At 48.0% G+C, this 72,089-nt stretch overlaps 1 protein-coding gene across 2 annotated transcripts; it reads left to right on the top strand.

The window, feature by feature from the left end:
• Positions 1–9,002: 9,002 nt before the first annotated feature.
• Positions 9,003–37,371, top strand: LOC125508366 (tryptophan decarboxylase 2). 2 transcript variants are annotated; one of them, XM_048673061.2, is made up of 13 exons: positions 9,004–9,162; positions 9,255–9,408; positions 10,366–10,438; positions 10,554–10,784; positions 14,903–15,066; positions 15,263–15,403; positions 21,301–21,360; positions 21,922–22,086; positions 22,215–22,271; positions 24,142–24,206; positions 36,571–36,694; positions 36,842–36,979; positions 37,067–37,371. In XM_048673061.2, coding segments are annotated over exons 1-13 (1,497 nt in total). In that variant the 5' UTR covers positions 9,004–9,160; the 3' UTR covers positions 37,190–37,371. The 2 variants fall into 2 exon arrangements, with proteins under 2 accessions (XP_048529019.1, XP_048529018.1); XM_048673062.1 differs by lacking the exon at positions 10,554–10,784 and having other exon boundaries at positions 9,003–9,162.
• The last annotated feature ends 34,718 nt before the right edge of the window (positions 37,372–72,089 follow it).

The following is a 72,089-nucleotide window of genomic DNA, read 5'->3' on the forward strand; positions in this document are numbered from 1 at the left end:
TTGGGCGGCCCATGGCAATGTACACAACAATTCCGCAAGGCTTGGCGTACAAGACAAGAAGACAGGGTCGTGGAGAGTTCTACCTCCTAGATGTAGCCGACCTAGTTGTGTAAACCCTAGGTCTCTCTGTATGCTATATAAGGCGACGGTAGGGATCGTCGTAGAACACATCTTACACATTAGAATCTCTTGGTACTTTGTAAGCAAAGAGCAAGACGTAGGGTATTATCTCCACCGTGAGAGCGTGAACCTAGGTAAAACCATTTTCTTTATTACCGTCTCACCAACTAGTCTAGTCAGGATACCGTATCAAGAGATCTGCATAATTTAGCCCCACATTTGTACTTTCACTGAACTTTGATAATAGGCCAGGGTTGCTCAACTAGAGAAATTATGCAAATTTTCGGATTTTTTTGAACTTCAAAAATACTGTTTTGGCACTATTGAAAAATTATAGCAGAAGTGCATTTGAGAACCTTATAATAGTTTAAAAACCACATTTAATGTTTTAGAAAATTTCGAAAAGAGTCCTACATGATCATATGAATGTATATTACACATGCTTAAAGTTTGATGATCAAATAAGTAAACATGTGAGCTATACAAAAATAACAATAGCGATTTCTAAATAGTGAACAATACATGCACTATTTATCTTTCCAAAATAACGATCTTATCGCTTTTATCATCACATGGTATACACCCATATGAGCATGTTGAATTTTAAAGATTTTTTACAACTTTAAAAATACAATTTTGGCACTATTGAAAATATAGTGCTCTCTGGAGCTCAAGTACCGAAGTGACTTTCTGATCATGCAAACCTTAGTTTGGGAAGAATTAGGGTTATTTTTTGCGATTACCAATAAGAGGCACCATACATGAGGGAGATTATTTGTGGCACGCAGGTGTGGGGGCACCGAGCCCCACGCGCGTGCCTTTTCTTTTGGTTTTTGATTTTTAATCTTTCATTTTCAACGAATAGTTCAAATTATTTTCATATTTGTGTTTTCGATGACAAAGGCTTTCAATGAGATTCATTTTAAATACGTTTTGATGAGTTTTTAAAGTTTGCTAAGTTTTAGCTTTTGAAACTTAGTACGAGTGACCAACAAAATTTCAAGTTTCACTACCTGGGACCGACAAAAAAAATTTAAACTTTAAGTTTCATCTCTAAAACTATATACGAGCTACCGACAAAAAACGTAAGTTTTAGAAGTTACGATGGGCAAAATCGTAAGTATCAAATATTAAAACTTAAAAACTTACTGCATCCTCATCCGAAATAGAACGATTTTGCGGACCGCAAAGCAATCAGGTGGATACACAGAGCTGTGCAGGTGCATGCTCTTGCACGTGAGTGTCCGTGTGAATTTCCACGAGAAATGAAATCTGCTGAAGTACTCGATATAACCCCAACTACTCCAATATGGATATTTTTCTGAAAAGAAATGTGCCGTGCTTGGTCTAAATAGGCGCCTGCGTATGCATCCAAATTCCAAAACATAATTTGTTTGATCCAGTGACTGCCTGCGTGTGTCGTTTCGATCCTCACAAAGCATATACGCAACAAGACCACATCCAAATGACCGATCCTCACCAAGCATATACTACCTTCATTCTAGTTTATTGATTCTCGAAGGGCCAGCGGCCGAATTATATTGGAAAGAAAGAGAGTACAACAGCGATCGACGGTCTAGGCGATCTAGAGCTGTTAATCGGCAGAGCCGAAGCTTCGAACAGAGAAGAAACAAACTAAAAAAAGAAACCCAGCAAGGGCCCAACATCAGTACACATCGCCTACACAACCGGCCGATCTCCAGACAGCAATATCTTCTCTTATCAGGTCCAACACCCTGTCCACATTCACCCAGACAGCAATATCTTCTCTTATCAGGTCCAACACCCTGGTTTATTGATTCTCTTTGTATCTGTGTTAAACTTTCATCATAAGTTTAACAAAATAGTAATGCATGTCACTAAAAGATATATCATTGAATTTGTATTTGAATATAGTTTTCAACAATATTTTTTCGGTGATATGCCTTACCATTTTATTAGTTAAATCTGAGGTTAAAATTTGACAGAAAATGCAAAAAGGACCAATAAATCAGGACAGAAATAGTACGCAACATAACCACATCCAAATGGACAGCTGCTACTAGGCTCTTTTCCAAATTGTTCGACCCTCTCGTATCTAGCTTGGGATGGATATAAGGCGGTCCGAACATGCCCATACCGTGTTCATCACGTTGGAGCAGTCCAGTCCAATGGAACATTTACCCACTCCGGACCAAACTCATCACTCTCGACCGCTCTGGTTCCTCTTTAGCCCATCCTCTCTTCGAGCTCTGAGTTGCCGCTGGCGGTCGCGGGTCGAGGCGCTCTGTGCAGTCGTCAGTGGACTCCCGTGGTTCCGCCCCCTCCCCGATGTCACCGCCATCGCGCACTCTCGAGCGTTGTTAGCTACTCGTGCCATGTCCTATGAGCCTGCGACGACTTTCAGAATTTGAGGCGCATCACGCAGAGTGCCCGGGATAGGAGCAAATCTAGCTGGTGCGGGCCGATCACCCGCCTACCCAACTCCAACAACGACCAGCTCCCTCGACGAGGTCCTGTGCCGGCCATTGCCAAGAGGACATCTGTCACCGCGCACAAAAACGTGAAGCCATCGCTGAAGGGAATCGAAGCCTCCTAGTGTGGTCGTGGCTGATAAAGCGGCAATCACCGTCAAAGCTCACCGCCTCCGCCTCATTGAGAAGCAGGCCAGCACTGCCAGACGTCTCGTCGAGTCCCTTGCTCCTCGCCCTCCTCCCACAACAGCTCCTCTGACTCCGACGACATTCGAGACCATGGCCCATACACGGACTTCGCCATGTACTACTGCCGCTTTGGAGATGACAATGGGAAGGACAAGGCAAAAGCGGTTAATCTTGTCGCACAAGGTTCCTGTGGTGGAGCCGTCCTCACCTAACAACTCCCAAACCACCTGGTTGAATTTAATGCACAGGCTCTCTCTCTTCCTCAATGTTGTCACAACAACAGTCATCTTCCTCCTTCCTCATGCACATAAAAACGGCCATCTTCTTCAACACACCATATCTCCCCACGGTTGTTTCATTCTCAGCTTCAATCTTCTTCCTCTATGCTCGATCCCATTGTTAGATGGTTCTAATTGCCACTGTCACTATGCTGCTCGTATGCTGGTTGCCTGAATCCGTTGTCTTCTCATAATCTTACCCTATGTGATGCTGGTCTATAATGTGCACATGTTATAAGAACTAGTCCTGGAAACTAGGAATGAGGATTTGGAGCTATCGGGTGCTCCGCACCCCATACGAACATTTCATTAAAAAAAATACCAAGAAATTTTAATTTTTTTGGAATTTTGGAATATCAAATCTGAGTTCCCGATCTACCCTCATGTGAAATTTCATGAAAAATACCAAAAAACGTATCCGTGACGAACGAAATAATGTCCGAACAAAAATCCATCCAAACAATATTTTTCTATACATAGGATTTTTTTTGTCTTTTTTGCCACGGATACGTTTTCTTGTATTTTTTTCATGAAATTTCACACGGAGTAGATCGGGGACCCAGGTTTGGTATCCCCGAAATTCAGATTTTTTTTGAATTTTGGTATTTTTTTTATTACTTTCCATATAGGGGTGTGGAGCACCCAAGAGCTTTTTTTTTGCGAAGAGAAGCACCTAAAATTTAACTTGGGTCATGATACTGATGTCCATAGCTATCCAACGGTATATCGCAAGCCCCATTTGGACACCTTTTAGTTGAAATTCAACCTAGTACTCGGGGAAGGTCAGGCGCGTTACTCAGGAAGTTCATGTTGTGATCAGAATATTATTCTGATCCCGTGATCAGAATAGTGTTTATATATATGACTCTCGATAAAGGTCGGGTTACCTCTTTTTTTTAAAAGGAGTGAGCCTATTATGCGGATGCAAGGACACATCCATCCATCCGCCGGCAAAAAAAGAGAGCCAAATTAAGCGAGTGTGGTTGTCGTTCGAAATTGCATAGGAGCACACGGTGACGACGCTAACTGAAATCTCGCACATCCAATCGCACCGGGATCCTCACCCACTATAATAGATGCATTGTATTCACTGTTTTATCACATTGTATTCTTTTTTCATTGTGCAGTAAATTAGAGCTAAAGTCCACAAGGTTCTGCCCTTGTCGCACAAAGTTCCTGTGGTGGAGCCGTCCTCACCTAACAACTCCCAAACCACCTGGTTGAATTTAATGCACAGGCTCTCTCTCTTCCTCAATGTTGTCACAGCAACAGTCATCTTCCTCCTTCCTCATGCACATAAAAACGGCCATCTTCTTCAACACACCATATCTCCCCACGGTTGTTTCATTCTCAGCTTCAATCTTCTTCCTCTATGCTCGATCCCATTGTTAGATGGTTCTAATTGCCACTGTCACTATGTTGCTCGTATGCTGGTTGCCTGAATCCGTTGTCTTCTCATAATCTTACCCTATGTGATGCTGGTCTATAATGTGCACATGTTATAAGAACTAGTCCTGGAAACTAGGAATGAGGATTTGGAGCTATCGGGTGCTCCGCACCCCATACGAACATTTCATTAAAAAAATACCAAGAAATTTTAATTTTTTTGGAATTTTGGAATATCAAATCTGAGTTCCCGATCTACCCTCATGTGAAATTTCATGAAAAATACCAAAAAACGTATCCGTGACGAGCGAAATAATGTCCGAACAAAAATCCATCCAAACAATATTTTTCTATACATAGGATTTTTTTTTGTCTTTTTTGCCACGGATACGTTTTCTTGTATTTTTTTCATGAAATTTCACACGGAGTAGATCGGGGACCCAGGTTTGGTATCCCCGAAATTCAGATTTTTTTTTGAATTTTGGTATTTTTTTGATTACTTTCCATATAGGGGTGTGGAGCACCCAAGAGCTTTTTTTTTGCGAAGAGAAGCACCTAAAAACTCCTGTGTATTTTTTTGGAAACTAGATGTTTCTATATGTAATTGATATGTCTGTATGATGAAATAAATGAACTGGGGCTCATCCTGTGGGGGCGTGCGCCGGACTAGTTTTTCTTATAAGCATCGGATGTGGTTGCTACGTGCTTCTTAACTTGTATCGTCTACCATTAGTGTTAATCCCAATCGTGTTCAAAAGAATCTTTTGTGGACTCGAATTCTTTTTTACGTACATCCATTTTTATCACAATATGTAGACTCGACAGTGTACCTCGGATCTCCATGTTTTTCTTTACTCCCGACAGTGAACTTTCACATCTTTTTCACTCCTGACACAACTAGACGGTAACAAACATTCTCTCATGAACATCTTTTCCCTACATACACTGTTTTACAACCTAGGTGACGTGCACAAGTCTTCCACCCAGTTAATGTAGATCAATGTTTGCGGACTTCAGCTGCCGAATTTACTATGTTGTCCCATCTACTCTCTCCGTTCCCAAATTTTTGTCTTTCTAGCGATTTCAACAAATGCTACATATAGAGCAAAATGAGTGAATCTATACTCTAAAATATGTCTACATACATCAGTATATGGTAGTCATTTGAAATGTATAGAAAGACAAATATTTGGGAACGGAGGAAGTACATTATTATGTACTGTTTGGTTCTACGCGTTGGTCGAGTGAACAAATCATCTACTACCCTTATAAAAGCACGAAAGGACGGAGAACCAAATCATCTTAACCATCAAACCATGTTAATCTGATGGTCCAAATCGTCTCATAGCATTAAACGTGTTTGACACTCTAATTACCCACCACTACCATTGGTTATAATCACGTTAAAAAAAGCCTCGTCTAGGGAGAACAACCGATCCCCTCCCCACCATCATGCCTGCCCACGATCTCCCGTTCCTCTCCTCAAACACAACGAGGTAGTTTCGTCCCCCACCCCCACCAGCCCCTTCCCACACCGCCACCCCTCTCTTCCGCTTGCGCGCTCTTTCCCCGCCCGCACCTCCGACATGGTTTCATGGCCGCCGCCTGGCCCGCCTATGGAAACCGGCACCATCACACGGCCAAATCTTTGACGCCACCATGCACGGTCAAGGGGCAGGAAGCAGATTAACACGACTAAATTCATTGCCGCGGGAGCTGCCAAGGGCGGCGGATCATCGTCTTCGGCGCCAGGGGCCAGCGACGGTCACGCACGACGACGTGTCTGTGATGGCGGATGGCGGTCAAGCCAGCGGGATGGGAGACGACGAGCAGCAGAAACAGTCTTGCTCCGGTAAGATCAACAATCCATGCTTCCAGTTCTTGGTTACGTTTCTTAATTCATCTGATTTGTCAGCGCCATGTTGTTGATCGCTAACGGCGCTTGCCTCGGAGCCCGACTGCTATCGCCGCTTCCCGTCGCGACGCAGGTATTAATATCCCGAAGCGCATATTCACCGCGTGTGCATCAATTTCAGTCGGGCATCGGCGCGCACCGGCCATAGGCGACCAACACCTGCTCGAGGGAGGACGCAGCCCCGCCCCCAAGCACTTCATTCAGAAGAAACGGCAACCATGGCCGACGCCAAAGCTCGCCAGAGCAACATCGTCCTCCAGAGGTTCCTCTCGTTCGTCTATGGCCCATGGCTCCTCGGCTTCGGATTGGGTAAGGGATGTCAGGGCGGAGGACGCTTGTCAACCCAAGCGCATGCACGGTGTCGAGATCTTCAGGACCAGGGACGCGAGCCACGCCCGCGCTCAGCCGCCTTGGAGCCTCGTGCGGTGCATCATCGTTATCAGCTGAGGCGCCTGGACATCCCGCGGGAGGATCTACGACCTCCTTGTCGTTCTTGGCGCTTCTCTGGTGCTCAACGTATTGTCATGCATGATGTTTTACATCATCGGCAGAAAAGCGAGTCTGGTCCGTCCGGAGAGAAGCAGGACAGGGTGAGCATTTTTCAGGTCTGTAGGTTTACATGGGTTCTGATCTGATGGTTCCATTTTTTTCATGCTATTTATTTTCTTCACTAACAGTTAGTGATCTGAATGTTTCGGGATTCAGCAAAAGGCCTTGGAATTCCTTATCTGTATACTACTTCGTTTTCGTTCGACCTAGCCCTGCTACAACATATCATTGTTATGTTCTGTTGTGCCACGGTGATTTGTGTGTAACTGAAATTCAGAATGAACTCAAGTTGGCATGTGCCAGTGCTTGCGATATTCTCAGGTTGCACGTTCTCGAATGCTGAATGTTTAGTCTTTTCAGACTCCAGATTGCCTCCAGTTGAACGAAGTCGAGCTGTCGCCCGTCACCTTGCTGCCGTTCTTCTCCCCTTCCGACCGGCGGTAATTTACCGATGCTTCCTGGCTTCAGTTATCAGTTTAAATATGCAAATATTCACCTCCTTTCGCAATTCTGGTCAGTTTAAATATGACTGTTGAGGATCCATTTATACTTCTACATGGTTTTAGAATATGGATAAAATCACTATCACAGTAATGTGATTTGTTCTGTAGCTTGTGTTTGGCACTTGGAAACAACATAATAGAAATTTGGTTGCTCAGGTAAGGTAAGGGAAAAAAATTATTGCCCCATTGTTTTTCTGTTTGTCTGCTTGTGATCATAATCTTTTTTAAGCCCGTATAATTTTATGTTGTTGTGAAAGTGCTATACTTTCAAATGATCCTTCGTTATTGGATTATCCATTTGTATTTAACCCTTGCAAGTTTTCATTCTTTCATTGCTTCTGATGTAATACTATTTGTGCTATACTTTCAATTAACTGTTTTGAAATTCTGAGCTTTGTAACATTTGTTCGGAGTTATCATGTTGTACCCATGGCAAGTCGAACATACATGGCATGTTGTGTGTGAGAGAGGAAATTAGTGTCTTATATTTAGAAGATCATGGGCCTAATGTCTGATCGGTGTTGAGGCTCCTTTGCCATTATTATTTTTCTTATCCATTATACGTTGTTTAACATTTATGCTTTTAAAATGCTGATGGACAAGAATAATCCAGTTGCACATCCATTCACGTCAGGGGATTGTTCCCCATTTAAGGACGTACCAAACTCATTTGTAAATGGAAATGCAGAAAGTAATCATACTCGAAAACCTAAAAAGAAATGTAGTCAATCATGGTATGCCAGAATATTTGATGAGAGGAAAGCGGAATTCCTCAAGAAGAGTCGTGTCGCCCGGCAACAAAGAAGGTTGCAGCCCTGGGTAGTGTTAACCATGCACAGAAATCATGTGCACATGCTTCTTCAATAGGTCAGAACCCATCGATCTCGAGGTTGACCGCGTGGTCGCGCCAGAATACGAAACTGCTGCCACCGAGATAATTTGGCACAGTTGTGTCTGTCTAGAGGACAAAATTGGCGTGGTGATCGAGGAGGTCCTTCTTTGACGGGCAAGGCGCTCATGAACAATCCATCACTCATGCCATTGCGCTTTGCTTCCACTTCCATTGGTATTTCTTAGGCGAAAGAATTGTCTTCCCTATCTTAATTTTATTTCCTTGCTTGTTTTTTGAATGGTGCATCAGCTCAGATAGTTTTTGCACTCATGTTATCTGTGATGATATTAAGGTTATGATAATTTACATTTTACCCCCAGTATATATATGCTTCTAGCTGCATTGACTTAATGATCGAAAGGAATGATGTGTATGATGTTACATTTTTCCATCAATGGCATTTAGGGCATTTACAATGTCAGCCGCTTATACACACGCTTACGAGCCAACACCAGCTCAAGAACAACGTGAGTGATGCCGTGAAGTTAAATTCCTTGACTCCGTACATAAATGCTTAGGTACATTAAAGAGTTTTTTTCTTCTTAGTTATAGCTCTTCCAAAACTTCAAGTACAAATTCTTTTGTAATAATATTTCTTTTACTTTTATGATTGAACTATTTTCTTTGATATACGTGAATTTTTACGTGCACGCTTACTAGTTTCATCAAAAGTGACACGCATCCCTTCCCGAGCGGGTAGAGGATCGGCCGTGATTCCGGACGGCTGCGTCGCGAGTGCTCCTAGTCCACCTCCAGTTGTCGCTGACTGAAAAAATCCACCCCCTTTTCTCTTCCTCCCACGTCTGGCGCCTCTCTCTCCACCACCGTATCCTCTTCTCCCCCCTCCTGCCATCGCGTTGCAAACCCTCGCAATCATGTGAACATCTCGCGATCCTCATGTACGCAGTTCCATGTGGGGCAATGCCCCTGCGCTAAACTTTCATGTTGTTTTTGTTGTTGTCAATTAAGGGACGGGAGCGGTACCAGCGATGGCGGGGACGGCGGCGGGTCGCTCCGGCCGATGGACGCGGAGCAGCTGCGGGAGTGCGGGCACCGGATGGTGGATTTCATCGCCGATTACTACAAATCCATGGAGACATTTCCCGTCCTCAGCCAAGTCCAGGCACGACCACTCTTACTCTCGGCTAATCCTGCAGTACAACTTGTTCACGTGCTGCTTCCGCACCTTTATCGCCTATATTATGACTTGGCCTATTGATTGATCCATCTACTAGCTTTAATCCATGTGTTCTGTAAATAACTCTCCGGTATGGAGTATATAACTCCGCTACTAATAATGATATAAGATGCAATACCGAACAATCAGAGCCTTCAGTGTCGGCATACTTAGCTGCCACTCAGGAATACTGTTACCATCTGTTGCCGGATTTGCAGCGGGAAAACCATACAGACCAGAGCTTGAATAGAGAGGTAGAACTATGAAGACTATATCTCAGATGTGTATGGAGGCTATGAATCACCGTAACAAATATTAGAAGTGATGGCTGCCGGGAATATGAGGAAGTAGGAGTGGAGCTGACTACCGAGGATCACAAAGACAGTAAATAATGTGGACCGAGGTTCAGAAGGTACCGTGGGTTGGCGAATATAGTGAATGGAAGTTCAGAACTGTCAAAGTTTACATACAATAGATGGTGTGGCTAACAGAGGAGAAAGTGCAGATTGTGAGGGATAATATGGTACTACTGATTGTGCCACTGAGGGAATGCAGTCGCGGGTATGGCTAAGTTTTAATGGCACACACGTACAGGTAGCAATATAACAAATATAAGTCCCATGGGCCATGGCTATAGCACATTAGGTGATTCTCGGATAATTGATACTGAAGACTCTGACATATTTTTTACTCACCCAGAATCGGATTTCATGCCTTTTCTAGTTCAATTAATGACATTTTAACGGTTTGAAAACTCTGGATCCTTCATGTTGTGAAGTGGTGATGTTGCGATTAAAAATTTAAGAAAACAGTCAAATTTACTACTCTTTTTCTAGAGAAGATGGATTGTGTGAAGGAGTATCGTTGGCACTGACTAAGATCTGTGCATCCATTTCATTGCAGCCAGGATATCTAAAGGAACTTCTTCCAGATTCAGCTCCTAACCAACCTGATACTTTGGATGCCCTTTTTGACGGTGATCTTCCCTCCAGTCTACTTTGAAGTGATATCGGAATTTAAGTTATCAATTGCATTCCATGTCTTTGCCAAAAGAAACCTTCATTCATTCAGCAAATTGTTCTGATGCCCAGATATTCGTGAGAAGATGATACCTGGAGTAACTCATTGGCAAAGTCCAAGTTATTTTGCATACTATCCCTCAAATAGCAGCACTGCTGGATTCCTGGGGGAGATGCTTAGTGCTGCCTTTAACATCGTTGGCTTCAGTTGGATAACCTCTCCTGCTGCAACTGAGCTAGAGGTTATAGTCTTAGATTGGTTTGCAAAAATGCTTAAGCTTCCAAGCCAATTTCTGTCAGATGGTAAAAATGCAACCATATATTGTGGTTTGATACATAAATTATTTGTGAAAAAAGTCCATTTTACTACCCTGAATAAAGTGGGTGGTTCACTTTACCCCCTGATCTATTTTCTGCTTCTTTTGCCCCCCAAACAAACCCAAACCAGACAAAACACCCCCTGGCTAGTTTTCCTCCACCCGCTGCTGATGTGGCACTAGTCAACGGCGTTTTTGATCTGGGTGGGCCCCCCTTGTCAGGTTTCTCTCTCTCTCTCTCTCTCTCTCTCTCTCTAGGTCAGATCCGCCGCCGGCCGAAGGAGCTCGCCCCGGGCCGATCCGTGCCCGAGCCACCCGCGCCCCACCTCCCTCACCCTGTGTCGCCCAGGAGCCGCCGCCCTCTCCCTGCCATCGCGCCGGCGTCCTACCAGAGGAGCCCCGTCCCGTGCCGCCGGGGATTGCCCCGCCCCCGCGCCGCCGCCGCCTCGCTGACCCCGCCGGCCACGCCATCACGCCGCCGCGCGAGCCCGCCCCGACTACCCACCACCGGTGTTGCCTCCTGCCGACCCTGCCTGGCCCTGCTCTGCTCGCCGGTGCGCCACCGCCTCTTGCCGACCACGCTGGCCACACCATCCCGCCGCCGCGCGAGCCCGCCCCGAGTACCCACCGCCGGTGGTTGCCACCAGCGCCTCGACCCCCCGCGCCACGGCCTCCTGCCGACCCCGCCTGACCCTGCTCTGCCCGCCAGCGGGTGCAGCGGCAGCTCTATCCCAGCACCACCTGACAAGGGGGCCCCACCTAGGTCAAAACCGCCGTTAACTAGTGCCACATCAGCAGCGGGTGGAGAAAAACCAGCCAGGGGGGTGTTTTGTCCGGTTTGGGTTTGTTTGGGGGGTAAAAGAAGCCGAAAAATAGATCAGGGGGTAAAGTGAACCACCCACTTTATTCAGTGTAGTAAATTGGACTTTTTTCATTATTTGTTGATCTCAACATTATTTTTTGCAATTTAGTTCTTCTATAATATGTATCACCTCATAATTAACTGGCATGTCTAGGTAAAAAATGAATGAGAATGTTTGATTGACAAATACTGCGTGAAAACTTTGCATACTTGGTTATTCGGTATTTATTTATTGTGCGTTGCCATTCTGTATTTGTTCAACTATTTATTGTTTCCTTCTTCCTTGACATATTGAGTGTCTGTCCCTAAAAAAAAACATATTGAGTGCCTGGTCTCCTTTTATGGGTTTGAGTCCTAGAAACAGCCTCTTGCAGAAATGTAGGGAAAAGCTGCGTACTATAGACCCAAAGTGGTCGGACCCTTCCCCGGACCCTGCGCAAGCGGGAGCTACGTGCACCGGGCTGCCCTTTTTTTTTGTCTGGTCTAGTTTTACATAGAATCCTTAAGTACTTGTTCAAGCTACTCCATTAAAACATGCGGTCGTTTCTTTCTTTTCCGCGAGCGCCATAGCATGACATTGACTACAATTTCCAAATCATATAGTAAAATAATCGGGTAACTCAATATGAACAATCTGGCAACCACACACTATAAATCTGATAAATGGTACAACAACAACAACAACAACAAGAAAAACAAAATCTTTAGTCCCAAACAAGTTGGGGTAGGCTAGAGTTGAAACCCATAAGATCTCGTAGCTAACTCATGGTTTTGGCACATGGATAGCTAACTCATGGTTGTTGTACTCCAGTCCTTCAGATCTCTCTTTACGGACTCCTCCCATGTCAAGTTCGGTCTACCCCGACCTCTCTTGACATTATCATCACGCTTTAGCCGTCCACTATGCACTGGAGCTTCTGAAGGCCTACGTTGAATATGCCCAAACCATCTCAGACGATGTTTTTTTTAAAGGAGGAAGACCCCCGGCCTCTGCATCTAGGCGATGCATGCAGCGACTTTATTAATTATTCACAAAAGACCTTACAAAGTAATACATCAGTAAGACTGAAGCCACCGTCTAGGCAACATTTGTCGCTACTCCTATCCAATTGATGAAGAGATGCTGATAGTCTGGGCCTAATACCAAATAGACCTCGCAGCCAAACCTAACATCTAAGACCTGAGGCCCCAACCAAGCCACCTGCCGGGTATGGGGCAGCCACTGGTCTGGCGCACACTCAGAGGCCGCCGCCGCCACCTGCCACCAATCCATCTTCAGAGCTGTACTGATGCATCTACCTTGCCCGGTCTAGCTGCTGTCGACGCCACCACGATGCCAGATAGTGTCACCCTCCTGCGCGAGTCCATCATCGCACATCAGACACCTAATCTCCAGGACGCCATGCCATCGAGATCCGTCGCCATCAATGTGTATGATGAAGCACCACTCCACCGAGTCCATTGGTCCCTCGAGCCGGTGTACACCTCCAAGAATGATGCCCCCAAGGGGGAAATGAGAAGCTTTTCTTCAATCGGTGATACCCCAACTCTATCCCATATATCATCATTCCGGACCCTGTCCTTCCTTGATGTAGGGTAGGAACCCTAGGGGCCGATCTTTCACGAAAGGAGCGGATCCCGCGAAGAACACGAAGAACACAAGGGGGAAAACGAGGGAAACACGAGGGAAAAATGAGAGGAACACTCAAACTAACAAGAACAAGTCACACATGTGCTAGATCCTCGGATACATAAGAGTTCACACGGTACACGATCAACTAGGAACGATACAAGGGTAACGGTCTTCTCCGTGAGGAGGTCTTGAATCCAAAGGGATCTTCTCCGAAGAGGCCGCGGTCTCTCACGAGGAGTAGATCCGATGTGGATGAGCGAAGCTCTATCTCTCAAAATGAGCTAAACCAATGCTAACCCTAACTAGGAGGAGGTGGAAGAGTATATATAGTCTAGGGACACGAAGGGGTAAGTGGGGGATACATGGGCCTCGGGCCCGATCTCTGTGCACAGACAGGCGCCGGTCGTCCGACGGGTACCGAACGTCCGGTGGCTCACGAGGGTCCGGTCGTCCGGTACTTGTCGGACGTTCGGCGTTTCGGCTCGGTTGAGGTGGCGCCGGATTTCCGGGGGCGGTCGGACGTCCGGACGCTGGAGTGTGTCGGGCGTCCGGGACTTGTCGGACATCCGCTCATTTGGCTCGGGTGCAGGATCGCCGGTCGTCCGGTTGGTCTTCAGGCGTCGGATGTCCGGTCCCGGCCGGTCGTCCGGTGGCTGGAGCTTCTTCCGTAGCCCTTCTTCTTGTTCCTCGCGCTTGGTGTCCTCGCCTTCTGGTCCATGGGCTTCCTCTTGGTTCCTGGACATGCATAGCACACAAGTTTGAGGTAGTAGCCATGTCTCACATGTGGAAAGTGAAAGTTCGGAGAGGAGCGAGTTCACCTTGTGTCCAATGGTGTATAGTCGAGGTCTCATCTTATGTATCCTTGGGGCTTGGAGAGTAGTCGGAGTGTACATGGGGATGAACGTGGGATGCTCCGCATCATTCCTTGTGTGGCCACACATCCATCTCAACACGTGCATCTCCGCTACACCTAACTGTTGAACATGTCGCCTTTTAGTCGGCCAACAATCAGCGCCATACAACATTGCGGGTCAAATCGCCGTCCTATTGAACCTGCCTTTTAGCTTTTGTGGCACTCTCTTGTCAGAGAGAACGCCAGAAGCTTGGCGCCACTTCATCCGTCCGGTTTTGATTCGATGGTTCATATCTTCATCGATGTCCCCATCCTTCTGCAGCATTGACCCCAAATATTTGCATAGATTTCTTGGTAGACATCGGCAACTCTGTAAGACTAAGTGGGGGATGTGCTCCGGTTAGAGTTACACGATGCCACTTGATTATCCTCCTACGTGCATCGGAATCGAAATAGTTTGATGCAATCCTAGAATCATGTGATTCAGACCGTGATTTGGACTATCCTTGATCTGAGATATCTACTTTATAGATGCCGCTTTAGCACAATGTAATTCCCTCCATAAAGAAATATAAGAGTGTTTAGATCACTAAGGTAGCAATCTAAACGCTTTTATATTTCTTTACAGAGGGAGTACTTCGCTGCTATCTTTTGATATAGTACATGTATATGTTTTTCCTTAGTGTAAAAATTGCGGACTTGTGTTCCTAGCTAAAGTCATGCTTCCGAGTTTCTCTATTGCATCTCTCTTTGCAGTGCCTGGTGGAGGAGTAATCCAGGGTACTGCCAGTGAAGCAGTTCTTGTTGTACTATTGGCTGCACGAGATAGAACTTTAAAGAAGCATGGGAAAAAATCCCTTGAAAAGTTAGTAGTTTATGCATCTGATCAGACACATTCTGCTCTGCAAAAGGCATGCCAGGTATCCAGATATCTCCAACCAAAGTCCCACTAGAATGTTTTCCAGTTATTTGTTATGAAGAAATTACCTGTCTTTTGTGTTCTTCAGGTTTGAAGTTATTTCAAAGAATTACAATTAGGTAGTTAGATAAATATGCATTATGTTCATGTACTTTTTATTTTATTTTCTGTTGACCTGAAGTAACATTCTGTTGAAGATTGCAGGAATTTTCCCAGAGAACTTCAGAGTTGTCAAAGCTGACTGTAGTAAGAACTATGCTGTTGCACCTGAAGCGGTGACAGAGGCCATTTCCATTGACTTATCATCTGGCTTGATACCATTCTTCATCTGTGCAACAGTAAGCAATAAGCCATGCTTTCTTCGCGTGCAAACTTCTTTGAATTAGATAATGGAAAACTTGTATGTGAATTTCAACATTATATTGCTAGAGATATATGCATTGTTGTTTCCCATTTATATTAGGATTCCTACTTATCTCCTCTCTAGTACATGTATATATACTGGCCTTGAGCGCATGGAACAGATCAAGTTGCTTACATCTCAACATGATTTACTATACTATTTTAATGAACTACTTGAGTTAATATATACTCATATACTCCCTCCGTTCACAAATATAAGATGTTTTCTATATTTTCAATATGGACTATATACAAACTGAAATGAGTGAATAAACACACTAAAACGTGTTTATATACATCTGATTCAGAATAAAGTTAGAACATCTTATATTTATGAACGGAGGGAGTAGTTACTAAAAATTTGAGATCCTGATATTAGACCAGCGTCTGTTTATCCTATTGGTCATGTAAGTTTTTTGGAAAAGGAGGCTCACCCCCGGCCTCTGCATCTGAAAGATGTATGCGGCCATATTATTAATAAAAGGTTCGAAAAATAACAAGATCTTAGCTCCATTACAGCTCGCAAGAGGAGCGAAAACAAAAACAAAGAGAACTCAATGCCACAACCGGCAGGATAATAGGACTAGAACACTAGACGCCTATCCTATTATGAGACCGCCATCCAAACCGGTTGAATATAGCCCGTGCTACCATCTCCCACTGGGTGCACCCAGTAACCAAAGGCTCCCTGGAGTCCATAGGAGTGAGTAAGGACCACGTACGGATCCATGTTGTAGCTCTGAAGATGACCTGCAAGAATGTTAAAAAATGTTGTCTGTTCAAGATCATATCATTTCTGCAGTTCCATATAGCCCAAAGAAGCGCACATATTCCAATCCGAATACGAGACGCAGTAAGTAAATCAACTCCAGCTAGCCAGGTCCCAAATAACGCTTCAATACTAGTTGGAGGATTAATGTTAAAGGTTATATGAATCGTTCGCCAAAGTAATTTCGCGAGAGGGCATTCTATGAATAGGTGTTGTGTTGTTTCATCATGATCACAAAAACAACATCGTGCACTACCTACCCACCGTCGCTTTAGTAAATTATCTTTGGTGAGGATCACTTGCTTGTGGGCAAACCACATGAAAATTTTGATACGCAAGGGAACCTTAACTTTTCAAATATGTAGTGATCTTGGGATTGGGCCAGAATTAATTAGATCCACGTACATAGATTTTACCGTAAACACACCGTTTCTGGTTAGTGTCCAGTGAAAGGAATCAGGTTGGTCGGTTAGTTGAACTTCCATCAACCGCCTCACCAAATGTAGCCAGGAGTTCCAACGCTCCCCAACTAAAGATCTCATAAAGTGTATATTTAAGGGCACCTCCTGTAGAATATTAGCCACGTAATCCTCCTTACGTTGAACAATATTGTATAAGGTGGGGTACTGTAGCGCTAGAGGCGTCTCCCCTAACCACGTATCCTCCCAAAATCTTGTTGTCATGTCAGTAATGTTGAATAATATTGTTCACGATGTAAGTTTCTGACGATGGGAAAATATTACATGGAAAGGTTCCTCAAGTTGTAAATTACATGATAATAAGCAGAGTACAGGTTTCAATGCAACCTCAAATAACTTGTAGTTCTACGAGAGTGATTTAATCTCATCTACGAGATAAAAATGACAAAATGCACTACTGGTATCCATTGCATGGTCACTAAGCAGTTGTCTTTTTTGTGTCTCATAAATGAGATTGAATTTGATCCTTACATTTTGCACTGGATATAGGACATCCATTTTCTATACCTACTGATTATTTATGAAGTTTTTGGAACTTCTATACCATATTGTCCCAGGATTGCAACCAGGACATCCTGATCATATAAGCCATTCTAATAGATATGAACATTATAGTGTTTGCAATACACGAACTGCTCCCGCACAGAATCAGGTTTGCAGTTATTTCCACCTGAAAGATATTGCCTTAGAGGCTTAAAACCATACAATCCCCGTACCCCCCGGTTGTGTCTTGAGAACACTCCCCGTACCCCCCGCGCCCCCCCCCCCCCCCCCCGAGCGGGGCGACCGGGGCGGCCCTCCCTCCCCTCGCCGCCTAGCCCCCACCTCCCACCCCTCCTCCCGCCGCTGCCGCCGGCTGGCGTGGCCGGGCGTTGCCCGCGCGGCGCCGTGGCGAAGCCGGCGGCGGCGGCCCTCTTCCTCTCCTCGCGGTTCCCCGGCTCGGGCGGCGGTTTCCGGCGACGGTGCACCTCGGCGGGCGGCGCTCCGGTGTTGATCGGGCGCAGATTCGGCGGTGGCGCGGCCCTTTGGCAGCGGTGGCGGCTGGCGGCGGGGACTGGCCGGCGGAGCCCTGCAGGCTCAGATCTGGGCCCTTTTGGGCCCGATCTGGGTCAGGGCAGGTTGGTCTGGCCTCCGGCGGGTCTCCTCCGGCTGGGCTGGCGGGATGCGGTCGTTGGGATCGGCGGCTCTGCGCTACGTCGGCTGTAGCGCGGCAGCAGGAGCTTAACGTGCCCGATCTGGGCCCGGCTGGGCAGGGGGTCCGGCGTGCTCCCGCGCCTGCGTCCGGTCTGCTACGGCTTGTGCTAGTGGAGGTTGTCCCCTCCCACGTGGCTGTGGTGCTCCCAGTCCCTATCGGCGGTGGTCTCGTTTGGTTTGGCCGGCCTCGCAGCGTCTGCGGTGGAGAGACGACGGTGGTGTCCTCGTGACTGTGGTGGCGCAGGTTGGTGGGCGGTTGGCGTGGTGGAGCCGCCGGTTGGTCCTGGGTTGTGGGTATGAGGGGTAGGGCGAAATCCCTCTCGGGTCCGCCCGGCACCGACGCGGTGACGCCTGCGGGCGCCATCAACCTTCTTGAAGGGCGTCGGGAGTACCTCTCGCCTGCTTCCCTCCGTGTACCGGGAGAAATCCTAGGATTCGTCCGGGCAGCAGCGTTGTCGTCGTCGCAGTCCTTCTTGAAGGTGTTGCTTGGTTCACGGCGACTCGATGGCATTGGAGCATGGTGGATGTTTCCGGTGGGCGCAGCGGTTGCGGGATGCTTCAGCTTTCGTTCTTCCGGCGCTGCCTGCATTTCTTTCTCTTGCTTTTCACTTGTTTTCCTTTTGGGCATGATTGTGCTGTTTGCCCCAGCGTCGAACTTCTGGCTGTATCGGGTGGTTGCTATATTAATATAGCGGGGCGCAAGCCTATTTCGGTAAACCATACAATGGCAAATCTAAGCTGACAATAAAATAAAATCTGAACTCTTTATTCCCAGTCGGATACTCTTAAGGCCTTGTTCGGTTGACAGGGAATTGGAGGGTGTTGGTAGGGATTGAGGGGGATTAAATCCTGTACAAGTCAAAATCCCCTTAAATCCCCTCCAATCCCTTTGAGAAGGGGTGTAACTGAACAAAGGCCTAAAGGCAGTGGTGCGAGTTTGTTTACATTACATAATTCCAACACCACTTACTGGTGTGGTATGTGTCCAGTGTATTTGTTAGCTGTGTAGTTTCCCCTTTACATAGGCTTCTATTTGCATATGTACTGGTTACTTTAACGATGACCTATGATCAAGAAAACGGGATTATCATGCAACACATGATCTAGTCTTAGAGGCGAGACTAGGAACCTATTTTGTGTTTATGTTTCCACACATGCTTATGAGTTTTCCTCTAAATCTCACATTCAAGAACCATGGCAATTATAGCACAGAAATAAATATTAATTACAAATGTGGAAATAAATAATAACATTTATTATTGCCTATAGGGCATATTCCCAACACACGCGGGAGGCAAATCTCCGACCATGCGCTTTACCGAACAAGACTTTCGCCCCGCTTTATATATAAAGCACTGAGCATCAGACAAACCGATAAAAACGCACACCACCACCACACACGACACACGCACCCAAGGCAAGATACACAGGTGCCGAGCACCGCCACATCACCCCAACGCCACCAAGCCCAGATGGCCACCGAGGAGGGGTGAGACAGACCACGACGGAGCATGGACTCCAAGACGGTGCCTCCAAGAAGGGAAACGACTACAGAGCGACGCCACTGTCCGATCCCGAAGATCAAGTTTTCACTCGGAGCAACGCGATGGGGAGGGAACAACCACGACGGGGCCTTCAGGAAGGGAACGAAGTCCGCGGACGCCGCCGCCGTCGACCAGTGCAAACTGGGCAAGTAATACACCCCGGCTCACCCCCCGCCATTGCACCGAAGCTTCGCCGACCACCAGCACCCATGCCACCCGCATGGTCATGGCTGCCCGCCCGCACCTGAGACGCTCGCTCCGCCCACAAACGCCGCGTCTCCCGCCGCCAGGGCCGCCACCCTGCATCCAAACACCCCCGGGACCAACCAAAGGCCTTGGCTTTGGTCCAATTGGCAGCCCCAAACCAATTGAACAACAGTAGACGCCCCGCCTCGGGGGAGCGGACGCGTCCGGACCGGCACACCCCTGTGCGAGCGACGGATGCCCCGACTTCATCGGCGCCTCCCATCCCTCCAGCCAACCTTCCCACCAGACACCCCCTGTGTCGCCCCACCACGGCGCCGGTGCAGATCCGCGCGAGGCCACCGACGACCACCTGTTCACCAGCAAGGGACACCACATCCACCACCGCCAAGCGCCAAGGATGCTCACCGGGGAGTCAACCCGCGCCGCTCGCCGCCGTCCAACTGCCGGAACCAGTCGGATTCCGGCCAGCCCGCCTCTGCTGCGCCTCCACCACCACCAGCCGGAGCCATGGCAGGGCGGACGCCCGCAGCCCGCGCTGCCTGCGCCGGCGCAGCAGCCACCTCTGAGCCCCAGGCGCGCTCGACCGCCAAGCTGCCCGTTGCGCAGCAGCGGAGTCGCAGGGACGCCGCGTCCGCCCGCTGCTCCGCCGTGACGCCCAGCACCGCGACACGCTCCGGCCCACGCCGGCCCAACGCGAGCGGGAAGACCAAGAGGCCCTGCCGCCGCCGGCAACGGCTGGGCTTCGTCCGGCCGCGCCCTCAGGCGGCGGCGAGGGAGGAGGACGAAGGGGGGGAGGGGAGGGCCGGCGACGATCTAGGGTTTCCCCCCGATCGCCTCGCGGGGGGCGACGCGGGAGGGAGGGAGGGAGGGGCGATTAATGCTATTCTATTTCTGAATACAATCGACCATGCGCTTTTGCATTGGGTGCCGGTGACCACGTCGGTGTTGGCCCAGAAGAACTACTGATAGCGCAGCAGGCATCCCTTCCGGAAGTTGCAGCCTTGCAGGGCAGCCATGGCGTAGGACGGGAGGGCAGAGAGCACCGTGTTTGGAAGGCCCCCCCTTGCCCCCGAAGGTGAAGCCCTCGTTTTGATGTGGAGGTTCTCAACGAATCCTTCCAGGATCATGCTCGCTGGCGAAGATCACCAGGCTCCGATACTAAACTAGTATGAGCCTTAAATGTGATTGAGAATTGCCGGATTGCTTGACGGGGGCTATCACTCTAGCCATGGCGCTCCAGAGCAGAGGTTATAGAATAGGTAACTGCATAACACTGTAACAGAATAATAGGAAGATATATATTTGGGGTTCTTGCTGACATTTGTTAGATAGACAGCCAAAGCATTATATAGCTGGCTTTACCACAAAATTAAGGAACTACCAACTTGTGTACCAGGAAACTAATTATATGCAAGTGATTAGTAAAATCCCTACTTGCTAAAGGTAACTAAGATACTTATCCCCTGGGTAACTGGGATCCTTATCTTTAACCCCTCTTTGTAACATGATTACATGATGAATGTTACAAAAAAAAAACTGGAATGGTGTTCTCCGATGTGTAATAAGCTTATCTTTTTATCTGGTAACACATATTTTTTGCTCCTTATTTACTTTCTAAGGAAAGCTCTTATTTGTTTCAGGTAGGCACAACATCTTCATCGGCCGTGGACCCCTTGCCTGAACTAGGAAACATAGCACAGGTGTTTAGGCCCATTGGTTGTGATAATTGGGAAATTATATTTGTATAATGAAGTAATATAATCAGTCTTTATTTGATACTTTCTCTTGCTATATTTTCTATAAGTATTTTCCAAAAAATTGACGATCTTCTGCCAGGCAGGAATAGAACACGGTTGTGTTGGTGCTAGTTCGAAACCTTGTTATGTCCACTTTTGAGGAACAAGTCTGCGCATTGATGGGTAGTAACTGGTAGCTGGTAGGTTAACAGTGTTTCCCAAAAAAACTATATGGGACCAGAACTTGAAAAATAGTCCTTGTAAATTGATTTTTTATTTTTTTGTCCATATGTTAATCCCAATCAATCTAAATTTGCGGTACAGCTAAAACTAGGTATTTATCAGCTCTCTAGTGGGAACCAATACTGTCCTATGTCTGGGATTTTTCTGGAGCATGTTTTTGGGATGTTGGTTGCACCCCCACTGTTATTAGCAACCTTGTTTTTGTATGACTTGTGCAAATTGTACATATTGTTATTCATGAATGTACTTTCACTAATTATTTCTGTTTATAATTTTTGTTAGGGCCATGACATGTGGTTCCACATTGATGCTGCATATGCTGGAAGTGCTTGTATATGCCCAGAGTATCGACATCATCTTGATGGAGTGGAAAAAGCTGATTCATTCAATATGAATGCACACAAATGGTTCCTCACAAACTTCGACTGTTCTTTGCTATGGGTTAAGGTAAGCCATGTGATACTGTTCCAATTGGGATAACATGATTTGCGCTTCTAAATAATCTCGCTTTTCTTGTTTTTTCTAAGTATATCAATATTGATATTGCACAAACTGACATCACACATAACGAACAGGACAGGAGTTATCTTGTGGAAGCATTGTCTACAAATCCAGAGTTTCTTAAGAATAAGGTTAAAATCTCCTTTCCATTTTTTTTCTCTTGGAGATTTTCATCATTTCATGGAAGTGGACTTTAATCTACTTTCGGAACTGAATTCTGGATGCTTGTTCGTTTATCTTTTTTTCTCGTACATGCATCAAAGTGCATGTCTTTTTGTATTAGGAGAAAGTGTCGAAACGATGTGCATCTTATACAACTCAAAGGAACAAAAAAGTAAACTAAATTTAACAAAGAACGAAACCTAGGCAAAGAAACGGAGAAACCGAATGAAACAAGCCAAGAAACAAAAAACTGTACAACTGCCCTACTGCTGCTGTTACAGTGGCCACGGCCTCGAGCGTCTTGAGACAATCTCCTTAGGCTTAGGGACTTTGCACCAGTGTTGATCCCCAGTTTCCAAATCCCAGTGGTAACCCGCTGGTTATCACTGGACCTGTTTGCTACCGGGAGCTATTTTTACTAGTGGAGTAAAATGCACCGGAGGTTCTATAAGTATGAAAAAGCACATGTAAGTCCTAAAAGTGGATAAGTGGTATGCACATGTAAGTCCTAAAAGTGGATAAGTGGTAGTGACCACCTGTCCAATGGAATATCTCACCCAAGCAGCAGCAGCGCGCGCTCGCCATTGCTGTCACGGCCGCGAGCTACCCCTAAGTGCTGGTCACCCTGACCAGTGTGTCCCTGTCCACCGGCCAATGTGCGTAACAGTCTACTCCTTGATCAATTCCCACTTCTGCACATTCCTATGCATATCAATTCTCTCATGCTTGGGCATTGGCGTGCTCTTGCACCATCGTGAAGCTCTCATGAAGGTGCTAGGGTGGTACGGCAAGCTGCTGGATGATGGCACCTGCAAGACCGCTGAAACCACCAGCAACATCTGGAACCACTGGAAGTATTACACACACCTGAGATGGATTGTCCAGGTGGATTCTGCTCGGAGGAATAGAACCAAGCCTGAGAGTCAGGCTACATAGTCTCAGAGGTTCCAAATGTTGCTCACTGGGAGGTTCCAAACAAGAGCTATCAACCTCTGTGGCATCCTGTCTAGTTCGAACACCTCGCTTAGAGTATCACCGGTGCAACTCTCTGAACTCACTTGGAGGGACAAACAACTAACACTTGGTGGCTCCAATCAGGAAAATCACAGAGAAGATTATGAATGGAACTTTTGAGATTTGATTGAGTTTTTTAAGGTTTGAGTTTGAGCACTTAGCAAGAATTTCTTCTCCTCACTAGGGTCAAGATTTCCCTTTTGATAGTACTGGCATATTTATGACTCAAAGTGATCCTGTATCACAAAAGTCTAAAAAGTCCTTAATCATGCTGATTTCTTTGCAAAGATTTTGAGGGGTCGAAAACCATTTTCCAACTAGCATCTTTTAGGACTTTAGCTTATCATCACTAGAGTAAATTATTTGTTGTCCTGAAATATCAAAAGCCACTATGGTGGCCTAGATGCACTTTCAGATGGGAATGGCCCAGGGTAGGGCCAAAGTGTTGGGTGATACTATTCCTGGAGAGTAAATCCCATCCTCGTGTACGAGTGTGCGGTTGGCCACTTTTTCCCAAACCACAATGTAACAAAGTGTTTCTTTTCAAACAATGGTATGCAGAGCATTTGAGTATTCAGTCCACGAAGAAAAATTATCCCCTGCAGTTTTAATTGATTGACTTGACAAACTGAAAAATATATTTTCAAAAGAACAAAAAGAGTGTGTTGAAAGAACAATGGCATGTCTGTATTCCTGTAATGTGATCAAAAGAATTACGTGTAAAAGCTCATTACTGAGTTTCTACATTTGGAAATAAGCCAGCTTTGATGAGTTTACGTAAAATTATGTTTCGATTGTGACATAACAACTGTTTTACATTTTCAGGCTTCCCAAGCAAATTCTGTTGTTGATTTCAAGGATTGGCAAATTCCACTTGGTCGTCGTTTTAGGTGAAATCTTTTTGGCGACTTTGATAACCACCATTTGTCGAATGTACTGTTTTTCTTTTACAAATTTAATAGTTTGGTGCTTCCAATTTTGATAAGGAATTAATTTTCCCATACTTATATGTATTTGTTATTTGCTCTATAATTCTTTTTCCATAGAGAAATATATAGAGAACCCAGCATTCAAGGTGTGTCAGCTAGGTTCTATAAGCATGAAAATCTGGTCACACGTACACTCGGTTTTCCAAAAAGAATAGACCCTAAAAATATATTCTAATTTTAGAGGCCCAACCGCTCACAGCTTTCCACAATGTCGGCATTGTATGTGTCTACCGGTTGCTGCTCAGCTACGTCTATTGCCCACTTTGGATGAGGTTGCCAGTCTCCCCCCCCCCACCCCCCCCACACACACACCTAGATACTTACGAGCCCCCAGGCTTCTTCGAATTCGAAGATATAATTTTGAGGGTATTTTTGTTGAAAAATAGCGCCTGTTTGGTTTTGTGTCGAATATTTTGTCCAAGGTAGGTTACAGTTGGACTCTGAGTTGTACGGTGTGTAGAGTGTAGACAGGGTACGGAGTTATGTCCTTGTAGGACACTTGTATCCTAGGCCTCCTATATCATGTGGGGGTAGACACCTATATCATGTGGGGTGAACCTATGCCAACATAATAGCACAGACACACAGGGAGAGCCAGTGGCGTGTGCCAGCGCCAGGGCGGACAGGGTGCAGTATTGCGTCAGTATCATGGGGATGTAGCCGAGTTCGGTGAACCTTGTTAAAATCTCGATGTCATGCCTCATGTGATTGCTTGTCCTCGGTAAGATCAACTGCATACCTCAGTTTTTAATTTTAACAAGTGGTATCAGAGCGAGGTTGCACAAAAATCTGCCGGAAGCGGTCTTAATACCGGACAAAGTCGTCGGCGAGTTGTGATCCAGAAGCAGACATTGGTCGTATCGTAATCTTTACTGAAGCAATCAAGAGGAGCAGGTCGATTGCTCGATCATGGTGGTGGTGGAATCATGTAGCAACAGGTGTTCTCAATGTCTGAAAGCCGATGAGATCGATCAAAGTGGCTGCCGCATAACGCGCACACTCCAGCGCGTGGTGTGGCAGCGTGGAAGGGCCAGGCCTAGAGGCCCTGTCGGTGTACAAAAGTAGGGGCTCTCCTTTTAACCCCTTCACTTGTGCACGGGCAGTCAGAGCCGCGCCCGCGGCCACACTTAACAAGGCAGAGGAGGGAAGCCAGAGGGAAACCAAAGCATAAGACGACCAAAGCAACGCCAAGGCCCAAGGCGCAAAGAGAGCAAGAGGGCGAGGTGGACTCCCCTGGCAAGACCCTTGTCGGGGTGGCTTCCGCAGCCTCGGCAAGATCCTTGCCGGGGCAACTTGCCTGACGCCAGCAGAGTGCGCCACCCTTGAGCCCAAGGGATTCCAACACCATGTTGGAACCAAGGCTCGGGAGGCACCTCCGTGGCGGCATGCAGATCTTTGTAGAGATCTTAGATACGCAAGATCAGATGAGGACCAGAAGACGACGACCCCCGGCGAGATCCTTGCCGGGGACGACCACGACGCCATGGCAAGACCCTTGCCGGGGGCCCGGCAAGACCCTTGCCGAGGACACCAGCAGGGCCGTAGCCAGGCCCACGTCTGCCAAAGCTACACCGCCGTCCCCAAGCAGCTGCTAGCTCAACCAGCTGGGCGGGCACCTGCGTGGCGACGAGAGGCCTCTACACCGACTCAGCAAGCACCTGCGTGGTGACATGCAGATCTTTGTGAAGGCTCCACCACCGCGCCAGCCCAATAGCTAGCCAACGTGGTGCCACGACACCTCGTCAGCTCAGACGCCTGTCGGAGCCAGGCGTGGCGGCGACAGCTGGGACGTGCTTCCTTGCCGTCCCCGATAAAGTGAGATGGGCACGTCGGTAGCGCATTAAATGCGTTTGTCCGACGGGGCCAGAGGATAGACCCACCTACTGTAGACCTTTCCACCTCCTGTGTGCCACTGTGACAACCCCTTTTCGCCTATAAAAGGAGGTCTGAGGCGTCCAGGAGGGGGATTCAGATCTTTTGGGCAAAGTTGCACCCCGTAGCTAGCTCAAGAACACTCTCAATACACCCACCAAAGCAGGACCAGGGTTTTACGCATCTTTGCGGCCCGAACCTGGGTAAACGATTTGTGTGCTTCCTGTCAGACCCGCTCTTTTCACAACCCCGCGCCCGCCAACCGTAGAAGGGATCCCAGTGACCCCATAGGTGTTGATTTCCCCCGACATCTTTGGCGCGCCAGGTAAGGAGGCGCAGTTGTGGGAATCCGGCCTGGACGAAGCAACGGTTTCGTCGTGGTCGTCACTTCAAGCAAGGAGACGACCGAACAAATGACGTCGTCGGTGGACGTGGCAAACGCTCACGCAGCGACAGAAAAGCTAAGTCATACAAAACCTTGAGTAATTCTTTTTTACATATATGGTTATCGTCCTCGACGATCTTACCCTGTGTATGGCAAACCTGCACACAATAGGGCCCTACCACTATTGGCAATGCCCTCGTTCTGTTTCGAGTCCGCTCAACAGTCTGAGCGGCTGCGTCAAGAACGGCAGGGCGACCTTCTGCAATTGGCAACGCTCTTGTTCTGTCTCGAGTCCGCTCGACAGCTCGAGCTGCCGCTTCAAGAGCAGCGAGGTGGTTCACCCGGCAGCAAGCATGCCCGGCAGGCCATTGAGGATCCATCCTCAAGATGCCGCCTAGGCTTCCGCGCCGGCAAACCTACCCGAATAACGTAGGGCAGACATACAAAGGGAAATCGAACAGGAAAATAACATGCATCATTTCAAAAGTACTGCAGAGTTATATTACATCATTTGTCGCTGCGGTTCTAAATAAAGATAAAAATTGTCTTGGTCTTGAACCTGCAGCGGCGATAAGAAATGGGGTGCCTAGTCCCGACGCTGGCCTTGTACCCTCCGAACTCCGCCGATGCGGCCGATGACGGGCTTGGTGCGCTCCTCGAGCGGCGCGGGGTCCACGTCGTCTGGCAAGCTATCCAGCGAAGCTTCGAAGTCGAGGTCAGGGTTCCAGTATGCTATCTTGGTGAGGACCTTGGTCATGGCGCCCCGGCAAAGCCTCCGGGCCTCTTCGGCCAGAGAGGCCGCCCTGTTGGAGTGGAACCGCTCCAGGGCCCCGAGAACACCCTCGAAGAACAGATTTTGCCTGGCGTTAGGGCTCACGTTTGGCTCTGGGATGTACCTCACGTTTGGCATCCCCATGGAAGCCAGTTGCGTGGTGATCCTGTCGGCGACATCGACGAGGCGGCTGATCCAGAGCTTCTCGCCCGCCACGAACTATGCGTGGCTGGCGGCGTCGTTCTTCCGCAGATGTTTCTCCTCCTCCAGAGTCTTGGTCAGGGCCCCCTCCCGGGCCCTGACCTCCGAGAGTGTCCCTTCGAGGCCCTCCAGCTTCAGCTTCAGGTCCTTGATGGACTCGTTGGCCGTGGAGAGCAGCTCGGCCTTCTCGAGGACTGCGGCCTGCGCGTCAGCCAAAGCGCCCTTGGCCGCGTCCCTCTCCCCCGTCAGCTCCTGGGCCTGCCGCTTCAGCCCGTCACGCTCCGCCTCCAGCTCGTTCACCTTGTCGGCGTGAACCTGGGCCTGAGCATTGAGGGCCTCCTTGTGCCTCTGCTCCAGTTCCCGGGTCCGCTGCATGACGAGCTCTTGGACCTCCTCGTCCTTGTCGCGGAGTGTCACGGCGAGCTTCTCGGCAAGGTCCTCCTCCTGGGAGTTCAGCTCGGCCTGGTGCTGGAGCCGAGCGGCCTCCTCCTTGGCGGCCTGTCGACTCGCCGTCTCCTGGGCCTTCTCGATGTCGGCCTGCTTCATGATGAGCTCCAGCTTGCGCTCGGCCAGCTGGTCCTGGACGGCCTTGAACTCCTCACGAGCCTGGTGGAACCAAGCCTGCGCCTCGGCGACGCGCTTTTCGAGGCCCGCCTTCGCCTTGTCCACCGCTGTCATCCTGGACTTGGCCTTGTCCAGGCGGGCACGGTGAAGTGCCTGGAGCTTGTGGAAGCTGGCGCTCATGCTCTGGAGGAGCCGCTCTTCCTGAGAACCGCCGCCGCCGACACTCGGTCCGTCGACGACCTCAAGCCCGGCGGCGCCAAGCACCTCATCGTCGAATACCTCCCCCTCGGCAGGCGCCCTGGCGCTCGCCGTCCATGGGAGGTGGACAAACAAGTCGCCCACCTTCAGATACTTGCCCGAGCCTGGGGGGCGGAGGAGGGAGGCTGGTCGTCGACCACCACCTCCTCGGCAGCGGCCTTGCTGGCCTTCCCGGCAGGCCCCTTGCCGGGCTCCCCGGCGGCATCCTCAGCAGTGTCCTTGGCGGCCTCCTCGGCGGCGATCCTCTCGGCCTCCGCCGTGGCGTCCTTGGCGACATCCTCGATGATGGTGTCTGCGTCCTCCCGATCCGCCGAGGGAGGATCTGGATATCAAGAAGGGGATGAGGCGAAGCCAAGGCCAAGATCTAGAAAGAAGAGAAAAAGAAAAAGGACGGAAGGCAAGTGGCTTACCCGTGCCGGGCTGGGAAGAAGAGGCCCCCTCCCCGCCAACATCTGGCGCCGAGGTGTGGCCACCAGCGCCCAAGCTTGCCTCCTCCTCCTCAGTGTGCATGGGCTCGGTGCTTGGCGCCCTTGCCGGGGACGCCCCTCGGGGCGGCGTGGTCGACGGAGGCGGCGTGTTGGGGGTAGCCCTCAGTGGCTCCTCCTGCTGCTGTCCTCCTCCTACGATCACGGCAAAGTCAGCGCCAAGGATCGTACCCCCGACACGTTGACGAGGGGCGGGTGATGAGCTTACGCTGGGGGCTGTGCCGGGGGCTGCTGTCCGGACTGCTCAACACCACCAGCGGTGTACCGGAAGTGCCTGCCGGGGGCTGGCCGCCCGCCGAAGACCTGGCCCTCTTCACCCTCTAGGCCAGTGTCTCCGCATCCCTGCCAAGATGAAAACAAATCAAGATAAGTGGCACGGTCCGAAGGGACGGAGTTGACAAAAGTCGAGGCACTTACTCATCCTCCGCTTCTTCCGCTGCCTTCCTCTTCCTCCTCGGGCTAAGGGACCCGAGGTCGAAGAAGACCTCCGTGTCGTCACCTGTGGGAGGAGGGGAAGCAGGTGGAGTTGGGGGACGCTTGGACGGAGAAGGGGCAGCTGCTTTCTTCTTCGCCACCGCGACCTTCACCGCCTTCCCCGCCGCCGCGGCCCTCGTCTGGCGCATGGACACCTCGGGAGTTTCTTGTGGTTGTGCGGCCCTGCCGGGCCGGACCGGCTCACCAGAGACGGCCCGCCGCAGGACACGCCCTCTCCTCGTGACCGGGGGCTTGACAGCCTCGGCCTCCTCCTCAGACGACTCGTCGGCGTCATCTTCGATGAGAGGGGCCCCGGTGCCGGCGCCGCTGGTCTTCCCAGCGGATTCCACCCATTGGGCGAGCTCCTTCTCCTCCGCGGCCGTCGCGGCCTCGTCCTCCACGCCGCTAGCGCTGCCGGCCTCCCTGGCGAGCTCCGCTTCCGTCGCCCTGGCGGCAATGTAGTCCAACTCCGCCTGGGTGGTGTCCTGGACGAGCAGCGGCTTGGCGCGGACATACCCCTCCACCAAGGTGTTGAAGAACTCCTGCACCTTTTCCTCCTCCGGCTCGGCCCAATTCGGGTTGAGGCCGTGTGCGTTGAAGTCCGGCATCATGGCAATGATGTCGGACTGGCGAGAATTGTTGCTCAGCGGGACTACCCTCGCTGGCAACCCAAACAAGGGCCCCTTGGCGACCTTGCCGGCCTTCGCGGCCTTGCCGGACCTCTCGGCTCTGCCGTTGCGGCTCATGTCGAGCTGAAAGAGCCGCTGGCAGAAGTGAGCATGCGCCAACACCGTGAAGTTGTGGTTCAGGCCAGGGCGGAGCCGCATGATGTCGGCCGTGTTGCTGAAAAGCCAAGCCGGCCTCCCCTTGTTGTGCAGAGGAGCGATGCGGCGGCAGATGAAATCCGCCTCGATCATCTCCAGGGTGAGCCCGGCAGCGGCAAGGCGGTGGATCCTGGTGGTGGCGACCATGAGCTTATCCTGGGCATCGACGTCGCTCGAGTCATCTCTGCGAGCCGGCGGCGCCTGGCGAACCTGGCAGAACTCCTGTGGGTCCTCCTCAATCCAGCACCATCGGCTCCGCCACTCCTCCCACCTCCCCATCTGGGCGCCCTCTGGATACGTCCCCCTCTCCAGGGCCCTTGGGATCCAAGTGACACAGCCAGAGATGGCGCCCCTCCTCTGGATCCGAGGGTAAAAGTAGTGGCGGAAGAGCGCCGTGCTGGGGAACACTCCGGCAAAGCCCTCACAGAGGTGGGCGAAAAGAGCCATGCACGCTACGGCATTCGGAGTAAAATCTAGAAGGTGAAAGCCGTATGTGTGCATGATGTCATTGAAGAAATCGGAGAAACGGGGGCAGAGGCCGCAAGAAAAGTAGTCGACGAAGAATGGGTACCAATTCGGGGCGGCCTTGGCGCAATCCGCAGGGATGACACGCTTGGCCGGGTGCCCCGTCTTGACCCCCCACAGCGGCCTGAAGTTGTCCCGGAGGTGGACCACGTCGACCGTCGAGGGAAAGTAGGCGAGCTGCGTCCGCCGCGCCGCCGACTCATTCTCTGACGGCTCTGTCCCTCCGGCGTCCTTGGCCGCTCCTTTGCCCTTGCCGGTCTTGGGTGCCATGGCGGCTGCGAAAGGAGGAGGGGGAAGGGCGGTGAAAACGCAGTGGCGGCGGGCGAGAGCAGAGGCGTGAGGAGGAAGGAGGGGACGGCGGTTCCGAGATTGGAGAAGACGCAGGGGGTAAATGAGCAGCGCGCCCGTGGTCGTTCCTTTTTACGAGGAAGGCGCGGGCCGCCTCTTTACCACGATGTGACGCATGCGTGCGGGAACCGCCCCACGCATGACCCCCACGTCACGCACGACCCTCCACGTCGCGCGTTCGACGCCGGTCGTGGGGAAGCGCAGCGGACGGGAAGTTACTGCGGTAAAATCCGCCCCACCTGCCCGCGTACCGTTCTAGGCCTAGCCCAACAACGCGGCGCGCTTATGTGTGGCCCAGGCCCGGGGGCTCCTGTCGGTGTACAAAAGTAGGGGCTCTCCTTTTGACCCCTTTACTTGTGCACGGGCAGTCAGAGCCGCGCCCGCGGCCACACTTAACAAGGCAGGGGAGGGAAGCCGGAGGGAAACCAAAGCATAAGACGACCAAAGCAACGCCAAGGTGCAAAGAGAGCAAGAGGGCGAGGTGGACTCCCCCGGCAAGACCCTTGCCGGGGTGGCTTCCGCAGCCTCGGCAAGATCCTTGCCGGGGCAACTTGCCTGACGCCAGCAGAGCGCGCCACCCTTGAGCCCAAGGGATTCCAACACCATGTTGGAACCAAGGCTCAGGAGGCACCTCCGTGGCGGCATGCAGATCTTTGTAGAGATCTTAGATACGCAAGATCAGATGAGGACCAGAAGACGACAACCCCCGGCGAGATCCTTGCCGGGGACGACCACGACGCCACGGCAAGACCATTGCCGGGGGCCGGCAAGACCCTTGCCGAGGACACCAGCAGGGCCGTAGCCAGGTCCACGTCTGCCAAAGCTACACCGCCGTCCCTAAGTAGCTGCTAGCTCAACCAGCTGGGCGGGCACCTGCGTGGCGACGAGCGGCCTCTACTCCGACTCAGCAAGCACCTGCGTGGTGACATGCAGATCTTCGTGAAGGCTCCACCACCGCGCCAGCCCAACAGCCAGCCAACGTGGCGCCACGATACCTCGTCAGCTCAGACGCGTGTCGAAGCCAGGCGTGGCGGCGACAGCTGGGACGTGCTTCCTTGCCGTCCCCGATAAAGTGAGATGGGCACGTCGGCAGCGCATTAAATGCGTTTGTCCGACGGGGCCAAAGGATAGACTCACCTACTGTAGACCTTTCCACCTCCTGTGTGCCACTCTGGCAACCCCTTTTCGCCTATAAAAGGAGGCCTGAGGCGTTCAGGAGGGGGATTCGGATCTTTTAGGCAAAGTTGCACCCCGTAGCTAGCTCAAGAACACAAGAGCACTCTCAATACACCCACCAAAGTAGAACTAGGGTTTTACGCATCTTTGCGGCCCGAACCTGGGTAAACGATCCATGTGCTTCCTGTCAGACCCGCTCTTTTCACAACCCCGCGCCCGCCAACCGTAGAAGGGATTCCAGTGATCCCATAGGTGTCGATTTCCCCCGACAGGCCCGAGCTGCGCGCGAGGCCTAGGCAACATCGAGAGCGCGCGTGGCCCAAGCATGGGAGCAAGAGAACACAACCCATGCGAGCTGAGGCAGCAGGCTGATTGGCTTCAAGACAAGACAAGCACGTGAGAGGCTGCTTAGGCACGAGATTTGTTGGAAAAAAGACTGCCAAGGCTAAGCCCAGGTGTTCGGTCTTTTCGGTTTGCTCTGTCCGGTCTTTTCAGTCTTTCATAATTGACGACCGAAATTATTTCGGTCTTCTCAGTTCTCCACTATTCAGTCTTCGGTTTTTATAGGATGGTGTTCGGTCCCGACCAAACAGACCAAATTTTATGCTACAACTCAGACCATGTACATTATAGTACTAGTACAAGTGTATGCAAGCAGAACTCAGACAAGCTATGTGTAACAGGTGTATGCAACCAGAATTCAGAGTTCAGATAACATGTGTATATAGTAGATGTATGTAACCAGAATTGTGCCATAAACATCCAGATCAGGCAAAGGATTGTGCTAATTGTTCCATAAATATCCAAAGAGTTGTGCTAATTTGGTCTACCTGGTTTATTCGGTCATCCAAAGATGAAGACCGGTCCGACCGGTCTTTATGGGTTTGGTCTCGGTCTTTACGGGTCCAGTCTTTGGTTTTTATGCCCGGACTTAGCTAGGGCCAGTGTGTGTACAGGAGCAGTTTGGCTGGATCAACTTTGGTCTTTTTCTGCTACAAGGTGCATGGAGAAGCTACAACAACAAATAGAAACAATAAAATAATATTGTGCAAAAGCTTGAAACACGTGGACAGGCTACGGAGGCGCGCGGACAGCCGTGTCAATGGTTGCAGTCGCACAAGTTCTGTAGGGGCATTGAGTAATGCATGAATATGTTGGGCTGACACGATGTGGGATGAAGCATGATTGCAGTGGCACAAGTTCGGCTCAAGTTCGGCTGAGGTCAGACACATAAGGCGGGTGGGCTGAATAGTCCGGCGGATTGACAGGATATCGGTTGGAATAGAAGACGGTGGTGATATCCGCGACAATGACATGATGTTGATTGTGGCCGACTTCTAGGCGTGGAAACAAGAGCGCCGCCCCGAGGGCTTGTGTGCTTCGACATGGTGAGTATGCGGAGTTGATTCAAACATCAAAGCATGGAAATGACGGTGACCCAAGGGTGGACTCGTCATTCACCATGGCGTCATGTTGAAGGTGGAGCTGGAGTCTGAGGAAAGACTTCACTCGACACTGAGGAGGGGATACGACATAAATCGATGGAGAGTCGAAGCCTATTTCGGCGAGAAGCGAGTAACATATTGTTCGGGCTGGAGCACAGTGGTCTAAAGGATGCGTGAACTTCGCAATCGGTCGGTGATGATCGGTGGTTCTCTGCAGTGGGGGTTGGTGGTGTGGGCTAGCTACCCAGGAGACTTGACCGAGACAGCAAAGGCTCCAAGCGGTGATAGTGGCGAGGCGTGCGGCAAGCACGGGACATGACGACATGCCAAGGCATTGGTGGTCAGACAAAGTGTGCAGAGGGTGCTGAAGCAGCGTTGGCCGTACCAAATTCAAGTTGGTGACTGAGTCTATCGATACCGGGAGATGGATGCGAGTTGACCATGGAGAATCCGAGAAAGTGGTGGAAATTATGAAATGTCAAAAACTTGAAGAACATATGGCCGTATACTTTGTGGTGTTCAGTGCACATGACAAAGTGCGGATGACAAGTACAGAAGGAGGCGGATTGCTATAGTTGTGGGCATGTAAAAGACTATCCGAAAAAGAGGGTGAGACAACTGCGAGGATGTTGAGTTTGAGTAACTCTTATATGTGGTCCAGTAGTTTATTTGTTCACTTCCATGCAGATCTGCAATTAGTGTGTGATGGCGTTGAGAGGATACTCTAAGTTGGGAGCGAAAACAAGAGTAAAGAGGAACTTTATTTCTCTCGAGTGTTGACTGTGGTCAAGAAAAGAAGAGACTCTAGTTGCAGGTGGAGTCGTGTGGAGTCTGGGAGTAGCAGTGGTGCTCATGGAATAAGCTCTAGTCCAATGTGCATTGAAGTTTGACACATACACGAACTCAAGGTGGCGAGAATATTCGCCAAGGTAGAGTTTGTTGGAGTATCGAATATTTTTTACAATGGTTGGACTCGAGTCGTACGGTGTGTAGACAGAGTATGGAGTCATGTCCTTGTAGGACACTTGTATCATAGGGCTACTATAATGTGTAGGGGTAGACACACAATGTAATCAACCTATACCTAGTAATAAAGAGGGGACTGTTTCTGCCTGTCCGTAGCGCATTTTGCAGAAAATCCCCTGAATTTTTAGGGAATCAACCCGCAGTCCACCCTTAAGTGGCAGCAAACAATTTTTTTCACAAGTGATAAGTGCCACACGTCAAGTACGTGGCACTCCGGCTCTGACATTTTTTGATGACAATTCCAGTCATGGCAAGGATGGAAAATTCCATTGACAGGACAAGTTTCTGTCAAAAATAAATTGAAGCACGAAAGTTGCCATGCTTGGCAACTAAAGTTGCCATCCTCACGTCATTAAATTTGCCATAAAAAATGTTTAGAGTTGACATGTGCTCGTACCTGATGTGTTGCACTTATCAGGCCCCCCTGCCTTCGCTAGCAATTAACCAACAGTCCACCTTTAGGTGACAAGAATTAAAGTGAAAATCCCTTGATATTTGGGTTCATCAACCCGCGGTCCTTCTACAACAAATGCTTTTCAAAAATATTCATATCTTTTAAACCCTAACTCCAATTTTTAACATGTTATATATGAACTTTGATTAGAAAAATATGTAGAATCTAAATATGATGTTACCTGTTAACCATTTTTAAAATGCTTTTTAGGGTGCAACCTTAATTAATAGCGCATGATCTGTCTTTTCTCATACCGGCGCCAATCCGGATTGCAAATGAACACCTCAACAAAACCAGATTGGAGACGAAAGAAACCATCAATAATCACGCATGCATGCCTTAAAACCTCATAGGGGAAATAAGAAAACAGATTGCTCATCTTATGCCGAGAGAGAGAGAGACGTCTTAGGATTGACCACATTCAAACGTGTTGTGGTTGTGTGAGCACTGAGGACACTGTCGGTGAGGGTGGGAAGGACACCGTCGGTGAGGGCGGGAAGGAGGATAAATGGCAACACATATGGGATACCATGGTCAAATAAAGGACCTGGACCTATTGGGGTCTTGAGTCATGGTTATTGGGTTAGGGGCATGTGGTATTTTTTTTCTCCGGTTGCAATGCACGGGTTCTTTTGCTAGTGCTAATATCATAGCACATGGACGCAGGGAGGGCCGGCGACATGTGCCGGTGCCCGGGTGGCTGGGGCGCGGCGTTGGTATTATCATGGGGAGGAGCGCACATAGTCAGCCCCAGCGGTGTAGCTAAGTTCGGTGAACCTTGTTAACAAATCCCGGTGTCAACAAATCTCTGTGTCGTGCCTCGTGTGATTACTCAGTAGATCGACTATGTACGTCGGATTAATTCTAACACCACGTAGGCAAGCCATAGCTGGGTAGGGCCTGCGATGAACCACTTATCCACATTTAGGACCTAGATATGCATTCTCATACTTATGGGACCGAACTGACACAACTCAAATACTTTCAGGACCTCCGATGCCTCTTACTCTAATATATGCAAATGGAATTGAAATAATTAGACAGCTTACCCAATTACTTTCTCATTGGTACCCATGGTGTTGACGTCATTGGATTGAGTTGCCATACATGATCTTTTCCCTGACCAAGCCATTTATTTTGGTGTCCAAAATAATTCAAGAAATGCATAACTAGCGTGACATGGATGCATTGAAATGATTAAGAACCCAACTTGTTCACCAAGCAGTCAAATATGGCTATATTATCAAAAGAACATGAACCAGTATGGCTATTATAGAAAGAAGAATCTTACAATTAATGTTGTTCAGCACCATATATCCATATAGTTGACCTCTGACTTTCTAAATGCAGTCACTATGACAGTATGAGTCATCGCACTGTTGTTGACATTATATGTGGTAGTTCCTTGCATGACAATTAAATTGATTTCTCTTACCAAGTGGAACCTTTCTTTTAGATCACTCAAGCTATGGATGGTCTTGAGGCTTTATGGCGTGGAAAATCTGCAGAGTTATATCAGAAAGCACATACAGTTGGCTGAACAGTTTGAACAACTTGTACTATCTGACTCAAGATTTGAGGTAAAAGAATATATATATATATATATATATATATATATATAATGATATTATTAAACTCTCTCTGCTGTAGTTTAAAGGCACATCATAGTTTATTCTTCAGTTGGAAATCTTTATTTTACAAATTTCTTATTTACTTCATTAATTCAGGTTGTGACTCCGAGACTTTTTTCCCTTGTTTGTTTCCGCCTTCTGCCCCCAACTTCTGAGGATGAGGGTGGTCGTCAACTTAACTATGACCTAATGGATGCTGCTAACTCAAGTGGGAAGATCTTCATCTCACATACGGTTGGTTATTAGCAATCTGTCGATGATCTGGATATCTGTTCATGAAGCATAATCCACTGATTTCCTTTATGGTTCCTATTTCAACAGGTTCTTGCTGGTAAGTTTGTCTTGAGATTTGCGGTTGGAGCACCGCTGACAGAGGAGCAACATGTGGATGCCGCTTGGAAGCTCTTGCAAGATGAGGCCACCAAGCTCTCAGGAAGTGCGTAGGTTACTATAATGGCAATTGTTCATTGATTAAGCTGCACTGTTCAGGCCTATTATCATGATAAGCTTTTACAGCTGCTCATACAAACAGTTTCTGAAAGAAACTTGGACAGTTGAAATACGAAACTACTATACGCATACGATCTTTCCTTGTCATGTTAAATCCAATGCTTACTGAACTTTCATTCCATGCGCCAACGGCTTGATTTGTCGTATTGGATAGGAATCAATCAGGAAAAATCCTTGAAATAATATTAACCCCCATATTAGTCCGAAAATGAGCACATTAATTTGACCTGGGAGCAGTTATTGCGATAGTCCAGCTACCTAACCACCCAAAAATCAGCCAAATTCAAAATTTGGTTTATAATTTATTGTTGGAACTAAATGGTAGAGGAGGATCATTACGTTGTGTGTTAATGGCATGTAGAAGATAGCATGATATACATTCGACTCTGACGCAAAATAGAGTTCTATGTTTCTTGACGCATCTGCGGAGCAGAACATGTCACATATATTTGGCATGCATCGTCCATGGAATATTTGATTTGATGTGCACCTGTGTTTCTTTACGTTCATGTGCTGGTTTAAACAATGTTGGCTATATGCATATTCCAGAAAAGGGTGCGGGTTTAGAGAATGTTGGCTCAGACTGTAGAATGTAAAATCTTGTATTCCCCCCGTTCCTAAATACACAAGTCTTTTTAGACATTTTAAATGAACTATAACACATGAATGTATGTAGACATATTTTAGAGTGTAGATTTATTTATTTTGCTCTATATGTAGTCACTTATTGGAATCCAATATGAATTACATACGGAGCAAAATGAGTGAATCTACACTCTAAACTACGTCTATATACATCCATACGATAGTCCATCTTGAAATCTCTAGAAAAACTTATATTTAGGAACGGAGGGAATATTTAGAAACGGAGAGAGTAGATCGCTAAACATATTTTGTTTGGAGGGATACTCATCCCGAAACATCATTATACAGTGTTTCCTCATACACTCCGGTGCAAAATGGAGAAAAAGGGAAAGAGTTAATGGGATCAAGCAAACGGTGTGTGCTGGACTAACAATCTAACATGATGTGGGCTAGGTCACGAATCGGGCTCCATTCATGACGAATTCAAATCACAGGGACCCGCAAAAAAAAGAATTCAAATCACAGGGAGGATTTGGAAAGAGGAGTTCCTCTTTTACAAGCCACACGCACGCACATTTTTTTTTTGAGGCAACCACACGCACGCACATGAAACTAGTCGCTTGCCAGCTGCCACTGATTTCCTATCGCTCTGCGGTCTAAGTACACAAGGCCAGTTTAGGCCCATTCCGGCCAGCGAGCCGAGCTGGCAAGTGAGGCTGCCACTTGGCCTGTTCTTCTGTTTGAACTACGACTTGGCGCTCCCCTTGATCGCTGACAATCCATCCTCCCTGGAAATGGCTTGCCTCCATGCCGACGCTCTCGGAAACTTCTGCTTTAGCGTGACCTAGTCTTCCCAAGTAACCATGTCCACAGGTGTAGCGTTCCACTCGACTAGAACTTGGACGATGGAATCGGAGCCATGCCTGGTCACCCGTTGTTGCATAATTTGTTCTGGGAAGTGAAACTGATCATTAGGCGAAGGAAGTTGAGAGAGTACCTGACAGTCTGGGGCAAGAACTTTCCAGAGTAAGGAAACGTGGAACACCGGGTGTACTTTGCTCGTTGGAGGCAAGTCCAATTTATGTGCTACTACGCCGACGCGCTCAAGGATTTCAAACGGGCCATAGAACTTAAATGCCAGTTTGTGGTTGGCCCGCGGCGCCACCGGTGACTGCGGATAGGGTTGAAGCTTGAGGAAAACCCTATCTCCCATTGCAAAGACACGATCAGTATGATGCATGTCTACTTGATTTTTCATACGTTGTTGGGCGCAGAGCAAGTGTTGCGCTAGAGACTCCAGCACAACGCTCCGATCTTCAAGCCACTATTGCAGATCAGGGGACTGTATCTTATCATCAGCAGACAGACCAAAGTGGCGCGGGCTATGCCCATAGATGATCTCGAATGGTGTGTTGCCCGTAGCAGAATGCCAATTTGTGTTGTACCAGAGTTCACAAAGGGAGATCCACTTTGCCCAATGCGGCGGATGCCCACTAACAAAACAACGCAAGAAACATTCTACCTACTGATTGACGCGTTCAATTTGGCCGTAAGACTGTGGATGGCAGGCAGAGCTCATGCGGAGAAGAATACTATATTTCTGAAAGAGTTGACTCCAAAATTTATTGGTAAAAATCCTGTCGTGGTCAGACACAATCGGCTAGGGCATACCGTGCAGCTTGTAGACGGAGTTTAGGAAAGCCTCAACAACAGTTTCAGCAGTAAAAGAGTGGTGCATGGGGGGTAAAATGCCTGTACATGGAGAGCTTGTCAATGACCACAAGCAAGCAATTGTAACGACCCGAAGGAGGAAGCCCTTCAACAAAGTCCATGGTGACCATCTCCCAAGGTAGACTGGGCACTGGAAGGGGGGGTGAAGCAAACTTGGGTAGGGGATGCGTTCAGGTTTTGCCTGCTGACAGATCAAACATTGTTGTACATAGGTTTTATAAATCCTCGCATGCCCTTCCACCTGAACAGTTTCCTGGCACATTTAAATGTCATGGGGAAACTCAAATGACCACCCAAGGGGCTATCATGGAAAGCAGCAACAACTTTGTCGTATAGAGCTAGGTCACATCCAATCCAAACACATTTCCCTTGCCGCATTACACCAGCTTTGAGAGAAAACTTATCATCAGAAACAGGGGACACTAATAGACGTTGCGGCAATTCCGAAGCAAGGGGTCATTGGTGTAACTCTGAATTATATCATCAAGCCAAGCATGCTGAGCAGAGGAGTGGCCTTCTGGACAGTGAGTCAACTGCACTATTTTCAACACCCTTCTTATATACAATGGTGTATTGCAACCCTAACAGCTTAGTCAGTGCTTTCTGCTGCAATCTAGTGTGTAGTCTTTGTTCAGATAAACAAGCTAGACTATGTTGATCAATTTTAATGATAAATTCAGAAAGTTGCAAGTCCTAGCGCCAATGCTCAAATGCAAGAGGATGCCAAGTACTCCTTTTCATAGACTGATAAAGTTTGGCTTCTGGGCCCAAGGGATTTACTAACATAAGCAAGGGGTGCCTATCTTGCATGAGTACTGCTCCTACACCCACATCACATGCATCAATTTCTACTACAAATGTCTTTGAAAAATCTGGAAGAGCAAGAATAGGAGCCGAAACTAATGCCTATTCAAGGAGCACAAATGCCTATTGCTCATTATTTGTTCGGTGAAAAGGAACTCCCTTCTTTAGAAGGTTCGTTAAGGGCTTGCTCAACATGCCATAGTGGGAAATGAATTTCCTGTAATACCCAGCAAGACCAAAAAATCCTCTAACTTCCTTAGCAGAGACAAACATTGGCCACTCCTTTATAGAAGAATTCTTAGAGGGATCAGTAGCAACTCCTTGACCACTGATTATATGCCCCAGGTAACCAATTTGAGTCTGGGCAAATGCACATTTGGACAGCTTGATCTGCCACTAATGTTTGAGTAACAGTTGTAGCACTTCTGCCAGATGTTGTAAGTGTTGTGCATAGGAAGCACTGAAAACCAGGATATCATCAAAGAAGACCATTGCATATTTTTCGAGCCAAGGAGACAAGGTGTCATTCATAGCAAACAGAAAAGTGTTACGTCCTCCAGTTAAACCAAATGACAAAACCAGGAACTCAAAATGGCCAATGTGAGTTTGAAAAGCAGTTCAATGCTCTTCTCTAGGAGCCAGCCTGATTTGGTGATAACCAACTCTAAGATCTAACTTGGGAAACCAACTGGAGCCTGCCTATTCATCCAACAATTCATCAATAACTTGTATTGGATACTTGCTTTTAACAGTGATAGTATTTGACTGCCCATAGTCAAACACAGATCTCCAGGTCTTGTCCTTCTTCTATACTAAGATCACGGGGGAGGAGAAAAGCATTGTTGCTATGTCTAATCATCCCAACTCCAAGCATTTCTTGAACTTGTTTTTCCATCTCATCCTTTAGGGCAGGAGTAATCCTGTAGGGTCTGATGGAAATAGGTTGAGCTCCAGGGATCAAGGGAATGGTGTGATCATACTCTCTTCTGGGAGGAAGGCCAGTATGAGATGCAAAAACAAGAGCAAACTCATCAAATAATTGTTGGGGAACGTAGCATGCAATTTCAAAAAATTCCTACGATCACGCAAGATCTATCTAGGAGATGCATATCAACGAGAGGGGGAGAGTGTGTCCACGTACCCTCGTAGACCGAAAGCGGAAGTGTTTGACAACGCAGTTGATGTAGTCGAACGTCTTCACGATCCAACCGATCCAAGTACCGAACGTACGGCACCTCCGTGTTCAGCACACGTTCAGCACGATGACGTCCCTCGAGCTCTTGATCCAGTTGAGGACGAGGGAGAGTTCCGTGCGCACGATGGCGTGGCGACGGTGATGATGAAGTTACTGACGCAGGGCTTCACCTAAGCACTACGGTGATATGACCGAGGTGTTAAACTATGGAGGAGGGCACCACACACGGCTAAGAGATTGTCTGTTGTCTATTGGGGTGCCCCCTGGCCACGTATATAAAGCAGGAAGGGAGAGAGGCCGGCGGCTAGGAGGGGCGTGCTAAGGGGGAGTCCTACTTGCACTCCTAGTCCAAGTAGGATTCGCCCCCTTCCTTTCTTCCACCGGAGGGAAAGGAAAGAGGGGAGAACGAGAAGGAAGGAGGGGGGCGCGCCCCCACCCCTTGTCCAATTCGGTTTGGGCAGGGGGAAGGTGCGCGCCACCTTGTGGCCCTTCTTCCCTCTCTCCACTAAAGCCCACTAAGGCCCATTAACTTCCCCGGGGGTTCTGGTAACCCCTCGGTACTCCGAAAAAAATACCCGGATCACTCGGAACCATTCTGATGTCTGAATATAACCTTCCAATATATGAATCTTTACCTCTAGACCATTTCAAGACTCCTCGTCATGTCCGTGATATCATCCGAGACTCCGAACAATCTTCGATCATCAAATCACATAACTCATAATACAAATCATCATCGAATGTTAAGCGTGCGGACCCTACGGGTTTGAGAACTATGTAGACATGACTGAGACACGTTTCTGGTCAATAACCAATAGCGGAACCTGGATGCTCATATTGGCTCCTACATATTCTACGAAGATCTTTGTCGGTTAAACCGCATAACAACATACGTCATTCCCTTTGTCATCGGTATGTTACTTGCCCGAGATTCCATCGTCGGTATCATCATACCTAGTTCAATCTTGTTACCGACAAGTCTCTTTACTCATTCCGTAATGCATCATCCCGTAACTAACTCATTAGTCACATTGCTTACAAGGCTCATAGTGATGTGCATTACCAGAGGGCCCAGAGATACCTTTCCGATACACGGAGTGATAAATCCTAATCTCGATCTATGCCAACTCAACGAACACCATCGTAGACACCTGTAGAGCATCTTTATAATCACCCAGTTACGTTGTGATGTTTGATAGCACACTAAGTGTTCCTTTGGTATTCCGGAGTTGCATAATCTCATAGTTAGAGGAATATGTATAAGTCATGAAGAAAGCAGTAGCAATAAAACTAAACGATTATTATGCTAAGCTAACGGATGGGTCTTGTCCATCACATCATTCTCCTAATGATGTGATCCCGTTCATCAAATGACAACACATGTCTATGGTTAGGAAACTTAATCATCTTTGATTAACGAGCTAGTCAAGTAGAGGCATAATAGGGACACTTTATTTTGTCTATGTATTCACACATGTACTAAGTTTCTGGTTAATACAATTCTAGCATGAATAATAAACATTTACCATGATATAAGGAAATATAAATAATAACTTTATTGTTGCCTCTAGGGCATATTTCCTTTAGTCTCCCACTTGCACTAGAGTCAATAATCTAGTTCACATCGTCAAGTGATTTAACACCAATAGTTCACACCTTTATGTGATTAGTTCACATGTCCATGTGACTAACACCCAAAGGGTTTACTAGAGTCAATAATCTAGTTCACATTGCTATGTGATTAACACCCAAAGAGTACCAAGGTGTGATCATGTTTTGCTTGTGAGAGAAGTTTAGTCAACGGGTCTGCCACATTCAGAGCCGTATGTATTTTGCCAGTTTTCTATGTCTACAATGCTTTGCACGGAGCTACTCTAGCTAATTGCTCCCACTTTCAATATGTATCCAGATTGAGATTTAAAGTCATCCGGATCAGTGTCAAAGCTTGCATCAATGTAACCCTTTACGACGAACTTTTTGTCACCTCCATAATCGAGAAACATGTCCTTATTCCACTAAGGACAATTTTGACCGCTGTCTAGTGATCCACTGCTGGATCACTATTGTACCCTCTTACCAAACTCATGGTGAGGTACACAATAGGTCTGGTACACAACATAGCATACTTTATAGAACCTATGACTGAGGCATAGGGAATGATTTTTCATTCTCTTTCTATTTTCCGCCGTGGTCGGGTTTTGAGTCTTTACTCAACTTCACACCTTGCAACACATGCAAGAACTCCTTCTTTGATTGTTCCATTTTGAACTACTTCAAAAACTTGTCAAGGTATGTACTCATTGAAAAAACTTATCAAACATCTTGATCTTTATCTATAGATCTTGATGCTCAATATGTAAGCAGCTTCACCAAGGTCTTTCTTTGAAAAATTCCTTTCAAACACTCATTTATGCTTTCCAGAAAATTCTACATCATTTCTGATCAACAATATGTCATTTACATATACTTATAAGAAAGGTTGTAGTGCTCCCACTCACTTTCTTGTAAATACAGGCTTCACCAAAAGTCTATATAAAACCATATGCTTTGATCACCTTATCAAAGCGTATATTCCAACTCCGAGATGCTTGCACCAGTCCATAGATGGATCGCTGGAGCTTGCACACTTTGTTAGCACCTTTAGGATTGACAAAACCTTCTTGTTGCATCATATACAACTCTTCTTTAAGAAATTCATTAAGGAATGTAGTTTTGACATCCATTTGCCAGATTTCATAAATGTGGCAATTGCTAACATGATTCAGACAGACTTAAGCATCACTACGAGTGAGAAAATCTTATCGTAGTCAACACCTTGAACTTGTCGAAAACCCTTTGCGACAATTTGAGCTTTGAAATGTTGGGGATATGACTATTAGGCATGACCCGCCCAGGAGGGGCCGGATCATCCCTATGATGATTCACTATAATGAAGCCCAAGATTGTATGGCGGTTCACAGATAGGCTTAGTATAAGGCCCAGGCCCGAAGGCGGCTCAAGGCCCGTAGAGATAAACCGTCGTATGTACATGACTTGTATTGTAAGGCAGGAATAGTTAGAGACCGAGCCGGACAATGTTTATGAGCCGGCCGGGACTCTGTGAGCCGCCGGGCGTCAGCCTTTGTATATAAAGGGATGACCTGGGAGGCGGTTTAGGACAAGAAACAACAGATCGAGAGCCAGGTTAAGCGTATTAGCTCCCTGGTCATCGAAACCCTAGCAATATCACCTCAAACTGGACTAGGCCTTTACCTTCACCACAAGGGGCCGAACCAGTATAAACTCCGCGTGTCCTTTGTCCCGTTTAACCCCTTTAAGCTTCCTAGTTGCGATGGCTCCATGTTTAAGTCCTTTCACTAGGACATCTGCCGTGATAATTCCACGACAATTGACGCCCATCGTGGGGCTAGCGCACGGTGGATTTGAGTTCTTGAAGGACAGCTTCGAAGGGCTCAAGGGATACGTTGTGGGTCGGATGACCATGAGTCGTCGCGGCAAGCTCTACATCGACGACGCGGGCTGGGCCCCCGACGCCGGCTCAATTGAGTACGGGTACCAGGTCCCCTTCGGCGGGATCCATGTCTTCATCGGCCGGATTGGTGAGCCGGGCCCTGAGCCGGACATCTGCACCGACATCGTCGAGACGGCTTAGCGTGCGAGACCCGCCCGGGCTCAGCCGGCCGTGAAGCGTGCCTTCGTGGGATGCATCCATGGAGGGGAATTTTCTGAAAGATCTGTGTCTGGTGGTGAGACGACCGTCCAATATGATGGCGAGTCATCCACAGGTGAGACAGATTTGTTGTATCAACTACAAGATGATGGGCTCGGGGGCTGTTCCGATGGCAGCAGTATTCCGGACCCCTTTGAGCCGCCGAGCAGAGTGGGGATCTTCATGGCTGGCACGCAACTCATTCAAAACTCTACGGCTGCGGCAGCGATAATCTCCGGATCAGCGGCAGCTGGGGCAGGAGGCCCTGTGCGCCCGCCAGCTCAGGTGTTGATGGAACTCATGGATAGGATGACAACCCTGTTAACCGCCGTGGTTACTCCGGCGGATCAGGATCAACATGATGCAGAAGTGGCCCGGTGACGTGAGGAGGTAGCACAAGCCAAGGAAAATCTATCAGCGAAGGACGTCAGGATGGCCGCAGAGCGGGCGACTTTGGATGCTCGAGCACATCAGATTCAATCCGAGGCTTTTCAGCTTACGATGAATATGAACGCATCAAATGAGGTCATGATAAGAAGGCACCAAAAGGCTCAATCCCGTCTGCCTCTGACATACGATCCTAGAAACCTCTTCCGCACACCCGGTGCAGGCCCCAGTAACCCGCCGGAGGTAAACCACGTCGCAACACCCGGGGCGGGGACGCCGGGTTAGCCACGGCCGATGGAACCTCCTCGGATGAATACTGCTCCACCTCATTATGTACCGACGCCGCCGGGTCATTATTCTAGCCCTTTGGAGAACATGATTGCCACGGCGGCACGATTGGCGGCTCTCCCGATGGAGGGCGACTCTCCGACGGCGGTTGAAACACGAAGGGCCAGAGAACTTCTTCAGACAGCTTTAGCACAGCAGGAGGCATATTCTTACAGTCAAGACAGGGTTCATTCGACCCCTCGCCCAAGCCGGAGTCCGAGTTATAGCCGACACATGGATTTAGCAGCTGTTTCAAGCAACGCTCGGTGCCATGACCAGCCGGGCGGGCATGACCCGACGCGTGATGGAGCTCTCAATTTGGTTAACGAGGACATGATACGCCAAGAAGCTGAGCGGGCGGTTCAGCAGGCGGCTGAGCAGGCGGCTCAGCGGGCGTCTTACCAGTCTTTTCTGGTTTATCCGACGACTTCTGTTGAAGCAGGCATAACTGCGAGGACTAGAGGTGTCCCTTGTTTGGTGCCTGCTCTACGTAATGAGCATTTGCCCAAGGATTTAAAGGGGCCTCGAAAGGTAACTAATTATACGGCCGATTTACAGCCCGAGGCATGGATTGAGAGTTATGAGATGGCCATGGAATTATTAGAAGTCAATGATGCAGCAATGGCCAAGTACTTCACCATGATGTTGGATGGGACGGCCCGCACTTGGTTAAAGGGGCTGCCACCCAACTCCATTAGTTCGTGGGCAGAGCTGAAGGCCCGATTTATTCAGAACTTCAAAGACACATGCAAGCAGCCCATGTCAATTGTGAATTTGACTAATTGCAAGCAAGAGGAAGGTGAGTCCACGACCCATTGGGTGCATCGGGTCAAGGCCATAATACATTCATCTGATAAAATGGATGCCGGCTCTGCAGTCTTAATGTTGGAGAAGAATTGTCGTTTTACGCCTTTGAAACAGAAGTTGGGCGGCTCAAGCGCAATTGTAATGACATGGGTCAGTTAATGGCGGCTCTAGTCAAGTACGCTGATTCTGATAGTACCAAGGATCCCGAGTCTGACGAGGAGAAGACAGGGAAGGGAAAGAAGAATGGCAATGGTAAGGGTCAGCAACATAACCCGGCGAATCAAGGAGGCAATAATAAACGTAAGGCTGACGGTAGTTTGGAGTTTGTGGCTAATGTCAATGCACAGGGCAGCAATCAACGACGTAAGGGGAGGCCACCTCCTCGGTCCGGCGGGTCAGGTCCCACTCTTGAGCAGTTATTAAACGAGCCCTGTCCGAGGCACGGTACTCAGCAGAAACCAGCCACTCACCTATGGAAGGACTATGCGATCATGAAGGCTTTCAAAAACTCTAACGTGTTCGACGGCAATCATGGGCCGGGCAGTGGCTCAGGTGGCGGCAGTTTTCACGGCCCGGGCAACGGTTCAAATTCCAGCTTTTAAGGCTCTCAAGGAAATCAAGGTGGCTATAACCAGCAATCTGGTCAGGGAGGTCAGCAGCAGCTCAGAGCAACCCAAAGCAGTTGAGCAGTGGACAATATCATGTGTTCACCACCAGTTTGTGCAAATGGGACCAGAAGCTTCATAAGAGGGCTGTAAACGCTGTTGAGCCGGCAGTTCCTTGTTATTTAAGATGGTCCGAGCAGCCTATTCTATGGAGTAGGGCAGATCACCCTTCCCGGGTTGACAATCCGGGTCACTTGGCTTTAGTGGTGGCGCCTCAAGTTGGTGGATATAAATTCACTAAGGTGCTCATGGACGGAGGCAGTAGCATCAAAATCCTCTATTATGAGACTTTCCGACGTATGGGGTTGACTGATAAAAACCTTAAGACGTCTAACACTGTATTCCATGGAGTAGTGCCTGGTAAGTCGGCATATCCAGTGGGTAAGATTGAGCTGGAGGTAGCCTTTGGAGATGAGCATGATTCTAGGGCTGAGAAATTAACTTTTGAAGTGGTCAAAATCAAGAGCCCGTATCACGCCCTGTTTGGACGGCCGGCTTATGCCAAGTTCATGGCGCGACCTTGTTATGTTTGTCTGCAGCTTAAGATGCCGGGTCATAAGGGTACTATCACCGTGCATGGGAGTCGGACGATAGCCTTGGAATGTGTGGAAGGCTATGCTGCCTATGCCGAATCTGTGTGTGCGACAGAGGAATTGAAGTTCTATAAGGACAATGTTGACCCGGCATACATGACGTCTTTGAAGAAGCCAACCATAGAACATGAGCCGATGTTAAAGTTTAAATCGGTTGATGAAACCAAGCTTGTTGATTTTGTCCCAGGCGACTCATCTAAGCAGTTCAATATCAGTGCTAATCTGGATCCTAAATAGGAAAGCGCGCTCATCGAGTTCATCCGTGAGAACCGGGACATCTTTGCATGGAAACCTTCTAACATGCCAGGTGTACCGAGAGAACTCACTGAGCACTCTCTCAATATTGATCCAAAGTTTAAGCCGGTCAGGCAGTTTCTTCGGCGGTTCAATGAAGAAAGGCGCAAGGCCATTGGTGAAGAAGTGGCCTGGCTCTTGGCGGCCAGGTTTATTATTGAAGTTTTTCATCCAGAGTGGTTGGCTAACCCGGTGCTCGTGCTTAAAAAGAACGGCACCTGGCGTATGTGTGTGGATTACACGGACTTAAACAAGGCTTGTCCGGCTGATCCTTTCGCTCTCGCTCGTATTGATCAAATCATTGATGCTACGGCGGGTTGTGAGTGTTTGAGCTTTTTGGATGCTTATTCTGGTTATCATCAGATCAAGATGGCAGTTAAGGACTAGGAGAAGATGACTTTTATTACTCCGTTTGGAGCCTTTTGCTATGTGTATATGCCTTTTGGGCTTAAAAGTGCCCAGGCGACTTATCAGCGATGTGTGCAGAACAGTCTTCATAATCAGATTGGGCGCAATGTTCATGCTTATGTGGACGATATAGTGGTGAAGTCTAGAGAGAAGGAGACCTTGATAGATGATCTGAAGGAAACTTTTGATAACCTCCGGGTCTACAAGATGATGCTTAACCCGGCCAAGTGCGTTTTTGGAGTGCCAGTGGGCAAGCTTTTGGGTTTTCTGGTTTCTAATAGAGGTATCGAGGCTAACCCGGAGAAGATCAAGGCAATCACTTCTTTGGCTAAACCGGCGTGTATTAATGATGTTCAACGTTTGGCGGGTCGTATTGCTGCTTTAAGCCGGTTCATAAGCCGACTAGGTGAGAAGGCCATATCGTTGTACCAGATGAGGAAGGTCAAGAAATTCTTTGTGAAATCCATGAAGGGGATTGTGGCCATCATGCCGGTTCAAAGTCCCTTGTAGCCAAAGCCTTCCGTCATGGTTTTTACTGGCTGACGGCTCACGCTGATGCGGAGGATCTGGTCAGTAGGTGTGATGGTTGCTAGAAATTCTCACGACGCACACATGTGCCGGCTCAAGAGTTGCGGATGATTCCAATTACTTGACCGTTTGCAGTCTGGGGGCTCGACATGGTTGGACCTTTCAAAAGATCCAAAGATAAAAAGACACACCTTTTGGTGGCAGTTGACAAATTCACAAAGTGGGTTGAGGCAGAGCCGGTTAGTAAGTGTGATGTAGCCACGGCATTTCAATTCATGAAAAAGGTGATCTTTCGTTTTGGCTTTCCACACAGCATTATAACTGACAATGGTACTAATCTATCCAAGGGTGCTATGGAGGAATTCTGCCAACGTGAGCATATCCGGCTTGATGTTTCATCAGTAGCTCACCCCCAATCCAATGGTCAAGCTGAAAGAGCCAATCAGGAAATCCTAAAAGGTCTCAAGCCTCGGCTTATGATTCCTTTACAACGGACGCCGGGTTGTTGGGTGGAGGAGTTACCCTCTATGATATGGAGCATCAATACTACTCCTAACAGATCTATGGGTTATACACCTTTCTTCATGGTCTACGGAGCGGAGGTAGTCTTGCCTAGTGACATCCGTCATGACTCACCCCGCGTGGCGGCTTACGTTGAAGCTGATAACGAACGAGCCCGTCAGGATGCACTTGACCTGTTAGATGAAGAGCGTGACTTAGCAGCAGCTCGCTCGGCGATTTACCAATAGGACCTGCGCCGTTATCACAGCCGCCGAGTTAAGTCCAGAACCTTTCAAGAAGGTGACTTGGTGCTCCGGCTCATCCAGGATCAAACTGATGCACACAAATTATCCCTGCCTTGGGAAGGACCTTTTTTGGTCAGCAGGAACTTGAACAACAGGTCATACTACCTTATCGATGTTTGAGAGCACAAAGACTCGCGTAAGTCAGAGGAAGAGACCCGTCGACCGTGGAATATCGCTCATCTTCGGCCTTACTATACTTGAGCCACTGGCTCTCATGATGTACATACTTTGACGATGTATATATTATGATAAGTAATAAAGCAGGACCTTTGCCCTTTTTCCTCAATAATCACATGTCTACATCATTATAATTTCAAAATGACCAACTGGGGGCTGATTGTGTTCAAATCCAGCTTAAACCCTTTGGTCCGGCTCATGATAGTATTCGAATCTAGCCGTTAAATCATATGATCACTAGGGGGCTTCCTATTCAAACATAGGTCGTATTTGAACCAAAGAGAACATAGTTGTCGGTACCCTCTTGGTCGGCACAATGCCAAACTCACTAGGGGGCTTCTTGATCGTATTCGAATCACAGCTTAACCCCTTTTGGGTCCGACTTGGATCGTATTCGAATCAGGGTTGTGAAAAACCTCTCAAGATCATTTGGGGGCTTCCTATTCAAACATAGGTCGTATTCGAACCAAAGAGAAGATAGCTGTCGGTACCCTCTTGATCGGCGCAATGCCAAAGCCACTGGGGGCTACATGATCATATTCGAATCCTAGCTTAACCCCTTTGGTCTGGTTTACTGATCGTATTCGAATCAGAAGCCTCCAAATTCCTTCTTTATGTTTGACTTACGTTTTTTAAAGACAATCTTTGTTCTGCGGTTTTCGTCTAGATCTAAGTATAAGTATGGTCTCAATTTAACCCGGCTTGGTTTTTTGATGGTAAATCGCCAGTGTATGACAGTCATCATAATTATGGAAGTGTTGGCTTCTACAAAGATTGGGTTATCACCCTTACTGTTCAAGTTACGTAAACCGACAGTTCAGATTCAAGATCACAAGTATGATATTGTCGTTATGTTTCAAAGTTAAAATTCATAACAGGCTAATTTGTGTATCTTCAATCAGAGGCTTTCCAGCCTTAATAATTCTTACATCCAGCTTTAATAATTATTACATTCAACCTTATTTATACAGTTATGTTGGTCTCCATGGTTGTGTATTGGGCGTTATGACCCGTCCGGCGATAAATCGCCAAGACAATTTTAATATATTGAATGCAGGAACAGATCCAACACTACTGATATTGTAAGGGATGTAAAGCATATCTTCATATGACGGACAAAGGTGTTGTACGCAGCAAAATATGCACGATGGCATAGCAGAACAAGAAGTTTCAACGCTAACCTATTACAAGGTGTTTTGGAGCCAAAAAAAGGATAAAACTGTTTGTCTCGCGTACAACAGGTGCTAAGTTAAGCCGGTTCATAAATCGTGGCCTAGCTAGCTTGATGTTTGTGGATCATCCCTTGCCGGTTCGTCTTCCTCCACCGCCTGGAAATTGGATTTGGTCCAATCAAAGCCATGTTGGGTGATAAATTCAGCCTTGTCATCTATCAGACCAGACAGGTCAATCTCAGGGGCAAAGGTGTGCTTACGATTCGGTGGGATTAAATCCATCACTTTATATGCAGGAGTTGCTAGTCTCTTATTTTCAATATCAAAACCCGGCTGATATTTGTCAAGTTCGGTCTCATTGACAAGGATTGTAGCACACGGGCGAATTTCCTTCACGCAGGTAGCAAAATCTTGTTGGTCAAAAGGTGTTCCATCTTCCTTGAGACTAGGATATCCTTTCATTATATCAGCCGGGTCTAGCTCTGGCATCCAGGCTTTAGAGCGGCTTAAAGCCGACACAGCTCCGGCTCTAGCGCATGATCGCTTGATTTCTTGGAACCTACACTACAAAAAAGACACATCCATGACATTTTGGCCGAACAATTTTTTTTCTGTCATACATATGACACTTCTATGACGATAATTGTGACAAAACCCGGTATCATCATAGATGTGGTGGGCTCCTACTTCTATGACAAAAAATCATGACAAAAAATGGGCTTTTCGTACTGAGCGGGCCGGAGAGGCAGCTGCATGACATTCTTTGGGCCGTCCATGACGGAAAAAACTGTGGTAGAAGCGAGGGGGAGGAAAATTTTAGGGAGTTCCCGGTTACAGTGGGAGATCGGGGGCTGAGTGATGCGTGTTTCTCTCGTACACGTACGCACATGTGTGCGAGGCGTTGGCTCTAACTGAACTCGAGCGAGGCGTTGGGCTCTAACTGAACCCGAGCGATTGCACTGCAGGCAACGCGTTACTGAACCCGAGCGATCGATCGATGGCTGTTAACTGAACCCGGTCGAGCTATTCCTTCGCTAGTGCTACTAACTGAAGCCGATCGATTGGATGAACGGTGAGCGTTGCGGGGGGGGGGGGGGGGGTTGGATGAACAGTGAGCGGTGGCGTTGCCTCTGGATGAACATGACCCCGTGGTGTGGTGGAGGGCTGGATGAACAGTAGATGGTGGAGGGGTGCCCGTGGAGGGGTGGTTGAACAGTAGCTGGTGGAGTAGCGCGCGGTGGAGGCTGGATGAACAGGAGCCCATGGAGGATGGAGGAGGTCGACGGTAGCCCGTGGAGGCTGGAGGAGGTCGACGGTGGAGATGAACAGTATCCCATGGAGTCCCGTTTTGCGGTACGCCACACCCCTCCTGATGAACAGGACCCCCGTTTCGACCGTAGGAGGTTCGTTTCATCTGTTTTGCGGTACGCCACACCCCTCCCGATCAACAGGACCCCCGTTTCGACCGTAAGAGGTCCGTTTCGTCCGTTTTGCGGTACGCCACACCCCTCTCGATCAACAAGACCCCCGTTTCGACCATAGGAGGTCCGTTTCTTCCGGTTTGCGGTACGCCAGACCCCTACCAATCAACAGGACCCCGTTCCGAATGTAGGACGTCCGTTTCCTCCGTTGTGCGGTATGCCAGGCCTCGTTTCCATCGCCTGTTCCGTCCAAGCCCTCCCGATGAACACGACCACGCATTCCGTTCCGACTCAGCCGGTTGGCTCCCACGCGTTCCGTTGCCTCCCGATGAACATGACGCATTCCGTTGCCTCCCCATGAACACGACGCATCCCGTTGCCTCTCCATGAACACGAAGACAATGTTGTTTCTCCGTTCCGACCCACCCATGTACACGAGCCCTGGCCGTACGTATGCGCGAGTAGGCGTTCGAGACCCCGCCTGTATGTACACATACGTGGCCGTATTTTCTTTCTTGCACCCTGGCCGCTGTATGTACGTGTACATGCTACGTGCGCGCCTCTACTACAACACGTACGCGCCTCTACTACGACACATGCGTGCCTCTACATCCACCAGTATATATGTACGTACACATTCGCGACCAGAATGACAACGCTACGTACGCTTCGACCAGGTGGGTCCCGACTGTCAGGCACTTCCTTGCCTGCGAAGATGTAGCTGGTGGGTCCCAGCAGTCAGGGGGGCGAATCGTTTTTTTTGCCCGGACGCACTTCCTTGCGTGCGAAGATGTAGCTAGTGGGTCCCAGCAGTCAGGGGAAACGTTTTTTTCTCGAAATACAGTGGCCCGTCCGGTGGGTCCCAGCTGCCAGGTGGAGGAATCATTATTTTCCGCGTAATAAGGAGGCACTTCCTTGCTGCGGCCGTGGACCCAGCTGTCAGCCTCTCCACGTACAGTCCATGTCCGATGGAAGTCGTTCCTTGACCATGTTGACCACGCCACGCCGAGAGCACCAGGGCGGTGGACGACAGCGAGGCCTAGGAAGGGGACGATGGGGAGCCCGGGAAGACAAGGCAGTGGAAGCCCGCGCGGAGAGGGTACGAGGGTTCACTGGTTCGGCTGCGGTGTGAGGCTGCCGTCGCCGCAGGGCCTGGCCAGCGGTGGGAATACTAGGGGCGGTGAGGCCTCCGCGGCATCACAACCGGCCATGGGAGGAAGGAGCATGCGGCACGACCGGCGCTGCTTTGGGCGGCTGGAGCAAGAAGACCAGAGGTTGAAGAAGCAATACGACCGTTGGATGGACATCGTACGGTCACTGGAGCTAGAATCATTCATATTGACCAAAGTTGACAAAGGCCCCCGTCCCAGTCAACTTAGTAGGCCCACAAGTCAGTCTCCCACCATGGTGGGTCCCAGCTAGCAGGGGGAGTATTCATTTTTTTGTGCGTAATAAGGAGGCACTTCCGATGGGTCCGAGCTGACAGCGGGGGGAACGTTTTTTTCGCGAAATACGCTGGCCCGTCCGATGGGTCCCAGCAGTCAAGGGGAAACATTTTTTCGCGAAATAAGGTGGCCCGTCTGGTGGATCCCTGCTGTCAGGTGGAGGAATAATTATTTTGCGCATAATGAGGAGGCACTTCCTTGTGGACGCCTGGACCCAGCTGTCAGCCTTTCCACGTACAGTACTCTTCCGATGGAAGTCGGTCGTTGACCACGCCGCGCCGAGAGCACCAGGGCGCTGGTCTGGACGATAGCGAGGCCTAGGAAGGGGACGGCGCGGAGCTGGGGAAGGCGCAGCAGTGGAAGCCGGCGCGGAGAGGAGTACGAGGGTTCACTGGTTCGGCTGCGGTGTGAGGCTACCGTCGCCGCAGAATAACAGGGGGTGTGGGTAAGTAGAGGGATGGCCTGGCCAGCGGTGGGAGTAGTACGGGGCGGTGAGGCCTCCGCGGCATCACAGCCGGCCACGGGAGGCAGAAGCACGCGGCACGACCGGCGCTGCTTTGGGCGGCTGGAGCAAGAAGACCAGAGGTTGAAGAAGCACTACGGCCGTTGGATGGACATCATACGATCACTGCAGCTAGAATCGTTTATATTGACTAAGTTGACAAAGCCCTTGGTACGCGTCAACTTAGTAGGCCCACAGCTCGGATTTGGCAGAGAACATATAGCCCATTTGCGATTTGTAAGAATGTACAACCCATTTTTTAATTCTAATGGAATTTACTATAGTGCATTTACAGTTTGTTAAAAGTACAACCCAACTTCTAGCTAGGACAACGATTAATAATTTCAAACAACTGCTCAAAACAGAATTCAAAAAAAATTCCCACATTTTGATGGGATCCGAAATATTTTTATCCGAAATTTCTAGTCAGGTTAAATATAATTTCAAAATAAAGTTGTATTACGTTAAAATCCAACGAAATATTGCGCGTGCAACAAGTAATGAAATTAAAATTTTCAAATTCCAAAAATAATATATTTTTCAAACTAATTACGTGTTTGGTGCATAGTAACTGTCCAGTTATTATAATTACATCCCATTTATTATTTCTGAAAGTCCATTTTCTTTTTAAGCCTAATGCATACCTCCTAGGAAACTTTGCAGCCCAGCGGGGCGGAGAATAACAAGTTGACCCGGATATTGTGTACAACTGTCGGCCTAGTTGCATTGCTGATGTTGAAAAAAAGGCCTGTGTAGTACAGTAGAACCTAACATGGTTACTCAGCCCACATTCAGCGACGCCGGAAAGGCCCAAACAGGGCTTCTGTACAACTTTTTGAAGTCACTGAGCTCAATTAATAACTTAAGAAAAAGTTAGATTACCGTGGAACCTAATTAAAAGATGTCACGAGCAAATAAATAATTCAACGGGTCCCACTTGTGCGTGTGCGCGTGTGTGTGCATGTGTGTGTGTGAGAGAGAGATAGAGAGAGAGACCCATCGGTCGATGCTCGTAAATACATCTTTCAGCCATATGCATTGCGGATGCTCAGTAAAAACTTATATAGTTGACACAATCATATAGAACACCATAGCACACTGAACTTGCATACAAAAATTTCACGCAGGCGGCACAATCAGGATGGAAGCAGTGGATCTCTATGGGAAGGGCTATGTTGAAAGCAATGAAGTTGTACATAACGGTTCATCGTCTTTATCAATGACGGGGAAATATCTTGAATGTTGTGCAAAGAAAACAGACAGACAACACAATAAGTTCTGCTAGCACATTAAGTTGATGTACAACCCTTTCTAAAAAAAGTTCAGGTATAAAATTAGAACAGGTCACAATCAAATGTATTGGCATATCAGTGCTTCACACCCATAGCTCGGATTTAACTAGTATCTGACAAGATTCAGTTGTTACCTCAAATTAGAGCACATCCAGGCAGCCAGCCCTGCCTCTTCTCCCAAAGAAGCAGTGGCCTCCACTGAGCGATGGAGTAGGCCCTGTGCCATCCATTGTTCCGAGCAACACGGGGAAAGTCTGACGTTGACTCCTGTAATGGATGTCATCAACGGACCCTGGCACCAGCGGCGACGGTAGGACTTTGATTGATGGATTGACCACTTCTTCGACATGCACGAACACTTGATACAGGTACATCCCTAACGTGGTCCGCGGCAGCCTTGGTGGCGACGAATAGTACAACCCCGGTTCCTGCACCGGTATCTCAACACGAATCACCTTCGGTATGGTGGACGGCTTCTTCATCCATGCCATAACCGTCAGAGCCCAGCTGTCTGGAGGAACAAACATACTTACGAGCTCACCTCCAAGGTCGTTGATAAGCTCGTTCATGGACTCGCTGTTCCAAGCACGTCGAGGCATGCCGTGGAAGGTAAGATTTGTTAAAAACTCAAGCTCAGAGGGCACCGAGCCCCATCCTGGGTGCCACCGATCAAAGCTCACCAGCGCGCCATCGCAGAACTAACGCCGGGAAGATTCGAACACACGACTGTAGTCGAAAGTTGTCCGGAACCTGACGAATAAATCAGCCGGTGGCGGACAGACTTTGACAAGCAAGTCACTTATTTGGATGCCATGCGCAATGCCAAGAGCTTTGACAAGGTCGTCCGTGTGAGACGAGGGGCCGGTCACCGTTGATGGTTACCATCAGCACTTTGCCGGCAAACTAGTCGTCAAGCGCCGCCATGCCACTGTTGAGCGACAGCACGCAGCGACCGAAGGCAGGACGGACCTCAGGATCTCCAGCTCGGAGATCCGCGTTGACCGGCGACATGATAGTGCGCTTGAGTATAGGGAGTACATGAGGGGGATTTGGGGGAACTGGAGTAGGAATCGAGATTCCAGAGGTGGGGGAGGGGCAGGAGACTGGGGTTGAAAAGGTAGCATGAATTTCGAGCACACGCCAATATGCTCTTGGCGCGCAAGCACACGAAAACACCGATGACGCCCACATGTCGGCCTAAGAGTCCTTATTCTTTCTTTTTTGGAGAGCCCGACCTTTTTTTTCAGGATCTTTTGAGAGCCCGGCCTAAGAGTCATAATTGACCTGTTTGGCATTGCGTTACTACTCGACCCATATTCAACGACACCTCACTGGCCCAAACAAGTGTACATCATCGAAAAGACACTAAGCTCAAATTATATAACTTGAAAAAAGGAGATATACTCTGAACACCGGAGAATGGTGATGCCCTCATTTAGCCCACCAGTAGTCCGAGACAATAAACAGTTCGAAACAACGATATATACAACATTCAAACACTGACTAGTGACTACTACTGACATAAACAGCAAGACATGATAGTTCATAAGAAGTCTTGCTACACCACCAAAACGCACCCATCTGCAGCGCTCAGGCTCTCGTGATCTAGACAAGAATGACATTCTAAACAGAAGCAACTATTACATAGTAAGAGTGACATAGACGAGAATGACCAAATGACAAGGAATATGCATAACAAAAGAAAGAACTACCCATCCGAACCAGCAGCAAAGACAACAAAGTCATCGAAGAGATGATCCAAAACCATCATAATTTGCAGCCCCGCTTCAGCGACCAGTGATCCGGAGACACCAGTACTCCACCCTTTGGATGCAACAGCCCAATTACCTATCAACCTGAAGGCTTGAACCACATCACTGCCTGTCGTAATTGAGACATCCAAGGGTCAAAGTTAATCCGGATGCCTTTGTCATTCTCACCTTCTTTTGGCTGCAGGCTGTATCGTTGACAATCAGGGGAGTTTGCTCCCGAACTCCTAGGGCTCGCTGTGTAGACACAATTTTCCATAGCAAGCAGAGCCTCTCTGCCATCGAGGTCCTTGCCAACAGTGATCTCCTGGTTAATTGGATAATTGAGTCCGAGAAACAGAGAGTGTGAACCAAGGCTGTTTACCCGCCTCCAACTAAAAAATCCTAAAGGCCCCAACAAGCTGGTATCCTACTCATAGACATATTACACGGTGCTGTCCGGATACTCACGTATTACACGGTGCTTGTATACAGTGGGGTTTTTGCAATATAACTTTTTCGGCTCATGTGTCCGAATGATCATCAGTCTTTTGCCGTCGTCTGATCGATCGAGGAACCAGTTGTGCTTCCCTGTTTTTGGCAAAGGTGGTGTGATTACAAAGGGCAGTAACTGTAGGGACACTGCATCATATCAAAAAGGACATGCATTGTTAATGTAAGATCAACATTGTTCAGAGTATGAGTAGGATAATGCAAGAAACATCATTGTATAGCGGAAATAGGTCCCCCGTGCTAGCATGCCTATTCACTTCATCGTTCAGGTATCATCCATATTGCGAGCAGAACCAAATTCTCGTGCATGCCCAATCAATGCCCTGTCGCGATGCATGCAGTGTTCGTTCTGGTGCATCAAGGACGGCATGCAAATCGTTCCACACTTGAGAAGAGGAAAAATGGAAAGGTAGAACGCAGCAACAAAGGAAGAGAACGTTGGCTAACGAGGCTGGGAGGGGATCGAGTAGGAAGTTAATGCTCCATGCCTAAAGGTTTTGGGAAAACCTGATTTTCATAAGGTGACTTATACTCACCTAAACGGAGGGAGTATTCCTTAACCAGAGAATGTTGTGTCTCCCACTCACGCGCTAAAAAACTACAACACATTTTTATCTGTTTGCATAGGTCCCACCTATCAGGAAGGATGGGCACGTACACGAACAGGTACGACTCATCAGTCTACCCGCATAGCCTTTTCGTTTAGTTTACCTAGCCGTCTAATCAACTGCCTGCACGCCACTTCTCCCATTTACTTCTCCATCGGGAACCGATTCTCCTCGGCTTCTTCACCTCCCCTTCGTCTTCATTTGCATCCAAACCCCACTGCGTTCACATTGTTTTAACCTCTTTAAATAATCATCTACTACTTCAGTTAGACTAGCCATCTAATCCTAATTCTCCAAACCATAGCCCTCCGTTCCAGCGGTTCCAAATGGCGAAAGAGATCGAGATGCAGGTTTTTAGCGTCCAACATGTCCTCGTCGAAGGCTCGATGCGCATAGTTGCCACCGTCACCATCCACCCAAGGGTTGTTCGGCAGTGGATCAACAATGTATCCAACTCACTCGAAAAGGTAGAGACGAGGGTCATCGGTCTCGACGCAGAGTACACGGAGCGTGCCCCTTGGAAGATCCAGTGCGCCGTCGTCCTTCAGCTGTGCCTCGAAGATGATGTTTTAGTGTACCACATCATACACTCGCCCTCCATACCAGGTGAGCTTCACGATTTCTTGTCTCGGGAGGATGTATACTTCTGTGGGGCAGCCATTGAAGGGGACAAACATAAGCTGGAGTCGTACAACCTTGATTTGAAAAGCATCGCTGACCTACAAACCAGAATCAAAATTCCTGCAGAAGATTGTGATAAACAGACACCATCCCTATTCGACGTAGCAAATTTTGTGCTCGGTACAAATCTTCAGAAGGGTGACGAGACGGTGGCATTAAGGTCGCATGGATGGGAGAATTATCCCTTGACATACGAGCGGATAAAATATGCTGCCCTCGATGCCCGTGTGAGTTTTGAGATAGCTGCAAGGTCCAAAGAGCTTGTTGCGAAGCCGTCTCCCACAGAGAATGAGAAGAATAGGCTGCGCCAGCAGGAGGGCATTATGGATGGATGAACTATTTCCTCTCTTGTAAAAAAAATTACTCCCTCTCCGTGTATATTGATATAGATGGACTATTTCGATGGTGTGCATGTCTTTGGAACAGAGTAGTAGCGTGGATCCGCTTGACTATAAGGAACTATTTATCTGCATATATAGCTTTCTCTGCTACTCCTTCCAGTGATCGGTATGCAGTGCATGTGTCCGTAGACATGACAACTTGTCCATGGAAGTTCAACTACGGCGACCATCACGTTTCATCTCGCGATTCCCACGACGCCTCTCCAACCCACGGCACCACGCCCCCCGACGTGCACCTCACCCCTCTCGGCCGCACCGCCCCTCTGCCTTTGTGTGCATGACATGTGGGCCACCTAAAATGCGGCGAGCATCAAGTTTCTACCACAGCCACCCGCGATTCCCACGACGCCGCTCGAACCCATGAAACCACACGTCCCCCGACCTGCGGCTCACCCCTCTTGGCCCCACTGGCCCTCTTCCTACGGGAGCATTACATGTGGACCAGTCACCTATCTGGTCCACATGTTATTGACTCAAAGGTAGGTGTAGTAAGGTGCTGAAGCTCAGTCCCGACGGCCCTGAGAGGGAAATGTAACTCCTGCGCCAGGGCTTGTGGTGCTCCCACAGCACGAACTCGTGCCAAACTCGAGATTTGTTTCTTTACTATACATGCATGCAACGATTTAATGGACATTGTAATCTTAACATGTGATGGGGAGCTCTAAATTTGAATTTGAAACTTATAAAACGAAAAGATTCAAAACAAATAAACTGGGAGAGAGGGAGTATATCATAGGATGTGTCCCATACAAAATAAGTCCCCTGGTTTGTCACCGCGAAGATGCGGTTAGAAAGGAGCACAGCGTCTTCCTACTCGTACGGCAACAAATCGGCCGTAGACAGCATGGTCCTCCTTTGACCGCCATGTGCAAGGTTCGTGCTATCTTATTCAATCTCACCGTGGTTCCATCGTACCAATTCATGCGGTGGCCCGTTGCATGGCTGATCCCAATGTTGGACAAAGGTTCTACATGAACGGTGTCACCGTTGTAAATGTTGTGCAAATTGATGTTGGTACCCTCCCATACATATGCAAGCCAATCTCCACTCGCACCGAGCCTAACCTATGAAACAGTGGGCAGGGGGAGAATTAGGAAATGGGAATGGAAGTAGTCTTTAGAATGCATCTACTACGTGATCAAACTCATCTTACCTGCTCATCGGAGGAAATCCGAGTGCCCCTCAACGTCGGCATCTCAAGGGGCGTCAACTTGCAACTACGGCCACGCCGCGCTGGAGATACCCCCAAGGAAACATCCTCGTGCGTTCCACGGAACATCAAGATGCATTTGTATGAGTAGTTTATCTTGTGAGAGAAAAGGATGAACGAGGGACGGCCTCTAGAGATAGAGATGGACACTACTACTACCAATGTGCTGGCCCGTGCGTTGCAATGGATCCAAAGTAGTAGAATAATACTTGTTCACGTGCTTGAAATATAAACACTCTAGTTTTGATATACATGTGTTAGCAGACATGATAGCTTGTCCATGGAAGTTGAACCACTGCGACCATCACGTTTCTTGTTTCTACCACTGCCACACCCACACGCGATTCCCACGATGCCGCTCCAACCCACGGCACGACGTCCCCCGACGTGGACATGAATCCTCTGACGTGGCTATCACTGCCTTGCCCTGCCTTTCCTTCGCTGACAGGTGGGACCCACACTTATGGGTCCCACATGTCAATGACAGAATGGTAGGATTGTTCGCGTCAGGGGATCCTCATCCCCCTGATGTGCCCCTCATCCCTCTCATCCCCACCGCCCCTCTGCCTTTGTGTGCATGACATGCGGGCCGTCTGAACTGCGGCGACCATCAACTTTCTACCACAGCCACACTCGATTGGACCTGGTTTGCCTGCTCCGCTGCTGTGCTCCGATCCGTACTCCCACACCATCGAATTTTCATCCAGCGGCTGTGACACATTTCGTCCCGGGCATCAATCCTCAGCTGGAGTACTTATGTACTACAGGTAGTACCCGCCGATGTGGCCATCTACGCCTCGTAACGCCCCGACGCCTAGCTGTGGCACCCTCGCCAGGGCCACGCCACCACCGGTCGGTTCATCTTGAACGAGTGAGTTGCGAACCACGCCACCACCATGAGAATGACATGTGGGCCATCCACATTTAAGGTCCACATGTCATTGAATCATAGGCCGGGCACTAAGCCACTGAAGTTCAGTCCCATGGGCCCCGAGAGGGAAATGTAACTCCCGCGGCAGGCCTTGTGGTGCTCCCGCAGTACGAGCTCGTGCCAAAACTAGAATTTGTTTCTTACTACTACCAACTAGTACTAGTAAGGTACACGTGCATTGCACGCATGAGATTCTGGTGGTTTGTGCATTATGCTTCTACATGTGGAGCTTTCTGGATTCTAACATGTGGCAAAATCTGGTGGAATGTAAGGTTATGAAAGTTTGATTAACTTAGGTGAGTGTTTGGTTCAAGCCACACCTTAGGAAAGCCACACTAAGGCCCCACATGACATACACACAAAAAATGTGGCAAGATTCCCTTAGGCTTGCCAACTTGTGGCTCTCATTTTGATGAACTAATATCTTTGCCTAAGCTTAGTTGTGGCAAAGTTAGTCATGAATTAAGTTCAACCATGGAGTCTTCTAGATTATACATGTGGCAGAATCTGGTGGATGATATCCAACGACCAGTAGTGCTCGGATTTGCCATCTTTGTACCGTCAGATTGGCTTCATCCAACGACCAACTTTCAAAGTTTTTCACACACTATATAGGGGGTATAGATATAGATGTGCCGGTCCGTTGCAATGGATCCAAAGTATATCTATTTAGTGGAGTGCACTCTAAACACATTATCTATTTATTTTTCTCTAACCTTCTGTAGCCATGCAACCAAGCCACATAAGCTTCATGGGTGCCCCCACATCATATTATTCATACTATGTTGATTAAAAAAAAGATAAATCACCCAAAACAAGATTTTCCCGTTTTTTGTTCCTATGATGTTGTGCCGTGCATGTACCTACTAGTTGTATAGTGGTAGTACTAGTAATATAGTATTAGGAGTACAAACTTGGTACTAGTAGGAGTAGTACTAGTACGGAATGCTCCTACTCTATCAACGAGCCCTGTCTGACACCAAATTTCTTGGCTTCCATGCTACAGCTAGATCTTCCCCCCGTTTCTGTTTTCCAACCCGGCGGCGGGCGGGGTGTCGGTTTGCTCAACGACGGTCCCACATGAAAGTGAAAATGCTAGGCAACACGCCTTCCCTAAGCTATGTGTCGTGCCGGATGGGCCGTGTTGTACTCCCGATTCCTGGGTGTGTGGGGGTGCGACGCGAACGCGATAGGCCTTTTCCTTTTACCAGCAATGTGCCCGTGCATTGCGATGGATCCAAAGTAGTAGAACAGTAGTATTTGTTCACAAACTTGAAAGAAATCACTATTGTTTTGATATACTCCTAATATATTACTCCCTCCGTACCTAAATATTTGTCTTTTTTGAGATTTCAAATGGACTATCACATACGGATTATATAGACATATTCTAGTGTTTCTAGCAAGATGCCCGCGCGTTGCACGAAGTTGATGGAAAAGGTAAGCACAACTTATAAATTGACGGATGGAGTACTAGTTACAGTGATGCATATAATTAAGCAAAGGGATCACACATGTTGGTATTGACTGGAACGAGAATGCAACAACACAATAAGAATTAAGGCCATGATGATGCGATCGCAGTGGTGGTTACAGAAGGCAAGAAGAAAGATGGATCCACGAACGTACGACCTCCTCCTCCTCAACTTAGTGCGCTGGGCCACTGACCGGTGGCTAAGGAGTGGCGGCTTTTGTGGCGAGGTCGAGGTGCTTCTCAGCAAAGGCATCCAAGGCTTCCAGCCGGTTGAGGAAGGCCAACATCGTAGCGTCCTCACTGGCCTTGTAGATACCTATGTACACAATTTGCTCATACACATGGATGTGTAGGTCGAAGAATTCTTGCAGGGCGAGGCGCCTCGCGGCGAGCTCGACCTCCAGGTGGACATTCTTCGTGGCGTCGGCGGGCAGTCGTAGGGCCACCAGTGCTTGAAGGAGGTTCCGGCCATGGAGGCCGATTAGGGTGGAAGGCAATGAGGAGCCTGGGCGCGCGGGCTGGAGGAGTACAACAATGTCATCTGCGGGCTTCTTGAGGACGGTGAACTTGTTGCTGGTGAACTTCTTGAGCACGCTACTACTCTAGTCCAACTAAGAGTCGTAGTTGGCATTGACGGCGGCCATCCACCAGCCGGTCTCCAACACCGTCTGGAGATGATCCTCGGCGCCATGCCGCAGGCCGGCGTCGTGGACCATCTGGTGCAGCTGCTGGCCGCTCACGCGCATCGCCGCCATGGGTCTGGAGTGAGCTCTTTTGCGCTTAGTGTAGGTGCTTAGGAAAATGCTTAGGTGTGTACGATGTGGTAGATGCATTGGAATGGAGGGGCGCCTTTATAAGAGGGCAATGAGGGCAAACTGCGTTGCATTCACATCGTGCAGCCTCTTTTCCTGGACCTACTCCCATTACTTCCCTCATGCATTAATTGAAAGAGGATGCATTGGCCGTTCAACATATCGGGAACCGCTACTCCCTCCCTTGTCTGCATTAAAGCCGTATCGGGAACTGCACAGCCCGCTGTCAAATCGAATACTCCCTCCGTCTAGGTGAGTATTAAGTCATCTTACGAAAACCAAATAGTAAACACATAGGCGTGGTGCATTAACTCTCACGTTGTTTCTTATTTTTTGACATAAATAGAGGAATCAACCAAGAAGAGATGTGGGGCGTGTATGCTTTTAATGACTTGAGACTATCAAACATGACATGCAATGGTTACTTTGTTGCACAAGAACAAATACAACTCACGTCAGCACACACGCATATTATATAGCATCACATCCAATGGCTATAAAAGATGAATGAGACCAAATTATATCTCATCTAGATGAGTTCTAGCAAAACTGTATTAATAATACTTAGTACTCCTGCGCCATGTATCATATATTAGTATCATGTAGTACTTTATTTATTGCCATGTATGACACACAGTACTCAACTCTCTCTCTCTTTCTTCATTTAATTCTATGACACCTCATCAAAATTGCTAAGGCTAGTACCATTACAACCAGCCTTAGCAAATACTAAACGTTAAGTTCTCTCGTTTTCCTCTCCACCTTGGTCACCTAGACGGAGGGAGTATACTGCGTGGGCTTTTCCTGTGCGGTAGGCAGGGCAGTTCCGCCTAGTCGGTTCGACAGAGACGCGAGAAGACGAGGGAGTAGGCTGCTGCAAACGTAGGGCTGTGTGATTTGACAGCGAGTTACTGCTGGATGGGTGGGGCCCCGTGATTTGACTTGCCATTATCATTTTAACTGCGGCGCTACGACCGGCGTGAGTCTCCCGATTCCTGACCACCTCCATACAGGTGCCTCTCCCAATGCTCCACCATGTAGTAGAGGCTGGCTCTTGCATGAGAGCCCACTTCTCCACTTTTTACTTGCCTCTCTTTCCTCCACATATGCAAAAATGCCATGTAAAGCGCACTATTGTACTTACTTACTCCTACAGGTGCTTAAGCTTGCCACATAGGCATAAAGTCTGATGTGGCAAGTTAATCAATAAGAGAGAGACTAGTTTGGTGACCCAAGGAAGAAACGGTGCTAAGCGTGTATACCTAGGTGAAAAGACAATTTTGAGGCTATAGCTAATTAAATGAAGCAAACTTAGCAACACCATTTCATTGGAAGAGGTCACTCCTTGGCAAATGCAATAAATACTAGTACTCCCTGTGTCCCATAATATAAGAACGTTTTTGGCACTACACTAGTGTCAAAACGTTCTTATATTATGGGACGGAGGGAGTACGAAGAAAGAGATAGAGAGAAGTAAAAATAATAAATACACTCATAGCCAACCTTATAGCCAAAACCTTGTTGTAGTATGAGTGACTAAGTGATGACTATGTATGACATGCCAACATCAGATAGCCTAACACACCGTGTTAAATCTCCAAGGGCGTGACTGCACGAGCGACACGACAGTCGTGGTAGGTGCGACCACGATACAGGCTGCTGGCAGCCCTTGGATCTGAGATCAAACGGTCGCATGCTAAGTTGCTGAAAATTTGCAGAATAACCCTCCAGGATAGGATATTCACCCATAGGTCTAGAATCACGCCATGCAACCATTCTATCTCAGATCCAAGGGCTCTCGAAAGCCCGTATCATGGGAGAATGGAAAGCCACTACCCTGCCGTTCGCATGCTAGCAGTTCGCTCCTACTCGTCCCCGCACGTCCTTCAATACTACGGTGGTTCACTCCTAGTCGTCCTGTCCATTCACATTACGGCAGTTCCACTAACCCTAACCCTCCTCCCAAATCCATGGCGTCCCAAATCTCCCCGATCGGCGGTGAGTACAAGGTTAGAACCATCACCGGCGATGAGTTCGACGTCATCTACACCCGTTCTTTCGCGACGGTGAAAGGATGCCTTTCTCGCTTCAGACACATGTTTGAAGACTCAGATGATGAGTGGGTCGCTGGGCTAGATGTTGAGTACACCACAGTCCTGGGACGAGAGAAGGATCTAAAGGACGAAGAGAGGAAGAAGCCCGCCGTGATCCAGGTTTGCGTGCATGCCGACGTTGAGTGCCAGGATTTTAAGGACTTCCTCGAGAGCAACCTAGTCAAATTTGTTACTGTAGACTTTGGTAATGACAAAGAAGTCCTGCGTCGGATAGGTCTCGTTGTAGGCAACACCTTCGACCTCCAGAAGAATCGGCTGGTGTCCTCTCGTCAGCCTTGAATCCTGACCCTGGCAGGAGCCATGGTTCATCCTTCGTACGGTAAACTGGAGAAACCTCCATACACGTTTCATCGTCATGCATGGCAGCAGAATGTACTAGATATAGACCACACCCACTATGCTGCAATGGATGGCTACCTTTGCTTCAATATCTACAAGGGTTGGATGAAGAGCAACAACCAAGTGTGCGGTTCAAGCAAAGAAGTATCGGCCAAGAGGAAGAGGGACAAGGACGAAGTCGAGGACGTGGACGAGGACTCCGAGTAAGGTGGCACTGTCGTTGCTCATGGTGGTTCTAATGCAGTGTCTACCAGAATAGTTGCAAAGTTTAATTTCAGGTGTGCTTAATTTAATTTGAGGGGTGTGTTGTGCTGAGCCCCCAGCAGAACTATGTTATGTTTCTTCTTGTTACTTTAACTCTTCAGTACGTACATACTAGTATTTCTTACATTTCATCTTTTAGTTGGTATAGTACTACCACTCGATTCTTCACATTATATACGTACAATATATATGGCCAACATCATATAGCCAGCAGTTTAGTTGTCAAAGAATTTCAGGGTGCTTAGTTTTGTCAAAGAATTCCAGGGTGCTTAGTTTTATTTGAGGTGTGGGTTGTGCACTTGTGCAGGACACCATTATTGTGACAAGCCTTTTTAATAGTACTATATGCATAATTTGGTGACGAGCGCTCTCTACATGTACCACCTTTTTTTTAATTTCAAGTTTTGCTCCATGGCGCAACCCATCGATACTACTATTGTACAAAAGTGGAGTATATACATTTTTTAAAAGGTAGAGGGCGGAGCAGTCTAGCTCGGTCGGTTTCACGAGAGGCGAGGGCCTTTGTGATTTGACGGCTTTTGGACTGGTGCAAGCATCTCAGAGTTGGAATATACGCTTTGATAAGTTGATCAAAGCATATAGTTTTATACAGACTTGTGGTGAAGCCTGTATTTACAAGAAAGTGAGTGGGAGCACTACATCATTTCTGATAAGTATATGTGAAAGACATATTGTTGATCAGAGATAATGTAGAATTATTCTGCAAAGCATAAAGGAATGTTTGAAAGGAGTTTTTCAAAGAAAGACCTCAGTGAAGCTGCTTACATATTGATCATCAAGATCTATAGAGATAGATCAATACGCTTGATAAGTTTTTTCAATGAGTACATACCTTGACAAGATTTTGAAGTAGTTCAAAATGGAACAGTCAAAAAGGAGTTCTTGCCTGTGTTACAAGGTGTGAAGTTGAGTAAGACTCAAAAACCCGACCATGGCAGAAGATAGAGAGAGAATGAAAGTCATTCCCTATGCCTCAACCATAGGTTCTATAAAGTATGCCATGCTGTGTACCAGACCTATTGTATACCCTGCCCTGAGTTTGGCAAAGGAGTACAATAGTGATCTAGGAGTAGATCACTGGACATTGGTCAAAATTATCCTTAGTGGAATAAGGATATGTTTCTCGATTATGAAGGTGACAAAAGGTTCGTCGTAAAGGGTTACGTCGATGCAAGTTTTGACACTGATCCAGATGACTCTAAGTCTCAATCTGGATACATATTAAAAGTGGGAGCAATTAGTTAGAGTAGCTCCATGCAGAGCATTGTTGACATAGAAATTTGCAAAATACTTACGAATCTGAATGTGGCAGACCCGTTGACTAAACTTCTCTCACAAGCAAAACATAATCACACCTCAGTACTCTTTGGGTGTTAATCACATAGCGATGTGAACTAGATTATTGACTCTAGTAAACCCTTTGGGTGTTGGTCACATGTCAATGTGAACTATGGTGATGTGAACTATTGATGTTAAATCACATGGCGATGTGAACTAGATTATTGACTCTAGTGCAAGTGGGAGACTGAAGGAAATATGCCCTAGAGGCAATAATAAAGTTATTATTTATTTCCTTATATCATGATAAATGTTTATTATTCATGCTAGAATTGTATTAACCGGAAACATAATACATGTGTGAATACATAGACAAACAAAGTGTCACTAGTATGCCTCTACTTGACTAGCTCGTTGATCAAAGATGGTTATGTTTCCTAACCATAGACATGAGTTGGCATTTGATTAACGGGATCACATCATTAGGAGAATGATGTGATTGACTTGACCCATTCTGTTAGCATAGCACTTGATCGTTTAGTTTGTTGCTATTGCTTTCTTCATGACTTATACATGCCTATGACTATGAGATTATGCAACTCCCGTTTACCGGAGGAACACTTTGTGTGCCACCAAATGTCACAACGTAACTGGGTGATTATAAAGGTGCTCTACAGGTGTCTCCGAAGGTACTTGTTGGGTTGGCGTATTTCGAGATTAGGATTTGTCACTCCGATTGTCGGAGAGGTATCTCTGGGCCCTCTCGGTAATGCACATCACTTAAGCCTTGCAAGCATTGCAACTAATAAGTTAGTTGCAGGATGATGTATTACGGAACGAGTAAAGAGACTTGCCGGTAATGAGATTGAACTAGGTTTTGAGATACCGACGATCGAATCTCGGACAAGTAACATACCGATGACAAAGGGAACAACGTATGTTGTTATGCGGTCTGACCGATAAAGATTTTCGTACAATATGTGGGAGCCAATATGAGCATCCAGGTTCCGCTATTGGTTATTGACCAGAGACGTGTCTCGGTCATGTCTACATTGTTCTCGAACCCGTAGGGTCCGCACGCTTAAGGTTTCGATGACAGTTATATTATGAGTTTATGAGTTTTGATGTACCGAAGGAGTTCGGAGTCCCAGATGAGATCGGGGACATGATGAGGAGTCTCGAAATGGTCGAGACGTAAAGATCGATATATTGGACGACTATATTCGGACATCGGAAAGGTTCCGAGTGATTCGGGTATTTTTTGGAGTACCGGAGAGTTACGGGAATAAGTATTGGGCCTTATTGGGCCATACGGGAAAGAAGGAAAAGGGCCTCAAGGGTGGCCGCACCCCTCCCCTTGGTCTGGTCCGAATTGGACTAGGGAAGGGGGGCGCCCCCTTCCTTCCTTCTCCTTTTCCCTTCCTCTTTTCCTATTCCATATGGGAGGTGGAATCCTACTAGGACTAGGGAGTCCTAGTAGGACTCCACACTTGGCGCGCCCCCTCCTAGGGCTGGCCTCCTCCTCCCTTTCTCCTTTATATACGGGTGCAGGGGGGCACCCCAAAGACACAACAATTGATCATTGATCTCTTAGCCATGTGCGGTGCCCCCTTCCACCATAATCCTCGATAATATTGTAGCGGTAGAACATCAAGATCGTCACCACGCTGTCGTGCTGACGGAACTCTTCCCCGACATTCTGCTGGATCGGAGTCCGGGGATCGTCATCGAGCTGAACGTGTGCTAGAACTCGGAGGTGCCGTAGTTTCGGTGCTTGATCGGTCGGGCCGTGAAGACGTACAACTACGTCAACCGCGTTGTGCTAACGCTTCCACTTTCGGTCTACGAGGGTACGTAGACAACACTCTCCTCTCTCGTTGCTATGCATCACCATGATCTTGCGTGTGCGTAGGAATTTTTTTGAAATTACCACGTTCCCCAACAGCTACAACTTCGTACAGAAAGTTAAAAAGAAACAAGTCCATCCTTAATCTTGTATTCTAAGTACTCTGTGGGTTCCACTGTCAGTATAGTAGCGAAAGAAGTGTATATTAAATAAGTAGAGTAATATATAATATAAAAATATAAAGTTAAAAGACAGAATTCGAACTCATTTCATCGCGTTGCGAGCATCCGGCGCTAACCAGCCCAGCACATTTTTGTTGTAGACCATGTCGGAGATATATCTCCATGTCTACTCTTATATATACTCCATTCGTTCCTAAATATTTGTCTTTTTCAGATTTCAAATGGACTGCCACATACAGATGTGTATGTAGACATATTTTAGAGTGTAGATTCACTCATTTTGCTCCGTATGTCTTTTCAGGAAGGGGTCAGATTTGTCCTTGATTTATTTATGAGGTATCCATATGGCACTGCACCGCCAAGAAAAGAGGGTAACATCAAAATTATGGACTACTTTTTTGAGTATGTTGGTAAGGTCCAGTCATAGTCACTTGTTGAAATCTCTAAAAAGACAAATACTCCCTCCGTCCGGAAATACTTGTCATCAAAATGGATAAAAGGAAATGTATCTAGACGTATTTTAGTTTTAGATACATCTCTTTTTATCCATTTTGATGACAAGTATTTTCGGACGGAGGGAGTAGAAAACAAAGTTGGTGATGATGGTGTGTGTGCCATCCTGCAATATAGGCCGTCGGATTTATATCTAACGGATAGGAAAGAAACTATGACAATTTTGCAAAAATATACCCACACGTCTCTCCACGTTCGCAAATAAGGCCTTCCCTTGTTCAACCTTTTCTCTCACAAGATAAACTACTCATACAAATGCATCTTGATGTTCCGTGCAACGCACGGGCGGCTAGCTAGTTTCTTTTAAAATAGTTGATGCGATAATTGGGTTGAAGTGATATATTTTATGTCTGCCCCGAATGATTTCAGATTCACTAGTAGTAACAAAGAAAGGTTGCCTTTTTAATCAACAGAAAACAAGGTGAAAACTATCCCATGAGGCCGGTAAAAACAAGGCACACTGGGTTCAGCGTCATCGTCACTACAACTGTGCGCGCGCGAGAAGTCTACATATCGAGGGGGCTACCGAGCGAGGCACCGAGACACAATGTTTGAGAGAGAAACCAATTGACAGATTATGATCAGATCGAGTTGTCACCCTTCTGTTGTCATTGCTGGGGGGAGGGAGAGAAAGACGTATCGAGAGTGTGCGCGGTAGGCACAGAGGCACAACTAGCGTGTGTGTGTGTGTTTGAAAGAGGAGTAGATAGATTATTATCAAGATCGATGTGCCACCCTACTCCTTCGGTGTTGGGTAGTGTGTGTGTATGTTTGAGAGAGAAGCTAGTCGATAGATTAGTATCAAGATCGAGGTGTCACCCTACTCCTTCGGTGTTGGGAAGTGTGGGTGTGTGGGGGGGGGCAGTGACACTCACATATCTCTACTCTTCTAAAAAAATAGAGTTGGTGATGATGGTGTTCCTGCCATCCTGCAATATAGGCCATCCAATTTATATCCGACGGACAGGAAGGAAACTATGGCAATTTTGCAAAAAAGATACCCACACCCCTCTCCGCATTTGCAAATAAGGCATTCCCTCGTTCATCCTTT

The sequence above is a fragment of the Triticum urartu genome, chromosome 5A (genome assembly GCF_056163025.1).
Source record: "Triticum urartu cultivar PI428250 chromosome 5A, HENAU_Tu73, whole genome shotgun sequence".
Taxonomy (NCBI): Eukaryota; Viridiplantae; Streptophyta; class Magnoliopsida; order Poales; family Poaceae; genus Triticum; species Triticum urartu.

Excerpts from the sequence above, each read along its gene's own strand:
- LOC125508366 (XM_048673061.2), top strand. Across the intron at positions 36,695-36,841 it reads TATCTGACTCAAGATTTGAG|GTTGTGACTCCGAGACTTTT; the intron begins GTAAAAGAATAT and ends TCATTAATTCAG. Across the intron at positions 36,980-37,066 it reads AGATCTTCATCTCACATACG|GTTCTTGCTGGTAAGTTTGT; the intron begins GTTGGTTATTAG and ends CTATTTCAACAG.